We start from the raw sequence: 72,089 nt of genomic DNA on the forward strand, positions 1-72,089 counted from the left end.
AGCACCGGAAATGTCAGTCAGACTCAGTCCGTTAGGAGAAGTTTCAATGTGTAGGATGAACTTTACAACTGTAGGGCCAAAATACCTTCTTTGCCCACCCTGGCATTAAAGTCGCCTAGCATGATTTATATATAATGACGGGGGCAGCGCTCGTATGTGCGTCCTAATTTTTCATAAAAAGTGTCTTTCACCTCATCGTCTTTCTCCTCTGTCGGCGCATGGGTGCAGATGAATGATATATACATTAGCTCACCGCTAAACGGATGTTGAACGGCTACCAAGAGGATATTTGCCCGCAAGCGACCGGCAGTAGCGAGCTGCTTGAACCACATGCAAAAGAATCGCACTGGCCATTCCCAGGTGAAAGGTGGTCAGAAGTTTTCCCCACTTTCGTGGACTTCTACACACGGCTCCACCCTCCACCAATCTATTCTTGGTCCAGATAAACTCGTGTATCAAATTTTGTGAAGATATCTCAATATTTAGTCAAGTTGTCGTGCTAACCGACAGACGGACGGACGGACATGGCTCAATCAATTTTTTTTTCGATACTGAAGATTTTGATATATCGAAGTCTATATCTACATATCTCGATTCCTTTATAACTGTACAACCAACCGTCATCCAATCAAAATTAATATACTCTGTGTGCAAAGCAAGCTTAGATTAAAAAAACTAAAAACACGCCGAACTAAAAAATAGAAAATAATTTTCAATTAAAAAGAGTTTATATAATAGTAGTAGAAGGTCAAACAATCGTTTATAGTTAATCACCTCAAAATAACTATAAACGATTGTTTGACCTTCTACTACTGTTATATAAACCCTTTTTTATTGAAAATTATTTTCTACTTTTTAGTTCGGTTAGCTATAAAAGCGTGTTTTTTTTAACTAATATTTATTTTTAATTTTTAGTTCAAGTAATTTTAAAAGTTTTAGTCGAGAGTGATGAAACCTCGAAACGCCAGCGGTCCATGGATGAATCCAACCCCACGGCACCGAAAAGTGCCAAGACGCAGGAGGGCTGGACGCGGTCTTTCGCCGAAATTGCCAAGGGTCGGCAGATCATTGGCATTATAGCCGAGAGCAGCGAAGATGGCAGGATCCCGAAACAACAGTGGAAGTGGATCGAGGCCGCGCTCGCTGCGGTGGCCGTTAAGGTTAATAAAGACAACCCTGGTCTACTGCCATCTTACACCGATGCAGGGTGGTTCCAGGGTAATGTCAAGCTAATTGCCTCAATGTAATGGAGGCGCGTGATATCCCCGCAATACCAAGGGCTAGAGCCTGGGTTCTAGTGACGCCAACGGACCCATATGACTTTCTGGAGCTGCTCCAGGAGTACAACCCGCCACAGGTTTAGAAGTCAACCCGGATAAAACCGAGCTTGTCCTTTTCACGAGGATGTACAAAGTACCTAATCTTACACCGTTGGGGGTACGCTCTTAGCGTTTAGCGATAAAGTCAAGTATTTGGGAGTAATTCTGGATAGGAAGCTATTATGGAGTGACCATATAGTGGAGCGATCCAAGAAGGCAGCAGCAGAGCAGTTCACCTGCAAAAGGGCAATTGGCACCTCCTGTGGATTCTCCCCTAAGGTGACCTACTGGATTTACACAGCTATTGTGCGTCCGATTCTTCTTTATGGTGCCTTGGTCTGGTGGCCTGCACTAGCTTAAAGTACCTATCTTAAAATGCTTCAAAAGGTGCAACGGAGTTCGGAGTTCAGCATTACCGGAGCTCTCGGCTCCACCGCAGATTCCGTTACATACATACATAGATACATAGATAGATACAGGCCAAGCTAATAAAAGCGTGTTAAAAAGGGCTCCAGTATGCTCTCCGTAGATGTGCCATGCATCCACTTCTATCATTAATAAAGGAATTCGTTTTTCGAATTATGTGCAAAGTTTCAAATCTATGGTCATTTTGGGTGGTCATAAGTTAAATTGACCTTATGTCCGTTAACCTTATGTCACCCCACCATCATATTATTGCATTGTCATCGAGCCTTGATACGAGTGCAAAGTTTCAATCAAACTTATGGCCATTCAAAGTGGTAATAATGCCAGTTGACTTTATGGCCGTTCACCTTATGTCACCACACCATCACATCAATGCATTGTCATCCGACCTTGATACGTGTGCAAAGTTTCAAATTAATCAGACTTTTAGAAAGCGGTGAAAATTAAGCTCAAAGATTCCGTTACATACAGGCCAAGCTAATAAAAGAGTGTTAAAAAGTGGACGAGGTTATCATCCGATTTCGCTCATTTTCAATATCAATCTATTCTTGGTCCAGATAAGCTCGTGTGCCAAATTTGCTGAAGATGTCTCAATATTTACTCAAGTTATCGTGTTAACGGGCCGATAGACATGGTTCAATCATATTTTATTTCGATATTGATGATTCTGATACATGGAAGTCTATACCTATCTCGATTCCTTTATACCTGTACAACCAACCGTTATCCAATCAAAGTTATAATACCCTGTGCACAAGTACAGCTGGGTATAAAAATAGCTTTTTATTCATCAATCAGAGAATATAAAATAATGTATAATTTTTTATTTTTTATTTTGATTTGTTTCATTTCAAAATGACTCAACCGTGATGCGAAAATTTGAAATAAAAGTAATTTTTCTTTTATTTTTAACAATAAAATTGAACTATAATTCAACAGGCGGGTGGCCTTATGGCCACTTGAGAAAAAAAGGGTGACCATAACGGAAAACCAGATTGGTCATAAATTCAACCTCGTTGACACTGTAATCATTTAAATTTGACGTTGCGTGTATTTCATATGGTCATAACGACCCCGACTAGAAAAACCTTTTTCTAATTGAAAAAACTTGTTTCTAAATTTTTGATGAAACCTTGCCCTGGTGTTGAACACAGGACCTTCGGTGTGATAGGCGGAGCACGCTTCCACCACAGTCCAGATACCTTTAACTTTTTATATCCATACATGGCGTCGTCAAGCATCCTTAATGCATTACTAGAGGCTTCGTTTTCCATATTATTATTCCCATATCGGGTCGTTCATGTCGCTAAGAATGTCTAATATAGCATCGTGGGTAGAGTATGTTCATTCACATCCCGTGGTGACGTAACTGACCCGATTTCCTATGCTTCATCTATCGCATACACATACTGAATGACGATGCTATCATGACGTCAAATCGCAGGGGTTAAAGATTTTGCCATTGTCAACACCAAAAGTGGCAGTATCCCAGAATTTCCTGGTTGTTTGGTTAGTGGCTATGCTACCCGGCCGGAGAGACCTCGCCCGCCCTATCGCCATTTTAATGCACGTTGTATTCCCTTGGAACCAATTACATACTATACGCTGTGTTTGTATTACTCAAACCATTTCCCTAACTCAAAATGTCTACTTATGTCATTAATGGAGCATTTTGATACAGCCATTAAATCGGGTAGCACAAAACAGACTTAAGTTCGACCTAATGTCTTAACGATCTGCTGTGGGTGATGTATGCTATATATACCACCGATTTCGTAAATTTTCAGACAATAATATGTGCAATATACGAAAGCATATGGCGAAGTTTGAAGCTTCAATCTGATAAATTGAGTAAGATATGACAAAATCCCTCTTTTCTGAAAAATCGGTGCTAAAGTGGTCCTATCTGAACGCTTCCGACAAATGTCTAATCGGACACCTAAATATACAGGCTCACCAAATTTTTTCAAGATACCTTAAAAATTTAGCGACAGACGGACATGAACAAATCAACTCAGCAACATGCAACTCACGGATTCTCATGGAAATTCATCCCATCATACGCTCCACATATGGGTTGTCTATGGGAAGGGGCCGTGAAAAGTTTCAAGATACACTTTACGAAGGTAGCAGGAAACCAGAATTTTTTTTTTCGAAGAGCTCACTAATCTCTTAGTACGCATAGAGGCAGTCCTCAACTCCCGACCGCTCTGCCCTATGTCCGAAGATCCAACGGATCCCCTAGTCCTAACCCCAGGGCATTTCCTACGTCGCGCGCCACCCATGTCACTGCCGGAGCCAACTGCCGAGCATTTCACCATGGTCAATAAATGGCAGAAACTAAAAACGCTTCGCCACCAGTTCAGCACACGATGGAGGAAAGAGTACCTCAAGGAGTTGCACAAGCGGTACAAATGGAAATGCCCTCAACGCAATATTCAATTCGGAGATTTAGTCATGGTAAAGGATGTATTACTACCCCCAAACGAAAGGCGTTTGCGACGGGTAATCACTTTACACCATGGATCGGATAACCATGTTCGAGTTGTGGAACTCAAAACCCAAAATGGAATAATAACCCGAAATATAGCCAAACTGTGCGTGCTACCAACTGCCTAGCAGTACTAATCCTACCTCTGGTACCCTCTGCTTTCATGCCCCCTAGCAATTTGAAAATATATATAAGCTACCCTCACCCATGCCTGAAAAATACGAATATTTTTTCCCTTTTCTTGTATTTACCAGACCAGCAGATCTACAGACATTCAAAAGTGCCGGCTATGTGGGCAGAGACACGTGCTTAGGCAGTGCTGGGCGTTCCTCGCAATGAAGCCGGAGGAGCGCTACGAGTGCGCGAGGAACCACCGGTACTGCGAGGAACCACCGGTACTGCATCAACTGTTTGGCAGTGTCGCACAGCACAGGAGCATGTGACTCCGTCCAGCTGTCGGAAGTGTTCACTCGGCCACCACACACTCTTACACTGAGCTCGACCACAAAACAACGCGACGGGAGGGGGGGGAGGGGCATGTTGAAGACATGATCTAATTTTCGGACTAAGTCCGCCCCCCTCCGTCTGGCAATACCCGGTCAGTGCAGCCAAGCGCATGCAGTGTAGCTCAGCTGTGGCTGCAACCACCACCGCACTCACTCTCTTAGTTATTCAGTTTGCATAAAACTACCGCATCACGCATCGTGCCCATTCACCATTTTTTACCGCCCGCCCGCCGTCGCGCAGTTCTTATTTTATTTTTATTTGATACAAATATTTCACCTTTTTACTTTATTTTAAAAAATAATTAAATTCATTGTTTATAACTATGTTTATCGGCTAAAGTTTTGAATTGTGAGTGATAAAAAATAAATACAAATATATAAAACCTAACTAAAGTCCCTAGTGCAGTTAAAATTATACACATTTGTCTTTTGCAGTTTATAATGGGGCCCCGGGGCGGCTTCCAACTTTAATTTTTTAGATCCCTAGTCCTGGGGCTCCTTAACTGGCGTCCAAGCAGGAACCCAGTGGCAGGTGGTCACAATATCACTTAACTTCACAACCAATAGCGTGCTTAAATCAAACTGATTGGTCGTGCCTCAGCTGGTGCTGCTTTTATACTCTTAACTTTCCTCGTTGGCATATTTCTAGGCGTTTATATTTCTAGATTTTACTACTTGTTTACCAGCTATATATTTCTCAGCTATAACTACAGATGCATGATTATAGCTTCTCGCATAGCTATATGCGCGTGTATACGTGAGTGACTCTTCCATCACAAATGGGCGATGCCACTCCAATTTAAAATTTTTATACTCAGTTGAGCAGAGCTCACAGAGTATATTAACTTTGATTGGAAAACGGTTGGTTGTACAGGTATAAAGGAATCGAGATAAATATAGACTTCCATATATCAAAATCATCAGGATCGAAAAAAATTTGATTGAGCCATGTCCGTCCGTCCGTCCGTCTGTCCGTTAACACGATAACTTGAGTAAATTTTGAGGTATCTTGATGAAATTTGGTAAACAAATTTTTTTAAGTCAAATTTTAACAAAAAATTTAATATCTTTACAGTATATAAGTAAATTATGTCAACATTCAAATCCATTAATGATATGGTGCAACAAAATGCAGAAATAAAAGAAAATTTCAAAATGGGCGTGGCTCCGCCCTTTATCATTTAATTTGTCTGGGATACTTTTAATGCCATAAGTCGAACAAAAATTACCAACCCTTGTGAAAATTGGTAGGGGCTTAGATTCTGGGACAGTAACTTATTTCTGTGAAAAGGGGCGAAATCGGCTGAAGCCAAGCCCAGTTTTTATACACAGTCGACCGTCTGTCCTTCCGCTCGGCCGTTAACACGATAACTTGAGCAAAAATCGATATATCTTTACTAAACTCAGTTCACTCAGTTCTGAACTAACTTTGTGTTGGTATAAAAAATGGCCGAAATCCGACTATGACCACGCCCACTTTTTCGATACCGAAAATTACCAAAAACGAAAAAATGCCATAATTCTATACCAAATACGAAAAACATGGTATTTGGAAACATGGTATTTGGATTGGTTTATTGACGCAAAATATAACTTTGGAAAAAAATTTTGTAAAATGGGTGTAACACCTACCATATTAAGTAGAATGAAATGAAAAAGTTCTGCAGGGCGAAATAAAAAACCCTTGAAATCTTGGCAGGAATACTGTTCGTGGTATTATATATATAAATAAATTAGCGGTATCCAACAGATGATATCTTGGTTCACCGTGGTCCACATTTTGGTCGATATCTGGAAAACGCCTTCACATATACAACTACCACCACTCCCTTTTAAGACTCTCATTAATACCTTTAATTTGATACCCATATCGTACAAACACATTCCAGAGTCACCCCTGGTCCGCGTTTATGGCGATATCTCGAAAAGGCGTTAACCTATAGAACTAAACCCCACGCCCTTTTAAAATAATCATTAACACCTTTCGTTTGATACCCATATTGTACAAACACATTCTAGAGTCACGCCTGGTCCACCTTTATGGCGATATATCGAAAAGGCGTCCACCTATAGAACTAAACCCCACGCCCTTTTAAAATACTCATTAACAAATTTCATTTGATACCCATATCGTACAAACCCATTCTAGAGTCACGCCTGGTCCACCTTTATGGCGATATATCGAAAAGGCGTCCACCTATAGAACTAAACCCCACGCCCTTTTAAAATACTCATTAACAAATTTCATTTGATACCCATATCGTACTAACATATTCTAGAGTCACCCCTGGTCCACCTTTATAGCGTTATCTCGAAAAGGCGTCCACCTATGGAACTAAGGATCACTCCCTTTTAAAATACTCATTAGCACCTTTTATTTGATACTCATATCGTACAAACAAATTCTAAAGTCACCCCTGTTCCACCTTTATACCGATATCTCGAAAAGGCGACCACCTATAGAACTACCAACACTCCCTTTTAAAACCCTCACTAATACCTTTAATTTGATACCCGTATCGTACACACAAATTCTAGATTCACCCATGGTCCACCTTTATGGCGATATCTCGAAAAGGCGTCCACCTATAGAACTAAGCCCCACGGCCTTTTGAAATACTCATTAACACCTTTCGTTTGATACCCATATTGTACAAACGCATTCTAGAGTCACGCCTGGTCCACCTTTATGGCGATATATCGAAAAGGCGTCCACCTATAGAACTAAACCCCACGCCCTTTTAAAATACTCATTAACAAATTTCATTTGATACCCATATCGTACTAACATATTCTAGAGTCACCCCTGGTCCACCTTTATAGCATTATCTCGAAAAGGCGTCCACCTATGGAACTAAGGATCACTCCCTTTTAAAATACTCATTAGCACCTTTTATTTGATACTCATATCGTACAAACAAATTCTAAAGTCACCCCTGTTCCACCTTTATACCGATATCTCGAAAAGGCGACCACCTATAGAACTACCAACACTCCCTTTTAAAACCCTCACTAATACCTTTAATTTGATACCCGTATCGTACACACACATTCTAGATTCACCCATGGTCCACCTTTATGGCGATATCTCGAAAAGGCGTCCACCTATAGAACTAAGCCCCACGGCCTTTTGAAATACTCATTAACACCTTTCGTTTGATACCCATATTGTACAAACGCATTCTAGAGTCACGCCTGGTCCACCTTTATGGCGATATATCGAAAAGGCGTCCACCTATAGAACTAAACCCCACTCCCTTTTAAAATGCTCATTAACCCATTTCCTTTGATACCCATATCGTACAAACAAATTCTAGGGTCACCCCTGGTCCACCTTTATGGCGATATCTCGAAACGGCGTCCACCTATGGAACTAAGGATCACTCCCTTTTAAAATACTCATTAGCACCTTTTATTTGATACTCATATCGTACAAACAAATTCTAAAGTCACCCCTGTTCCACCTTTATACCGATATCTCGAAAAGGCGACCACCTATAGAACTACCAACGCTCCCTTTTAAAACCCTCACTAATACCTTTAATTTGATACCCGTATCGTACACACACATTCTAGATTCACCCCTGGTCCACCTTTATGGCGATATCTCGAAAAGGCGTTAACCTATAGGACTAAGCCCCACGCCCTTTTAAAATACTCATTAACACCTTTCGTTTGATACCCATATCGTACAAACCCATTCTAGAGTCACGCCTGGTCCACCTTTATGGCGATATATCGAAAAGGCGTCCACCTATAGAACTAAACCCCACGCCCTTTTAAAATACTCATTAACAAATTTCATTTGATACCCATATCGTACTAACATATTCTAGAGTCACCCCTGGTCCACCTTTATAGCGTTATCTCGAAAAGGCGTCCACCTATAGAACTAAGCCCCACGGCCTTTTGAAATACTCATTAACACCTTTCGTTTGATACCCATATTGTACAAACGCATTCTAGAGTCACCCCGAGTTCACCTTTATGGCGATATATCGAAAAGGCGTCCACCTATAGAACTAAGGCCCACTCCCTTTTAAAATGCTCATTAACCCCTTTCCTTTGATACCCATATCGTACAAACAAATTCTAGGGTCACCCCTGGTCCACCTTTATGGCGATATCTCGAAACGGCGTCCACCTATGGAACTAAGGATCACTCCCTTTTAAAATACTCATTAGCACCTTTTATTTGATACTCATATCGTACAAACAAATTCTAAAGTCACCCCTGTTCCACCTTTATACCGATATCTCGAAAAGGCGACCACCTATAGAACTAAGCCCCACGGCCTTTTGAAATACTCATTAACACCTTTCGTTTGATACCCATATTGTACAAACGCATTCTAGAGTCACCCCGAGTTCACCTTTATGGCGATATATCGAAAAGGCGTCCACCTATAGAACTAAACCCCACGCCCTTTTAAAATACTCATTAACAAATTTCATTTGATACCCATATCGTACTAACATATTCTAGAGTCACCCCTGGTCCACCTTTATAGCGATATCTCGAAAAGGCGTCCACCTATAGAACTAAGCCCCACGGCCTTTTGAAATACTCATTAACACCTTTCGTTTGATACCCATATTGTCCAAACACATTCTAGAGTCATCCCTGGTCCACCTTTATGCCGATATCTCGAAAAGGCGACCACCTATACAACTACCAGCACTCCCTTTTAAAACCCTCATTAATACCTTTAATTTGATACCCATATCGTACAAACACATTCTAGATTCACCCCTGGTCTACCTTTATGCCCATATCCCTAAATGGCGTCCACCCATAGAACTATGGCCCACTCCCTCATAAAATACTCTTTAATACCTTTCATTAGATACACATGTCATACAAACACATTACAGGATTACCCTCGGTTCATTTTCCTACATGGTTATTTTCCCTTATGTTGTCACCATAGCTCTCAACTGAGTATGTAATGTTCGGTTAGACCCGAACTTAACCTTCCTTACTTGTTTTTTTTTTAATTTTTATCAAGATTCTCAATATCAGTCCACACGTCAAATTTCAACATTCTAGGTGTATTATTTACTAAAAATCAGGTTTTTTGGGTTTTACAAAATTTTATATATATAAAAAGTGGGCGTGGTTATCATCCGATTTCGCTCATTTTCAATACCAATCTATTCTGGGCCTAGATAAGCTCGTGTATTTGGTGAAGATATCTCAATATTTGCTCAAGTTATAGTGTTAACGGACAGACGGACGAGCGGACGGACGGACGGACAAGGCTCAATCAAATTTTTTTTCAATACTGATGATTTTTACTTATGGAAGTCTATATCTATCTCGATTCCTTTATACCTGTACCACCAACCGTTATCCAATGAAAGTTATAATACCCTGTGTACAAGTACAGGTGGGTATAACAATAACTTTTTATTCATCAATCAGAAAATTTAAAATAATGAATACTTTTTATTTTTTATTTTGATATGTTTCATTTTAAAATGACTCAACCCTAATCCGAAAATTTGAAATAAAAGCAATTTTGCTTTTATTGTTAACAATAAAATGGAACTATAATTCAACAGGTGTCAACATTTTAATACATGGAGGTGCGTAACAAAATAGCTGAACTTATGGCCACTTGAGGAAAAGAGGGTGACCATTACGGAAAACCTGGATATTCATAAAGTCAATCCCGTTGACACTGTAATCATTTAAATTTGACGTTCTAATTGAAAAAATTTTTTTTCTATATTTTTGATGAAAAAGTGGGCGTGGTCCTACTCGGCCATTTTTTATGCCAAGATAAAGTGAGACCAGATAAGTACGTGAACTAATTTAAGTAAAGATATATCGATTTTTATTCAAGTTATCGTGTTAACAGCCGAGCGGAAGGACAGACGATCGACTGTTTATAAAACACTGAGCGTGGCTTTAACCGATTTCGCCCATTTTCACAGAAAACAGTTATTGTCATATAATCTATGCCCCTACCAAATTTTACAAGAATTGGTAAATTTTTGTTCGACTTATGTCAGTAAAAGTATTCTGAACAAATTAAACGAAAAAGGGCGGAGTCACGCCCATTTTAAATTTTCTTTTATTTTTATATTTTATTGCACCATATCATTACTGGAGTTGAATGTTGACATAATTTACTTATATACTGTAAAGATGTTAAATTTGACTTTAAAATTTGACTTTAAAAAAAATTTTTTTTAAGTGGGGGTGTTCGTAATCAGATTTTGCTAATTTTTAGTTAGCACACATATAGTAATAGGAGAAATCGGGCCTTCCAAATTTCATCATGATATCTTCAACGACGACTTTTAAATTACCTTCTTTCAAAAGTGGCCGGTGCCACGTCCATTGTCCAAAAATTTACAAATTTTCTATTTTGCGTTATAAACTCAACCCAACTACTAAGTTTCGTCGCTTTATCCTTGGTACGGAATTATCGCACTTTTTGGTTTTTCGAAATTTTCGATATCGAAAAAGTGGGCGTGGTTGTAGTCCAATTTCGTTCATTTTAAATAGCGGTCTGAGATTAGTGCCGAAGAACCTACATACCAAATTACACCAAGATACCTCAAACTTTACTGAAGTTATCGTGTTTACGGACGGACGGACGGATATTGCTAACTGAATTTCTTTTTTTTTTCGCCCAGATAATATTGATATATAGAAGTCTATATCTATCTCGATTAGTTTATGCCGTTATGGATTACCGTTATGCGAACAAAATTAATATAGTCTGTCAGTTCTTCTCAGCTGAGTATAAAACGCGATTCACACATCATAAATCAAACGTCATACAATGTCCAAATTCACTTAGGAATTTATTTAAATGACTTAGTTTAATCATTACAGAGCATAAACTTAGATTTAATTTGTACTGGCTGATTTCAAGTTCACAGAAAAGACATATTAATTTATTCACATTTGTCAAGGTGTGGGTGTTCCCCGCGCTTTGAGCTTTGAGCGCACCTTGTCCCGCTCAAGTATGGCAGCATGGTAGCAAGGGCCCAAAGCCGGAGCCTCCTAAGGTACGCACTGGAAAAGCTATAAATAAAGAAAAGAAAAACCACTTTTATTATTTTTTGGGATTAATCACTTATATAAGTGCAAAATTTTTTTCTGATGGGTATACAAATTCATCACAATTACAACAACCACATGAAAATTGTCAACATCAACTGCAAATATTTATAATTGAAATCTTTATTTTGTTCATTTGGTAGTCGTTGGACACCTTTCCCGATATTTTTTTACGCTTTCAGCAGTTCGAGTACTGCTCCATATCTCCAAGATTTTGTGTATATCGTTGATCCCTGTGCCATGGGACCATATGGGCGAAGTGGCTTCTTTCAAGCCGCCCCAGATGCACCACGTAGGGCCTATAAACCACACTGCACTTTCACAATAAACACTCGCGCACTAAATCTATTTTATTTAAAACATACAAACATTTAATAATTTACCGCGGACATAAATTTGTACACTATAAAAAACAAAATGTAAACAAATAAGGGAACTGTCAAACACGGGGTATGTTCATGACATCAATACTCGAAAGCTTTATTCCATGGGTTGCCAGATAGCCACTTGGAGTGGTGAGAATAAGGAGAGATATAAATATAGATTGGAAATATTTGCGGTTGATTCGGAAGGATGAAAATACAAAACGGTATAGGAAAACGGTGCCGGAGATCGATTTCAACGATATAAAAGGGGGTTACTGTAGGACATGCAAAACTATTGTATTATTGAGAAGCAGTCAAAGCGGTAATGTGCGGTCGTTTAAAGTGGTGGCGGTAAAGTTATATAGGTGAAATCGAAAAAAAAGAACTAAGGACAAGTAAAGTGGAAGTTTTTTTTTGTTAACGAGGTGTTGGCCGAAAGGCCCAGCATTTTCTAAAACTGCGCCAGAAGCTGTGGCAACAAGAGTAATGCTGAAAGGCCCAAAACTTATAAAACTACGACGGAATCCACGGCAATAATAGTAATGCTAAAAGCCTAAAGTTTCGACGACAAGTATCTGTGGTAATAATGTTAATGGAGAAGTGTGTCACGAGACGATCTTTTGTGAGGGTGGAACGAGGAAGTGGAGACTAATCGAAGGAAAACCTGATCCTTTTTTGTCATATGCAACACATCCAACCATTAACTTTGAAATCTTCAAGAGAGGATCGAGCCGAAGGAGACTGCTCAGTGTACACCATAAACGTGTTGGTAATAACAAAAACCTTTTTTTACCAGATTTTTCTTTTGGCGTTCACATTCGGTGATCATGATCACTACAAAATCTTTAAAGAAAAATCCCAGTTTTCGTTTCTACAAATTTTCTTTTATATAATTTTCTGTTAAAATTATTTTTTTTTTTTTGTCGGGCATAATTTTTATTTTCGCTCACAGCCACCCTAGTACGGGTGCAGCTAACTTGTAGCTCACATATGGACGTGATATTCCGTCATAAATTTGCGTTAATCAATTTTTCGTTCCTCCAGTGGGTAGAGCATTCCTAGTTACCCGATACATGCCAGCTCCAGGAAATTATTTTCAACAGATCTTACAAATTCTTTTAAACCGATCTCGTATCATATTTCAACCGATTTCGCACAATACAATTTTTATTCTCAACCGATTTCACGTTATAAGATTTTTACCACCAACCGATTTCACACCAATAAGGAACCGAGAAGCGAAGACAATAACCACCACGTAGGAATCTTGCCACAGTGCTGGCGATAAAATAACTACTGGAAATATACCAACCAATCGTAACTTTTCGAATTAGTGGCATGATATATATTTTTGTCGTAGATTTTTTTTTATCGACCTAATATAAGATTTGTGAACTAATGTAATAACCAGGGCCCGAATTCTTTTGACTTGTCAACTTTTTTTGGTGCACGGAATACGTCTCTGGAAAATCCGGAAATCTCTTTCATTTTATCTAGATTTTAAAAGCGAAATGTTTTTAGGTCAACTTTTTGCATTTTCTCGGTTTTTTTTTGCTTATGGGTAATTTTTCTTATATTTTTGGACATTTTTAACCATTTTCTTTAACTTGGGCAACTTCATTTTTTATTCCTGTAAAATTGCCAAGTTCTGAAAGTTTATTTTGCAACATAGAATAAAATTGGCAAACAAAAAAATATGGCAACTTTGCACCTTTTTGTAGTTTACCTTGTTATCTCTTTCTATCTAATTTTACTTCCATTGGTAACCCGGAAATGCTTAGATGTTTGTTTTGTTGTGCGGTGTTGTTCTCTGCTGCCGATTAATGTACCGTCTTTCAAATGCATTTGAAACTCTAACAAAAATAACAAAATAAGAAACAATTTTGCGCCATTAATAAATTGGTTGAAAAGTTTGTTCGCGATATTTCAATTAGAGGCTCGCGGTTCTTTTGTGGTTTGCGTACTTGAAGTTCGAAATTAAATATACCAAAACAGAAGCCATCGAAAGCCAGACACTTAAAAAAATTGGTTGATGAATTTGGTTGTGAAATATTTTCTACTGACGGCGCAATATTATTGTGTAAAGTTTGTGAAGTTAAAGTTTTGGCCGATAAGAGATTTACAGTTCTGCAACATATAGGTCGCGAAAAGCACAAGCGTCGATTGGAGCTCATGGATAAAAGAAACATCCAAGCAAATGCTCTTGATCCAAGCTGCTTCAACAAGTACCAGAAACAATGACTTTTTCAGGGAGTATGCGACGCATTGGTTTCATTTGGCATCCCAAATGGTAAACTAAATAACATTCCTTTAAAAAATTTTTTGGAAGCTTACACAGGACGTAAGATACCCGACGAATCTACTTTGCGCAAAAACTACTTACCGCTCTGCTATGAACCAACAATAAACAATATAAGAGAGTGCATTGCTGGAAGAAAAATATTCATATCAATGGACGAAACAAGCGACGTTATATTGCTAACGTTATAGTGGGTACCATGGGGCTAGGCGAGCCATGTCAGGCGTACCTTCTTACATGTGAAATGATCGAGAACACTTTCACAAAGCGATGACTTTACTTTGGCCAGATGGTACGTGCACATTTATATTTTGGAATTATCCTACATACATTCATGCATATATTTCTATCATATTTAATTTTTTTTTCAGGTATTCGACATGATGACGTACAGCTTTTTGTGACAGATGCTGCTCCTTATATGGTCAAAGCAGGCAAATCTATTAACAGTTTTTATCCTAAAATGATATATTTCCCTTGCCTCGCTCACGCTTTGCACAGGGTTGCGGAGGAAATAAGATGGATCTTTCCAGTCGTGGATGTGCTGATATCAAAAACAAAGAAGATTTTTATTAAAGCACCGTCACGAAAAGATCAATTTAAAATACTTGCTCCTGGAGTGCCTTTCCCACCAGAGCCTGTAATCACCCGTTGGGGTACGTGGTTAAATGCATGTACATACTACTGCGAACATTTCCAGCAAGTGGAAAAATTTATTAATTCGTTTAACCCATTAAGCCCGGCACGTTGCGTCTGCGCAACGTTTGCGGCTTCGCATATATTACACAGGTTTTAAGAAAATTTAACGAAAAAACGACTAAATTTTATAAAATTGAACTTATTTAAAATGTGTTATACTTATATTTGAATCTAGTAAATATTTATACACATTTATTTTCGTTTGAATTCCCGCAATTTTTTGGGTGTTTTTTGTTAAATTATTAAAAAATACTTTCGATGTAAAAAAAATCTCCTTGTTAACAGTATTTTGTCTAAGCAAATTACGTGAAAATTAATTTTGCAAAATTTTATATTGCAACATATAGCAAATATATTATATTAAAAGTTTACGTTGCGCAAATGCAACGTTAGGACTTAACGCTATGCATTTTTTCAACCGGCAGCACTCAGCCTTGTGAGCAGCTGATATTGTTTATTTACATTTTCTGTTAAGAAAAAGTGTGACGTTCTTTCTTTGCAAAATGTTTTCTATAAAATATTTATCTAAAAGAGATATAGAAAATATAGTTAATGAATGGGACGAGGAGGATGAAGTCGTAAATAATATAAAAAACGCGGATTCGGTTCATATGATATTACTGCCGCCTGAGACTGTAGATGCAGTTAGTGACACAGAAGATGTGGACGAGAAGCTCGGCCCCCTTCCAATTTCGTCGTGCTCTTTTATAACCTTTTTATATCTTTTTTTTTTTGCCGACTCCGAACGGGATCTGCAAGGCAGATGAGTTTTCACTGCGAGCTTTTCATGGCAGAAATACACTCGGAGTGCTTGTCAAACACTGCCGAGGGACGACATCGCTTAGTAAACTTTTCTCCTAATTGAAGTAACTTGTTCCTAAAATTGATGTTGCTTTTCCAGGTGTGTGAACCTAGGATCTTAGGCGAAGCAAGCTACCATCACACATCACACCAATACGGTTGTGGTGCAATATGTAACCGTCTGAATTTTAGAAACACTAAACCCTTACGAGCTTAGATGAACAAATGATAGCATAATTCGCCAGCCATTCATGTAAAATGTTTTTGAAATCCAAACCAAAACTTTGTCTATGTTTTGCTTTTATACCCTATTCCAGGTCTTCATTTATCAGAGATACAAACTAATGCCTTGGCCAGTCTATTGTGTTACAATTTCTTGAAAATATTGACATGTGTAAGAGAAACCAACACCTTTTTCACATCTTTTAAGTTTATGTCTCAACTTACTACAATGGGTTACTGTGCGTGAAAATCGAGCTGGTGGTGCAGAACTTACAGATATTAAAAAGTTCAATAAAACTCTCGCGGATGCATTCGATAAAAATAATAAAATAAGTGCGATATGATGGAATGATAATTTTTCGGTGACTTTTCTTTCCAATCATTTGGAGAAAAGCGCTACTAATAAAGTATATCGATATGATATAAAGGTGAAAAAATACGGCAATATCGATCCCATTTCTCGTACATGACTGTAATAGAAACATGTGTGGTGTGGTCCTTTTTTGCAATGCAATGATCAATTACAGAATTCGTATTCGTGGAAAAAAACGGTATTGGCCACAAATGCACTAGACTCAGCCATGGTGAATGTCAGGAAAATACACTGTCTGTTGAAAAAACTGGAAAACGCTCCTATTATGGGACAGCTATAGTTCGAGTTTTTGTTGTCGAAACTTTGTCTGAAGCTCCTGTAAGGAAGCTTAAACGCAAACAAGCTCACAGCACTGCTCCAAAAAAAACCTCGCTTGGTTCACCTACCTGTTTTTACAGAAAAGCGTTACGCTGTCGATCTTGCACAAATCAAATCAAATATGTATGCAATATATGTGAAATCGGGCTACATCCAAAATTTTTTAAGAAATATCACAATTAAAACATATTTTTATGAATTAAGCGGGGACTGACCTCATTGCTTTTAAATGTATGAAAACATTTATTTAAAGCAATTTTGAATTTATAATTTTTATTTAATAATTTGGGAAAAATTTAAACAACGGGACATCAGGACGGACAAGGCGACAGCTGTTTCTATTATACCTTGTAAATCACTTCAAAACTTTTTCTCCCGAGTTGAAGCGTTACAAATGCATTCAGGCAGTTATGCTTTAGTTGTTGTAAACTTTATCCCAAGACGTAGCTGAATGTGCTTGTAACAATTCAACCATCGTAGGAGTGCGGATTCAAATCCCACTCCCGGGAGAAAAGGCTGTGAAGATATTTACAAGGTTTAATCGAAACAGCTGTCGCCTTGTCCGTTCTGATGTCCCGTTGTTTAAATTTTTCCCAAATTATTAAAACATATTTTATTTACTTTCAACATAAACATATTTTATTTACTGCTTTTGAATTTTCACACAAACGAAATAAATTTTTTTAAATAAAATGAACTTAAAATTAAAAATTTGTATATCATTAAGGCCTAACGTTGCATGTACGCAACGTGCTCCACCACCCCAACGGGTTAGGACCGCAAATTTTTTTCGGTTTTTTATTCTTAATTGGACCAATTTATATGGCCACTGAAAATTTCATTGAAATTGCTCCAGCCCTTCTATGCTCAGGACTTAATGGGTTAATAACCATTATGCTAGGCCATAGAAGAAACTGAGGAGCTTTTTAAAAATAATGAATTGAAGGGCCAGTTAGCGTACATAAAAAATAACTTTTCATGTATTACAAAAACGATATAATCACTTCAATTCAACCATTTGTCTTTAGGAGAGGGTGTGAACTTGATGGAAGATCTGGAAAAAAAATTGAATGATGTGCATGGGGTTGCAGCTAGAAATGTATATTGTAAATTAAGACAAGCACTAGATAAAAATGTTGGTTATAAAATTTTAAAATCCATTGCAAATATTTTAAATGGGGAATATTTTGACACAATAAATTTTAGTGCATTAACATCAATGACATTGGCTTCTAATATCTAGTGCTGACGTAGAAAGAAGTGTTTCTATGTACAAAAACATATTAACAGATAACAGAAGATCTCTTACTGTTGACAATTTAAAAATGTATCTTGTTATTTATTGTAACAAAAAGCTTTAAAGTGCAATAAAAATTTAAAACCATTCAAAAATATAAAATTTTTTCAGGTCATTTTTTCTTTTTTTTTAGGTAATTTTGAAGGATTTTTTAAATCAATATGTCATTTTTTTGAGTCATTTTTTTGAGTCATTTTTGGCTGTTCTTTAGGTCAACAAAATCCGGGCCCTGGTAATAACTTATGTTATTGAACGTTGTATATGTGGAGAAGTACCAATCGCTCACGGGAAGAAACAAACGAATAAATCAACGTGGCCGGAAAGACCCCAGTTCCAATGATTCCCCCTAACCTACATAAGAGAGCTCTTTTAGGTAGGCTTTAGGGTGTGTGTGATAATTTAGAATTTTGCTCAAATTGAGCCTATGAAGGTTTGGATTTACTTCGGTGAAAAAAGGCCCGAAATATTCTTACAATCTTTATCTACACGTACATGTAAGTTTTTGTGTGTAAAACTGTTTATATATAAATCATTCGTTGCAAATTTCTTTTTTTGTTGGCATAAAAATTATATAATATTCCAAAAAAAAAAAAAAAAAAATGCAATATCGAACTTTTTGTCACATAAATACATTTAATTTCCTGTGTGATGATAAGAGAGGTGAAGCGCTTCTGGCGTAAATTTATTTATTTTTTTTTTTTTTTTTTTGACATCCATATTTTACGTATATTTAAATAATTTATTTAGTCGATGCGTTTTTTTGTATTGTTTGTTACATGCGCTTATTTCCGAAAACATAATTACATGGTATATTATTGTTTTTTTTTTTTTTTTTTGTTTGTGGAAATAGTGTAACGTAAAAATCTCTGTATACATATTCCATTTTAAATAAGCGTAATTGCATTTAAGATAAGCGGTAAGTTCGGAACCAAAGTTAGAAGGAAATTGAATTAAAACAAGAAATTGAAACGGTTTGCTAAAATTTAATATTGGGCAGGGTTATTGGGAGCACCGGAAACGGGGACTCGCTGCCAGACGAAATTATAGAGCGATGCAAGGTTGCGAGGGCTTCCTGCGAGGGGTGTGTATGGAGGGTACTATAATGATGACTGTGACATCCGCCCCGCATCAAGGTGGACAAGGGTTAAGGGCCCCGACCCCTCGCCCTGAGCTAGCTGGGGGATACTCAACCTTGACTGCGCAAATGGGCGGATTCACCATCAAACAGGTGTACGTGACACATTGTAAATATCGACGCGCCATACGAAAAGTAACAGTTTCAAATTTTTTTGCATAGAAATCCTATAAATAAAATTTTGAAAGTACTACTTTTCGTATGACACGTCGATATGTATTTATTAATTTGTAAAAGCTGGTTTAAAGAAGCAGTAGAGACTTGTTTTCTTTTTTTTTTTTTGTGTAATAGCTTTTGATATTTTTCGCCCGCATATTAGTAAGATCTGATATCTGATCTGCATTCAAGGTATTGATGCCTCTAACTGCTTCTGAAAAACTCACTTTCTGTCGTTGCATATCTTGATCGATAGCTGATTTTTCGTTATCTATCGAACAGTTTGGCATCTTCGTCATCTTCCGTAATTTGACCGTCGTTCCAATTCTCAATGTCGTCAATGCTGACGTCAACACCACCCACCTTTGACAAAAAAAAAAAAAAAAAAAAAAAATAGGTTAATACTCGCACTTGCTTTTATTATCAAACAAACGGTTGGTTTTGAAAAAATTTATGAACTCAGAAAATTTAACCAATAGTTGACCTCGAGCCGGCAAAACAAATATAAAGATATCGGTACCTCATATTTAAAACGTTGATTTTGTTTCTCAGATTCTTCCAATAACTTATTCTCAAGAAAAGTCATTGTGAGATCCCTTTCATCTCGCGGTTCTAGCGCCGTGATCAATGTATTGTCACGGATATTAGCATCACTAAATTATCCCATCACTAAGGCGATGCTAAGACCATGCCAAGCAGTATTTACGTTAATAATCAAATCAAGTATACACATATATAAGGCAAGAGATGAGATGTCACACACCGATGAATTTACTTATACGCTTATGTGTGTGCGGGAGACTGTAAACTACAAACACATGCATATACCTTCTCTGACTTGTCACAAGAGAGAGCAATAATTTGTGCACGTAGTTGTGGCTGGCGATTTTGTAGCCGAAACAACTAGTAACTTCTGGAAATCGAAGAGCCTAGAAGTATGCAGCGTAAACTATAAAAGCGGCGCCAGCGAGTAAGAAGTAATTCAGTTTGATTTGAATTGTCAAGCAGTTACGAGTAAGATGATATCTAGCGAGCAATAGCACTATTATTTTGAAAGTCAGTTTCCTTTAAGCTATCAGTTTGGTTATTAAGCTATTCGTTGTACAGTTGGAGTGTTATTGTGAAGTACCTTAATAAAGGCCATTTTTCCATTATTCCATATTGGAGTTATTTATTCAACAGTTTAGTGATTCGAACTTAGCAGAGGATTGCAAATAAGAGGATTTGCAAGTAAATTCGTTACAATTGGTGTCAGAAGAGGAATTGTTGAATAAATTCCGAAGATTGGGAATACAACTTGGACATGGCAAAGTTCAGTGAATTGAAGATCCAGCAACTGAAAAAGGAGTTGGAGAACCGTGGATTAAATACAACCGGAAATAAGATCGAACTTCAAGCACGGCTACGAGAGGTAATGGAGTCGCAAGGAATTGATGTGGACGAGTTTGTCTTTTATCCTGATGGGGACGAAACAACAACAAAAATTGAAGAGAAAAACGAAAGATCGCAGACAGTTACAAACACAGACTTGAACATGATATTGGCTGCAATATCGGCACAAATGTCCGAAATGTCATCACAAATATCCACCAACATGTCATCACAACTGGAAGAACAAAAGACAAATATAACATCCCAACTGGAGTCACAGGAGACACGTATTACATCCAAGATGGAAACTCAACTGGCAGAGCAGAACACATATATGGCATCCCAACTGGAATCACAGGAGGCACGTATTTCAGAAATGACGTCGCAAGTGTCATCTCAACTGGAAGACCAAAAGACATATATGGCATCTCAATTAGAAGCGCAAGAGGCACGTATGTCTGAAATTTCGGCAGAAATTTTGGAACAGGTATCATCAAAACTGGAAGCGCAGGATGCAAAAATGGCTCAATTTCAGGCAGAAGTAGATGATTTAAAAGGTCGTATGGAGCAGTTACAACTAAATCGCCCAGCTGTTTCAGCGAGTAACCCAAAGGTAAAGACACCATCCTTTGACGGTTCTGTTCCTTTTCAGGTCTTTAAGCTACAGTTTGAGAAGACCGCAGCAGTGAACCAATGGAATGCTGAAGATAAAGTTGCAGCTCTGTTCGTGGCACTGAAAGGGCCTGCCGCGGAAATCTTACAGACCATCCCAGAGTACGAGCGGAACCATTACGAAACATTGATGAGCGCTTTAGAGAGACGTTACGGAAGCGAGCATAGGAAACAGATATTCCAAATTGAGTTGCAAAACCGCTACCAAAAAGCAAATGAGACATTGCAGGAGTTTGCTTCAGATATTGAAAGATTGGCTCATCTTGCAAATGCAGACGCACCCGTGGAATACACTGAAAGGGTAAAAATCCAGAGCTTCATAAATGGCATACGAGATGTGGAAACGAAGCGGGCTACATATGCGAACCCAAAACTGACATTTGCTGAAACGGTATCACATGCATTGACTCAGGAAACTGCCTCCCTATTAAGTAAACCAGCATATAAGGCTCATCGTGTGGAAGTAGAAAGGCCAGAGTGGGTAGACACAATTTTGGAAGCACTGAAGGGATCTCAGCAGAAGAATGCCAGAGTTATTAAATGTTTCAAATGCGGCAAACCAGGTCACATTGCACGTCATTGCGATCTTGGTCCTAATAGTTCCAACAATGTGGGTGGCCGTAAACGCAAAGCTGGCGGAAATGAGCAAGAGCGTGTCGAATGTAAAGAACGAAAACTTGCACCGGCTATTGAATGTCCCGTGATATCTGTGTTGCAAATTGGAAGGAAATCAAGCAGTCTTACCGTCAGAGGGAACGTGGATGGTAAAGAACGTGTACTGACTGTAGATACGGGGGCATCTCATTCCTTGATTCGATCTGATTTGGTCTACAGGAGAGTAAAGTCATTACCTGGAGCAAGGTTGCGTACGGTAACAGGCGAATATAATCAAGTCCAAGGCGAAGTGGTATGTGAGGTATTAATTGGAAAAGTCATGGTTCTACACAAATTCGTTGTGGCGGAGATCGTTGATGAAGTTATATTGGGAGTAGATTTCTTGATTGACCATGACATCAAGATCGATATGCAGAGAAGGGTGATGCGTTATGAGAACCAAGATGTGCCACTTAACTTTAGTTTGGAAAAAGGGTTCAGCAGTAATCGGGTACTGGTGGAGAATACTCGACGAAATTCAAAGGTAAAGGTTGATAGATCGAATGGGCCAAATAAATCAAAATCAAAAGTACCTGCGAGAGAAACACTGGCATTGACAAAACCTAAAAGACGCAGGAAAACGAAGCAACGAATTTCCGAGAAAGAATGCGAGGGTAGTTTCAAGCCGGAGCGCACTACTGTTGTAAAATGTGGGAACGATACAAATTATGCAAAGAAAATTCGTCCAGCGCAAGCTCTACGAAGTGGTTCATTGGCCAAACAACAGAGTGTGAAGGAACGAACCAGGGTATTGAGTGGTACGATGAAACACAGGTACCATGAGAACAATAATTCGAAAGGTTTCTTGGCGGGAGATTTGGTACTGTTATCCAACCCTCACCGGCGGAAGGGTGTTCCATCCAAATTTCGGTGCAGTTGGGAAGGCCCGTACAAGGTTGTGAAGAAGATCAGTGATACCATCTACCGCATACAAAGCATTGAGAAACCACGGAGTAGAAGAGTGGTACATTTGGCGATGCTAGCAGCGTTTAGATCGAGAGAGTTGTCTGATCGGGACGATCAGACTTAGGCGGAGGGCAGTGTCACGGATATTAGCATCACTAAATTATCCCATCACTAAGGCGATGCTAAGACCATGCCAAGCAGTATTTACGTTAATAATCAAATCAAGTATACACATATATAAGGCAAGAGATGAGATGTCACACACCGATGAATTTACTTATACGCTTATGTGTGTGCGGGAGACTGTAAACTACAAACACATGCATATACCTTCTCTGAGTTGTCACAAGAGAGAGCAATAATTTGTGCACGTAGTTGTGGCTGGCGATTTTGTAGCCGAAACAACTAGTAACTTCTGGAAATCGAAGAGCCTAGAAGTATGCAGCGTAAACTATAAAAGCGGCGCCAGCGAGTAAGAAGTAATTCAGTTTGATTTGAATTGTCAAGCAGTTACGAGTAAGATGATATCTAGCGAGCAATAGCACTATTATTTTGAAAGTCAGTTTCCTTTAAGCTATCAGTTTGGTTATTAAGCTATTCGTTGTACAGTTGGAGTGTTATTGTGAAGTACCTTAATAAAGGCCATTTTTCCATTATTCCATATTGGAGTTATTTATTCAACAGTTTAGTGATTCGAACTTAGCAGAGGATTGCAAATAAGAGGATTTGCAAGTAAATTCGTTACAGTATCATATGTACTCGGTAAACTGCAAGAGTGACCAAGCATCCTTTGCATACTTACAGCTGCTTATCCGAATCATTTCCATAGCGTCAACCGCCGGTTCAATAATAATTGAAGCATCCGTGTCTCTCCGCTTCCATGAGGCATCTGGAGATTCAGGAACAGGACTTTCAATGACATCCCAAATTTTTCCTTCTTCATAATAAGCTGCATTCTATATTTCCACAGCTCGTAGTTATCGCGATATAATTTCGTAATCGCCAATTTTAGATCAGCCATATCGTAAAGTATCAATAGAATTACCGAACAAATATATTACAAATTTAAAAAATGTCACAATGCCCATAACCTATTGCAAAAATATTAACTTGTAATAAAACAATTCTATATTTTGTATTCAGATTCAAAAATTTTCAGTTTTATAATAAAATATCTGATAATTACAAATTTTAACTAGACGCTTTTAATTTACAACAAGTATATGCAAATATAAAGTAGATATTAATGAAAGATATTTAACACCTAACACGCCTCGCCCGTTCCTCACGCACCTTCTTCAGCTGCTCTGTGTCTGACCTTCCATACCTTCCGCAATCCTCATGAATGGTCGGTGCGAGATGACCGGTGGAAATCCTTTTTTCATTTAAAAAATTTGTGTAAGCGTTTATAACATCCTCGGGTGGTTCACTGCGTCGTGTATGAATCTCAAGGTATTCTTAATTTTGGAAGAGAAACTAATGTTATAAATATGTTTATATGTGATTTTTGAATGACATGTAAAATTGTGACTACGTTCGTCCATTTGGCCTGCAGTTTTCGAATTTTGTGGGAATGATTTACCTACGTTCCTTTTGGAATTTAGTTTGTTAACGAAATTATTACGATGTTGGGCCATCTTCAGTGTCATTGTCTTTTTTACTTTCCGTCGTTTTGTAGAAAAAATAGCTAAAACATATTGCAAATACAACTACACGAAGCCCAACAAAACAACTGTCTTTTGCTTAATGTGTGACGTATCTTAATTTGAGAATTGGTGAAAATCCCATATTCAAAATTTGCCAACCAATCCTTTTTTGAGATTCTTTCTAGAGCTAGGCTAACATTAAGTTGGGATTTTCAATTAGAATTCTCAAACCCATCACAAACCTGGCCGGAATAGTATGGAATCAAGACGATTTTTTTACCTATTTTTTAAGTTGTAATGAAATTTGAAAAAGCGCGTTTGATCTCAAGAGATGAATAATTCAGAAAATCAAATTAGGAACTAAATTTTTCTACAACTTTTGAGAATTTTTGTTATGTTGCTTCCTCGGAAAATTTACCAATTGAAACTTATTATAATAGTATTCGCGGTAATGGATTTTTCTCTTCTCTGCTATGCTGCCGAAGGCTTCCACAAAATAAATTTAATCTTTATTGGTTATCAATTTGATCATTGATTGCAATGAAAAATTGTTAGTAATTTGAAAAATTTTTTAAAATGTATTTGATAAAAATAAGTAGACATATTTTCTGAAAAAAATTAATCAAACCAAATTGTTAAATAAATGAATTTAATTTAACTATTAAAAAAAATAGCAGAAAAAATTTGTTTAAAAAATTAGTAATTCAAAAATTTTATTAAAAACTAATACACAAAATATTATGTAAATCAAACTCAAAAATTTGTAAGAAAATTAGCGAATAAATTAATATATTATTTTTAATATGCTTGTTAAATTTTATTTAAGATTTTTTAAGGATTAATGTGCTTAACACCGATAAATGATTATTGTTATTCAATTATTATTTTTGGTTTTATTGGGAAAAACTGAAAAGAAGTTTTTGAAATGGTGCCATTGCAATATGCCAGTAAAAATTTCCTTCTTTTCAGTTTTACCTAATAAAATCAAAAATAATAATTGAATAACAATAATCATTTATCGGTGTTAAGCTCATTAATTCTTTAAAAATTTTAAGTTAATTATTTTCCTTTAAAGTTTTTAATGCAAAAAAGGATTTATAAGGCAATTTGTAAAGAAATGAAAAAAAAGTTAAAAACTAATAAAACTTGTCAATAACAAGTAAGGAAGTCTAAGTTCGGATGAAACCGAACATTACATACCCAGCTGTACACTTGGAATGCTGTTGTTGTTTGTTTTGTGTGCTTAATAGTGTTACAAGGCTGCGCAATAATATATATACATATGGTTCTATTCTGAACTAACTTTTCTTCGAATTATGGCTCCCTAAAGATAGAAAATTGCTTAGTCACAAAAGGGGCGATGCCACGCCCCTTTTTTTAAATTTGAAGTTTTTCCTATTTATTGTAAGATATAGCTTACTTAATTCGTCCACGACCCTTTTAAATATCTTTTATATAAAAGTGGGCGTAAATTCATAAATTTTTCTTTCAAAGCATTCCTTATTGTAAAGGCAACCTCTCTGCCGAATTTTGTTACGATAGGCTTAACGATTTTTGGTTGATGATTAATAATATTTGTAAAATTGTTTTTGTCACAAGTGGGTTGTGCCACGCCCATTTGAAACATTTTTATACCTTTCATGAACATCAAATGGTATGTTAACCTTGGTCCTATGTTTGTAACGTTCAGAAATATAGAAGATAGAATCACCCTTAAGTATACCGAACTTATCAGGGCGACGAACTGAGTTGATATAGCAATGTCCGTCTGTCCGTCCGTCTGTCTGTTTGAACGCAAATTAGTCCCCCAAATTTTGAGATATCTCAATGAAATTTGGCACAAGAATGATTTGTGTATTATATTAGACATTTGTCGGATCCGGTGGAATCATACCACTGTAACATATATCTCCCATACAACAGATCGTTCAGATAAGAGGATTTTGGTCATTTCTGCCGCAATTTAGAAAGTATAAACGTGAAACTCTGTGATATATATGTGGGTTTACGCTAATAATTGTTTAAAGTTTAAAGTTATTAAATCTCGTTTATTTTTTAGTTAATTGTTCATGTTACAATTAAACAGTTATGTGATTTAACGAATGTAAATTAATGTTTAAGTATTTTTTAAAGATTTTTAACAAAAACGTTTTTTCACATCCAAGACAATAATTAATTAATTTTTCAAAACTACAATATTTTCTTAATAGTTTTTTCCTGTTCGTGTTGCTTTTCTCTCTAAAAGCACAGTATTTCCGTGTACAGTATTATCCGTTCCTACATTCGGCCGTTCTGACGATTCATTCGTCCCGAACGATGATCCCCACGGCTTCATGAATTCTGCCACTGTCGACGTACATCCTGGACCCTCGTGCTCACCTATTTTTTCTACTTCATATCGATCATGATGAAGTTTTTTTATTATTTTATAAGGACCTAAATACTTTGCCTTAAGTTTGAGACCACTACCAAACTGAGTGTATTTAATAGCAACTAAGTCATTCACTTTATAATTTATTGCAGACCCACGTTTAGAGTTAAAGTTTTCCCGATTTTCTTGCTGAATTCTCAGTATATTTTCTCTAGCTTCATCTCGAATTTCGTTGCGTGCAAAATCTAGATCCTCAAAACTTGCTTCTTGTATAAACTCATTTAGTGCCGGTTAATATTTTAAATGGAGAGTACTTAGTACTTCTTGCGGGAATACTGTTGATAAATTGCTGGACTTTATCCACATGCCGGTACCATTGTTCCGGGTTTTCCTGACTAAGTTTTGCCAACATTGGCACCACTACACGGTGCATCCTGTCGACCTGCCCATTTCCTCTTGGTACACCTGTAGTTATAGTATAATGTTGTATACCTTCTTCCTCGCAATAATCCTTGAACAAATTAGATGTGAAAGCCGAACCCCTATCCGAAATGATTCTTCTAGGATTTCCAAAAATACTAGGTTGCCTCCTCAATTTTTCTACCACCGCGGAAGCTCCTGTGTCTTTAGTTGGATATAACCAAACGAATTTTGAAAATCCGTCTACTACTACAAAAATATATTTATATTATTTGTTTGTGGTTGTCATGGGACCTAAATGGGCTACATGTAAGGTAGAAAGCGGTTCACCGTCTTTATCAATTGGTGATAAAAAACCTTCCTTTTTACCTGCTTTTGCATTAACTACTATGCACTCAATACAGCTAGATACTACCTTCCTTACTTTTTAGGACAGTTTCGGTATAAAATATGACTTCTCTATAAACTCTTGTGTCCTACGTGCTGAAAAATGACCCTGTCTATGAGCTAATTTCATAATATCTTCTTCCATTTGTTCCGGAACAACAATAAGCTCTCTTGTTGGATCTTTGTAGAGGACACCACGAAACGTATAAAAATCATCGTACCTGTCATTCTCTAAAATTTTTAAAACAGCCTTAGTCCAACTGTCCTCTTGCTGCGCTTTCATCAACCTATGCCGCAATGTGTCTTCAGCAAGCAAACAATGTACCCGACTTAGCGCATCTACGTGTCTCATTTGAGACCCGGATCGATGCTCGATTTTATGATCAAACTCTTGTAGAAACATTGCCCACCTTGCGATTCTAGAAGGAATATCGTCTTTGCGCATGGTCATTGCGAAAGCGTTACAATCAGTTACGACTTTGAATTTAGATCCCAACAAATAAATTCTCCACTTTTTAAGTGCCCCGACTATAGCTAAAACCTCGAGCTCATATGAGCTATACTTTTGTTCTGAAGAGCTTGTTTTACGACTTAAGAACTGGACTGGGTGTAAATTTTGATCCTCCGACCATTTTTGCAACAACACTGCTCCATAGCTATATCTTGACGCGTCCGTATGTACCTCTGTTTCCGCATTCGGATTAAAAAGTCTAAACATTGGCTTCTTTATGAGTGCCTTCCTAAGTTGCTGAAATAATGCTAGTTGCTCATCTCCGATTTTAAAAACTTCATCTTTCCTTAACAAATCCGACCACGTTTTTGCTAATAACGCATAATTTTGAATAAATCGCCTAAAATAAGACGTTAATCCTAAAAACCGTTCTGCTGCTTTCCTGTCCTTTGGCATGGGATAATTTTTTATTGCCTTTATCTTCTCTTCCGATGGTTGAATTGTGCCATTTTTATGACATACCCTAAAAAATCTACACTTTTTTGTAAAAACTTACATTTTTTCCATTTAAATCTTATACCATGTGCCTCACCAACACTTAAAACCCTCTTCAGCTTTTCTATTCCTTCGTCTTCATTATTCGAAGTAATAACCAAGTCGTCCATAAAAATTGCGACTGTGCCCTCTCTAATAAGATCTCGGAAAATTACTGCAATAAACCTACAAAATGCAGCAGGAGAGTTCTTTATACCAAAAGGCGCGAACAAAAATTCATACTGACCACCATGCGTAACAAAAGCTGTGTACTTTTTTGAATCCTTATGCATCGGCACATGAAAGAACCCATCCTTCAGATCTAAGGTCGCAAATAACTTTGCCCCCTGCAATCTATCGACAACATCATCCATCAATGTCATTGGAAAGTTGTCTTTGACAATCTTTAGATTAAGCTTACGGTAATCGCAACTCAAACGCTTGCTTCCATTCTTATTGTTTACTATAACTATTGGAGACGCATAGCATGATGAGCTTGGCTGTATAATACCTTCATCTAACCATTCCGAAATTTGTTTATCAACTATGCGTTGGCTCTCATAAGAAATTCTTCTAGGTCGCTGATAAACAGGTATGTCGTCATTCACAATAATTTTCATTTCTATTCTATAATATCTTGCTTTGGGCTATATTTATCGATTAGATCTTTAACAATACACGAATGATTCTCCTTCAAATGGGTTAGATCAAGAAACTCATGCGCTAAAACGAATGGAAGATCCATTTGAACTTCGGCACAAAGACATTCAAACTCCGTAAACAAATCACAATTCATATCTTTTTCATTCGCAAGAATTGTTTCATTGGTAACTTCCTTGCACTGTTCTTCCCCTAAATCCACACTCACATCATTTTTAAAACTAAACTCGACTCCCTTCTGACTTACTTTGATATCAATGTGATCCAGTATTGTGTTTCCCAAGATAACCTCGTAGTCGATTGTACCTGCATCCACAATATAAAATTTCATAGATAGCTCCATCTTATCAATCCTGACTTTTATTATAACGAACCCTATAGTAGCCACTTCGCTGTGACATAAAGCACGGAGAACAATTTTATCTTCCTGCACACTTTCTTTCAACATTATCTTTTTTAAAACATCTTCCCTCAATAAACACAAACTGGAGCCCGTATCCACCAAAGCGTTAAAAACAAATTTTTTAATAAATATTTTCTTAAATTTAAGTACACTACTTCCGTCCATCATATTACTCTGTTCCTGCATTGACTTCACTTCCTTTTTGCATTCAAATGATCTATGCCCCATACCATTACATTTAAAACACTTAATCTGACGGTTTGTACATTCTTTGGCTAAATGAGTATTTAACACACATTTAAAACAATTTTTTACATTTTGGTTTGAAACCACCCGCTCATCTCCTTCCTGTTTCCCAGCCACCTGATTACTTTGTTTATTAAAATTACTCGAAAAACCTCTTGCTCCCTTTATTTTCTCATAGACCATAATTTGATTTTTTAGCTCACCAATAGATTTGGACTGATAAGGCACAACTTTGTTTATCTTCGAGTCTGGTATGCCCTCGATAAAGTAGTCAATAATGCTTTCATCGTCCAGACCTATTAGTTTTGAAATTTCCATCAAAATGTACAAGTACTCTCGCAAAGTTTCACCAAATTTCTTTTTCCTATTACGTAATTTTTTGTGGACTTCCGACGCACAAACTTGCGCTCCAAACTCATCCAATAAAGCGTTTTTCAAAGATTCCCAATCCACCAAACCTCTTTCACTTCTTATAAATAATTTTGCTGCACCTTTTAGCAATTGCTTGCTATAAATAAATTTCTGTACCTCATTCCACCCAACCGCACAAGCATTTTCTTCGAATTCTTTTACCCACTGCCTAATATCAACTGTATCTGTACCATTGAATCTAGATAAACTCCCTTCAATATCCTTAAAAGTGAATACCGATCTTCTTAGGTTGGGGTGACTGCCGACAGGGACATCTTCATAAACGGAAGCATTTGAGACCACATCATCATCATCATAATTAATACGATAATGTAGCATTAGTCTATCTTGCAAAACCTTTTTTAATCCTGTGGTTTCTAAGTTAAGCTCTCTAAGCGTATTCCTTAGAGACTCGCAATTCATATCTAATATTGTATGTTTGTCCATTTTAACAACACAAAAAAAAAAAAAAAATTGAATGAATGTATATATATGTATGTATAATGATGAATATATGCAATAACGTGAGAGTAATATGTATGTATGTATGTGTATAATTCAATGTTTCGTATACTATTAATTGCAAATATTTGTATGATCCGGGTATGCATACATACATATGCTTAAATATCGTAAATTTTTTTTCATTCGCTCGTTTAAATGTACATTTCAAAATTTTATCTGACAAACGTCAACTTTCACAAACGAGAGGAAGAAAAAAAATAATAAAACTTTCTTTTAATCAAATTTGAAATGTTGAAAATTTCTTTCATTCAATCTTAATTTTTTTTTGTTGTTTTTTTTTTTTTTTACAAATTCAAATTTTAAATTTTTTTCCCTCAAATTGTGACAAAATTTTCGTTTGTTTATTTATCTAAATTGTTTCTTTTGTTGCCAAGGGCTTATGAAACATTCTTTCTTCTTCTTTTCAGCTTGACAAATTTGCTAATTCTTCTTTGGATTCGTTTTCCTTATGACGCTTGACTGCGATTTTTTCTTCTTTGTTTTTTATTCTCAACTTCTTTGATGCTTTTTCGATTTTTAACTCCTTTATTTTTAACTACTTTTCTTCTTACCTCCTTTGATGCTTCATGCCTTTTCTCTTCTTTTGATTTATATTTTCATTTTCCTCTTACTTCTTTTGCTTCTTTATGTTTTCAGTTTGACATCATTTTTATTTGCTACTTTCGTTTCTTTCAGCTACCAATTTAGCTATCGTCTCTACTTCTTATTTCTTGCCACCACCTTCTTCTTCATATATAGAATATGCTTGCCCACTCGCTTTCGTTTGCTTATCAATTTACATTCACATACTCGTATGTATGTAGGTACTACTTATATGAATTCGTGTTTACGATCTAGCTTCGCTTTTAACACACATACATAAAACAAATTACGTTGATGCGTATATGTATTTGTTCGTATGCATATTCGTTTTATCAAGTCTTTTAGTTTTAATTAATTTTGTGCACATTTCCAGCTGCTATTTGGTTATTCCGGAAAATTGTGGTATTTCGCACCACACACGTATTTCGTCTTACAACTTTTAAAGAAAATTTTTCACAATTTTTACATACAAAATTTCACACATGCAAATATTTGCATAGTCTTCCGTTGGGATGGGACGGCACTATCCCGGTTAAGCCCCCAATTTATTTGTGGGTTTACACAAATAATTGTTTAAAGTTTAAAGTTATTAAATCTCGTTTATTTTTTAGTTAATTGTTCATGTTACAATTAAACAGTTATGTGATTTAACGAATGTAAATTAATGTTTAAGTATTTTTTAAAGATTTTTTACAAAAACGTTTTTTCACATCCAAGACAATAAATAATTAATTTTTCAAAACTACAATATTTTCTTAATAGTTTTTTCCTGTTCGTGTTGCTTTTCTCTCTAAAAGCACAGTATTTCCGTGTACAGTATTATCCGTTCCTACATATATTATAATATCTCATAGAAGATATGCTCAAAAAATACTTTTATCTCAGCTGTATATAGTATATGTATATCCCATACAACTGATCGTTCAGATAGAACGAGTTTTGGCAATTTCTCCCTTAATTTCCAATATTACTTACTTACTTACTTAATTGGCGCTTAACCGTCTAAACAGTTATGGCCGTCCAACAAGGCGCGCCAGTCGCTCCTTCGCTCCGCCAACCGGCGCCAATTGGTCACACCAAGGGAGTTTAAATCGTTTTCCACCTGGTCCTTCCAACGGAGTGGGGGCCGCCCTCTACCTCTGCTTCCATAGGCGGGTTCCGATAGAAACACTTTCTTGGCCGGAGCATCATCTTTCATTCGCATAACATGGCCTAGCCAGCGCAGCCGCTGCATTTTAATTCGCTGGTCTATGTTGATGTCTGCGTATAGCTCGTACAGCTCATCATTAAATCTTCTTCGGTACTCGTCATCGCCAACGCGTAGGGTTCCATAAATCTTTCGAAGAATTTTTCTCTCGAACACTCCCAAAGTATCTTCATCTGCTGTTGTCATGGTCCATGCTTCTGCCCCATAGAGCAGCACGGGTACGATAAGTGACTTGTAGAGTATGATTTTCGTTCGCCGAGAGAGGACTTTACTTTTAAATTGCCTACCTAGTTCAAAGTAGCATTTATTGGCAAAATTGATTTTTCGCTGGATTTCAGTGCTGATGTTGTTGCTAGTGTTGATGCTGGTTTCCAAATAAACGAAATCTTTTACTATTTCGAAATTATGGCTGCCAACAGTAGCGTGGTTGGCAAGGCGCGTATGCGCTGACTCTATGCTCGATGACAGCAGGTACTTCGTTTTGTCCTCATTCACCATAAAACCCACCTTTACCGCTTCTTTTTCCAGTTTGGAGTAAGAAGAGCTAAAAGCGCGGGTGTTTAGGCCGATGATATCAATGTCATCAGAATATGCCAGTAATTGCACGCTTTTATAGAATATTGTTCCAGTGCGGTTAAGTTCTGCAGCTAGTATAATTTTCTCCAGCATCAAATTAAAGAAATCGCATGATAGGGGTCAGCCTGTCTGAAACCTCGTTTAGTTTCGAACGGCTCGGAGAGGTCCTTCCCAATTCGGACTGAGCTGATGGTGTTGCTCAACGTCATTTTGCACAGCTGTATAAGTTTTGCGGGGAAACCGTAATTCAGACATAGCGACATATAGGCAGCACCTTTTCGTGCTGTCGAAGGCGGCTTTAAAGTCGACGAAGAGGTGATGTGTGTCGATTATCTTTTCACGGGTTTTTTCCAAGATTTGGCGCATTGTGAAAATCTGGTAGATGGTAAATTTACCAGGTCTGAAGCCCCACTGATAAGGTCCAATCAGCCGGTTCATTGTTGGCTTCAATATTTCGCACAATACATTTGAAAGGACCTTATATGCGATATTGAGAAGGCTGGTTCCACGATAGTTGGTACATTTTGCAGTATCCCCCTTCTTGTGGACTGGGCAAAGAACACCTAGATTACAACCGTCGGACATGCACTCTTCCGCCCATATTTTGCTAAGAAGCTGCTGCATTCGCCTTACCAACTCCTCGCCGCCGAACTTGAATAGCTCCGCATGCAATCCATCAGCGCCCACGGCCTTGTTGTTTTTCAATCTGGTTATTGCTATTTTAACTTCGTCATAATCGGGCGGGGACCATATATTCCATCATTATCGAATGCGGGATCGGGTTCTTCATCCCTTCGCGGTGAATTGCTGCCTCCATTTAGGAGAGCAGAGAAGTGTTCCCTCCATAATATAAGCACTATCTGTACATCAGTTACAAGGTCGCCGTTTTCGTTCCTACAGGAGTTTGCCCCGGTCTTAAAACCTTCCGCCTGTCTTTGGAGATATGCTCCCACTGCTTCTGTATTCCTTCAGTATGAGTTGTGCTCTCAGAGAGCAGGTGTGAGAGTCGAGTTGCGAAATCATTGGCAGTCTGTTCTGATTGAAGCTCTTCGACGTCCAGCTTTCCTTGTGTTTTTTGTTCCTTGGTTTTAGCCGAGTTAAGGCGGGTGCGTATTTTGGTTGCAACGAGATAATGGTCCGAGTCGATGTTAGGTCCTCGGATCGTGCGCACATCTAAAACACTGGAGGCATGCTCGATCTGATTGCGCGTATTTCGATCAGGAGACAGCTATGTAGCTTGATGTATCTTTTTATGCATGAACCTCGTGCTGGATATGACCATGTTTCGAGCACCGGCAAAGTCAATCAGCCTCAGTCCGTTAGGAGAAGTTTCATTGTGTAGACTGAACTTTCAGACTGTAGGGCCAAAAACATTTTCTTTGCCACCCTGTCGTTAAAGTCGCCAAGCACGACTTTTATATCATGACGGGGGCAGCGCTCGTATGTGCGTTCCAATTGTTCATAAAAAGTGTCTTTCACCTCATCGTCTTTCTCCTCTGTCGGCGAATGGGCGCAGATGAATGATATGTTAAAAAATTTTGCATTTATTCGGATAGCGGCGGGACGCTCGTTCACAGGCGTGAACGCAAGCACTTGGCGACAAAGTCTCTCTCCAACCACGAATCTGATGCCGAAACTGCGCTTATTCGTAAGGCCACTCCAATAGATGTCACAATTTTTGATCTTCTTTCTTCCTTGCTTCGTCCAACGCATTTCTTGGATGGCGGTGGTGTCAGATTTTGCTTTGACGAGGACATAAACCAGCCGGGAATCTGCACCAATTCCATTCAGGGAGCGGACGTTCCATGCCCTCAACTCATTGTCCTTCAAACGTTTGCCATGTTCATCATCAATAGAGAGTGCATTTATCCGAGGCTTGTTGTTATATTTCATTGGAGTATGGTTTTAAATGGCGGGTAGCAATCCCAGCGCACAACCCGCTCAGCGGGGGTGAAAATATTACTTGCACGTTTATATAGCGAGCCGCTTTCTCCAAGACACACGCCCTCTTGCAGCCGCACCTAGAGGTGTACAGATGCTGCCGATGAGATCTCCCCGGCTAGGCCTTAAACCGATTATGTCAGAGTGGCCTAGCCAGGTTGTCGCCTTCTCACATTAGCTCACCGCTACCCAGAGGATACTTGGCCGCAAGCGACCGGCAGTAGTGAGCTGCTTGAACCAAAAGGACCGCTCTGGCAATTCCCAAGTGAATGGCGGTCAGAAGCTTTCCCCATTTTCGTGGACTTTTAAACACGGCTCCACCCCCTTTCCAATATAATAACGTTGAACTTGGTGATATTTATTCTAATATATCATAGAAGATTTCCTGAAAAAAATCATTTCGAACGGGATAAGATTATTGTTCAGCCCCATTCATCAAGTTATCTTGTTAACGGCCGAGCGGAAGGAAAGACGGTCGACTGTGTACAAAGACGGCTCCAAACCGATTTCGCCCATTTTAATAGAAAACAGTTAACGTCATAGGAGCTATGCCTCTATCAACTTTCACAAGGATTGGTAAATTTTTGTTCGACTTATGGCATTAAAAGAATTCTACACAAATTAAATGAAAAAGGGAGGAGCCAATCCCATTTTGAAATTTTCTTTTATTCTTGTGTGTTGTTGGACCATGTCATTACTGGCATTGAATGTTGATATAATTTACTTATATACTGTAAAGACATTCAATTTTTTGTTAAAGTTTGTCTTTAAAAAAAATTTTTTTTAAAGTGGGCTTGTTAGTTTTCCGATTTTGTACACATATAGTAACAGAAGTAACGTTCCTGCCAAATTTCATTATGATATCTTCAACGACTGCCAAATTACAGCTTGCTGAACTTTGAGATTACCTTATTTTAAAAGTGGGCGGTGCCACGCCTATTTTCCAAATGTTTACTAATTTTCTATTTTGCGTCATAAGGTTAACCCACCTACCAAGCTTCATCGCTTTATTTGTCTTTCCTAATGAATTATCGCACTTTTTCGGTTTTTCGAATTTTTCGTTATCGAGAAAAGTGGGCGTGGTTGTAGTCCGATCTCGTTCATTTTAAATGTCGAGCTGGGATGAGTGGCCAGGAACCAACATACCAGATTTCATCAAGATACCTCAATATTTACACAAGTTATCGTGTTAACGGACAGACGGACGGACGGACATGGCTAAATGGATTTTTTTTTTCGCCCAGATCATTTTGATATATAGAAGTCTCGATTAGTTTATGCCGTTACGGATTACCGTTATGCCAACAAAATTAATATACTCTGTGGGCTCTGTTCAGCTGAGTACAAAAAGGAAATAATTTAGAAAAAAAAACTTATAATAATAATTAGTAAAAAAATTTAGTAAAAGAAGTCTGTGAAAATAATTTGCAAAATTAAATAATAAAAAACAATTACGAAAAATGTTTCTTAAATAAAACTAAAACAAAAATAAGTAAAAAAGTTCTTTTACTCCATACATTGCATGACACTATGGACTCATTCATCCAATGTGAGGTCATAAAGGACCGGCCAGATCAGCTATACATTGCGATACATTTTAAAATACATGTCTTGTATGCGAGAGGCTCCTTTATCTGCTTTACTGCTTTTATGGCATAGATAATGAGAATAAGTCGGCTTAAATAACTTTCAGCAAAATAAGACATTGTCCAAAAAACTTTAGGTTTGAAAATGTTTTCACTGGTACAGATATTTCACCAATAAGAAACCCGCTTCTATTTATACTTATATCACTCAATTGATCTTGCAGACCATTCGCTTTCGGTAACGAACATGCATAATAGGGAACTGGTCTGGCGGCGTTCGGACACAGACACTAATCGAAATGCTTAGCCAAACCAAAAATTACTAACCGGCGTGTCTCGCCGATGGCAAATTCACGCAGGCATAGAAGATAACGTATTTTTCGTAATCAAGACTTAGAATTTTGTAAGTAATTGGTTCAAGAGCTGCAATGTATAAATAAATGTTATAGTTTAAATTTCTTAGAAAGATATGACTATAATAACATACCATGTCTTTCATTATAATTAGTTTGAAATTGTCCATCCGGAAAGAATGTAAGTGTTCCGGTTCTAACATCTGCGGCCCCGCTAATAAATGTGAAAAAAATGTGTTAAACTGTTGTGTATATTTTCATAATAAACAACAAGAGGAATATGTGAACGCTACTACGAGTTTAAAGAGGAAGCGAGACGTCTTTGCAGGAGTAAAATAGCATTGGCCGAAAGGCATGAGTGCGAGGAGGATGAGGTTCTTTGTCCGATGTTCAGAGATTACTTAGAATATATTGGGAATACTCCTATGACTTTCGAAATGGAGAGAGCGATGTACCTATCGTCCAAGGAAGATGATTTCTTGGAGCCCGCAATCGATGCATTTATGTTCCTCCACCCGACTATGACGAAATCAGAACACCAAAAACCATATTAAAAAACAACAAGACCGCGTGCGCTGGCGGTCTTCTTGCGGAGCTATTCGAATACGGCGACGCGGAGTTGATGTAGGGCGCATGTATAAGCCTTTGTGCGAAATACCATCGGATGCGCGAAATATGATCGGACGAGTGCATGTCTGACGCTTGGAATCCAAGTGTTCTTTCCCTAGTCTACACAAAGTGGGATACTGCAAACTTCATCTACAAACCTGGTAAATCGACAAGATTTTCACTATACGCCAAAATCGCGAAAAAAGAATTGACACACATTTCACCTTCGTCAATTTAAAAACCGTCTTGAACAGCGCGAAAACGAGCAGTCCATATGCATCATGTCTGCATTTGGTTTCCCCGCAAAATTTATACGGCTGAGCAAATTGACGTTGAGCAACACCTTCAGCTTAGCTAGAATAGGGAAGGACAGCGGCTCAAAACTAAACGAAATTACAGAAGGGGCAGCCCTCTCTGCTGGAAGGACCAGATGAGGAACGATTTAAATTTCTTTGGTAATACCAATTGGCACCCTTCAGCCAAATGAAGAATCGACTGAAGCAACTTTTTGGACAGCCAAAGCCGTTAAATCGATTGAACAGAAATTATATAAGTAAACACTCGAGTAAATGAATTCAACAAGGAGAACTCATTCGTAGCGACGACGTGTTTTCAAATACCACTGAGTAAAATGAGAACAAAATACCATAACCTACTGCCGCAAAAAGTTCTGCACACTTAAAGCATGTAGGGACAACATGATTTAATCTGATCGTCCGCAATGCAGCTTCAACATGAAGAGGTTTTGAGTATTCGTCAGATCCCTAGTCAATATTTTCGGAAGTCCAATCACCACGGCTGCATGGACTTGTTGAGATCAATCATTTCGGCAGATCACTTCTGCAGTCCAGTATTTCCTTGGCTGATTTGAAGATTAGTTTTTTACTTTGCAAGGAATTTACCCCTAATCAGCATGTCTAGGTCATTTATGCAGGCAAGCACTTGTAGAGTGTAGAGTGTAGAGTGTAGAGCATACTGTACACTGCTTTGGCGTGTCTTGCATTGCAAATTATTGTTGCGAATTCGGGTCTTATCTATAATATAGAGGAAAGTGTAGTCATTTGGGTTGAAAGACATTTTTTTCAAAATCAAATTTTATATTTAAATTGTTTTTCTTGTTTCGTTATCAATAAATTGCACTAAATCCAGCACAAGCCTGAGGCTGATTGACGGTCATATCCAGCACGAGGTTCATGCATAAATAGATACATCAAGCTACGTGGCTGTCCCCGATCGAAATACTCGCAATCAGATCGACCACGTTGTGATAAAGGGACGGCATGCCTCCAGTGTTTTCTTCGTGCGCACGATCCGAGGATCCAACATCGACTCGGTCCATTATCTCTGCGCGGCTAAAACTAAGGAACGAAAAACAAAAGGAAAGATAGACGTCGAAAGGCTGCAATCGCTACAGACTGCCAGTGATTTCTCAATGCGACTCTCACACCTGCTCTCTGAGAGCACAACTCAGCCTGAAGGAATGCAGGAGCTCTTTGTACTGCCGCCTAGGAAAAAATTGGTTACGGAAAAACAACTTGTACTATGAAAAATGTCGCGTTGCAACCAAAAGAAAAGACGCTACCTACAGGGCTACGTTAAAAGCGAGCGCAACAAGAGTACTGTGTGAACGCTATCGCGAGTCGAAAAAGGAAGCGGAACGCCTTTTCAAGAAGAAAAAAGCAGAGGCGGAAAGGCGTGACTGCGAGGAGGGAGATACTGGAGACTGCATCAACTATCGCGGAATCAACGGAATTTTGCGAAAGATTGAAGCCCACCGTGAATCGGCTAATTGGAACTTATCAGTGCCACGTCAGACCTGGTAAATCTACCATCGACCAGATTTCCACAATGCGCCAAATCTTGGAAAAACCCCTGCGAAAAAAGACACACATCACCTCTTCGTCGATTTTAAAGCCGCATTCGACAGCACAAAAAGGAGCTGCCTACATGCTGCTATGTCTGAATTTGTTTTCTGCGCAAAACTTATACGGCTGTGCAAAATGATGTTGGGCAACACCATCAGCTCAGTCAGAATTGGAAAGAACCTCTCCGAGCCGTTCGAAACTAAAGGAGGTTTCAGACAGGCTGACCCCTTATTGTACGATTTCATTAATTTGATGCTGGAGAAAATTATATTAAATGCAGAACTTAACCGCTCTGGAACAATATTCTATGAAAGCGTGCAATTACTGGCAAAAGAAGGGGCGAAAATCGGTATGATGGTGAATGAGGACAAAACCAAGTACCTGCTGTCATCGGGCAAAGAGTCAGCGCATATGTGCCTTGTCAACCACGCTACTGTTGGCAGCCATAATTTCGAAATAGTAAAATACTTCGTTTATTTGGGAACGAACATCAATACTAGAAAGAACATCAGCTCTGAAATCCAGCGAAGAATCACTCTTGCCAATAAATGCTACTTTGGACTAGGCAGGCAGGAAAATCATACTCTACAAGTCAGTTATCGTACCCGTTGTTGTTGTTGTAGCAGTCCTTATCCCCACCTAACAGCCGCGACCGATCACAAATTGTCATCAATATCCTCTAACGGGAGTCCAAGGAAACTTGCTGTTTCAACAGGGGTAGACCATAATGAAAGGGGTGCTAGAGGCGTTGGTTCCACATTACAATTAAAGAGATGGTTGGTGTCATATGGGGACACATTGCAAGCGGGGCATACGTTTTGTATGTCGGGGTTGATTCTGGATAGGTAAGAGTTTAGCCAGTTACAGTATCCAGAACGAAGTTGAGCAAGGGTGACAGGCGTTTCCCTGGGGAGTATGCGTTCCTCTTCCACAAATTTTGGGTACTTTTCTTTGAGTACTGGATTCACCGGGCAATTGCCGTCATAAAAGTCTGACGCCTGTTTGTGGAGTTCACCAAGGACCTGGTTGTATTTTTTGTTTCATACGGCTGGGTTCTCATATGCCGTATTTCCTCATAATTCTTACGGAGATTACTCCTTAATCCCCTAGGCGGTGTTGGATCATCAATCAAATGTCTGCTTGGATGCCCAGGTTTCTCGCCTCATTATGTAGATGGTGTTCTGGGGACATAAGAAGACAGCCCGTGGCTTTTCTGAGAGCAGTATTTTGGCAGGCCTGTAGCTTCTTTCAGTGGGTAATTTTTAGGCTTGGCGACCATATGGGTGAGGCGTAGCACATAAACGGCTGGCCAATTGCTTTGTATGTAGCAATGGGCGTTTCTTTATCTTCTCCCCAGGTAGTGCCAGCAAAGGATTTGAGGATTTTATTACGACTCTGAATTTTCGGAACAATTGCGGCTGCGTGCTCACCAAAATGTAGAACCTGATCAAACATCACACCCAAGCTTTTGGGGTGTAGGACAGTCAAAATTGTTCAAAATGGTCGACATTTGGGACGTCCGTGTTGTAAATAAGGTCGCGGAAGATTTAGTCGGTGATAATTCCAGGTTTCGCGAGGCCAAAAAACTGGAGAGATCAAGGAGGTAGCCGTTTGTTCTGTTGCAAAGCTCATCGATCTGTGGGCCTGGGCCTGTGGTCCATATTGTGCAGTCATCGGCGTAAGAAACGATAGTTACTCCTTCTGGTGGTGAAGGTAGCTTAGATATGTAGAAATTACACAAAAGTGGTGATAGGACACCACCCTGTGGCACCACTTGTTTAATTCTTCTTGGTTTTGATGTTTCGTTTCTAAATTGCGCCGATGCCTGCCGACCACCCAGATAATTGGGGTCCACCTTTTAAGATATGGGGGAAAGGTAGACCCTTCCAGATATTGCAGTAACGAGCCATCGTTGACCGTATCAAAAGATTTTGATAGGTCTAGCGCTACGAGTGCTGTTCTGTGGTGGGGGTTTTAATTTAAACCGCAATATATCTGGGTGATGATGGCATTTAGCGCGGTGGTGGTGCTAAGGAGTTTTCTGAAGCCATGGTGATGACAGGCTAGCTGCAAATTTGCTTGGAAGTAGGGCAGCAAAATGGCTTCAAGCGTCTTTGCTACTGGCGATAGGAGAAATATCGGACGATACGACTCTCCTATGTTAGCTGGTTTCCCAGGCTTTAGTAGCGGGACCACCTTGGCCATTTTCTATTTTTCGGGTATGACAAAGGTGGAAAGAGACAGGTTGAAGACATGTGCTAAGTATTTGAAACACTTTTTCCCTAGGCTTTTAAGCATCGGCATGGCTATGCCGTCTGGGCCCACTGATTTGGATGGTTTAGCGTAACCAATGGCATCTTCAACCTCCCTGACGGTGATGGTAATTGGTGACGCGCTGAATTTATGTTTATATGCGTGTCTGTTGGCCCTCCGTCTATCTTTGTCGACCGTAGAATGCATTACATATTGACGACAGAAAGCGCTCGCGCATTTTTTCGAATCCGACAGCACTTTATCGCCAAAGGCGATGGAAATTTTGTCATTGTGCTTAGATGGATTCGGTAGGGACTTTAGGGTGGACCAAAGTTTACTCACACCGGCAGAGAGGTTACAACATCTTAGGTGCTCCTCCCATTTCGCCCGCTTGTGTTCATCCACAAGCAATCTGAAGCGTTGGTTTATATCCCTTATTTAGGGATCGCCTGGATCGAGCTGTCTTATAAGGTCACGTTCTGTGGGGCCGAATTTCGGGAATTCTCCTGGCGGGAATGAAACGTGCCGAGGCGGATTCAAAGACCTTGTAGAAAGCACGCTCCCCTTGGGGGGCATCAGTCGGGATAGGGAGGGCAGCAAAGAGGTTGTCTGTAAAAGATTTGTATTCGTCCCACTTTCCTTTTTTAAAGTATATGAAAGTGAGTTTTTCTGTGACGATGAAGTTGGCGGTACGCTCGAGCGAAATAAGTATAGACAGGTGGTCGGATGCCAAATTTCCCATCGGCTGCCAGTTGACGCAGTTTACGAGTTCTGCGCTCACGATTGAGATATTAGGCGAACTCTGACAGCTTCCTACCATACGTGTGGTGGCGTATCCTTTTATTGTCCAGAACGTGGTTTCTTTTATTTGATCCGCCAACATCTCACCCCTACTTTCCGCCCGCAAGTTTGAACGCCATAGATCGTGATGGGCATTGAAGTCGCCTAAGATAATGCGATTGTTGCCAATGAGTAAGGCGCTAATATTAGAGCGGTATCCACTTGGGCAACAGGTGGCAGGAGGGATGTAGATGTTGACGATTTCTAGGTTTGCATCGCCTGACCGGACTTATAGGCCTTGACATTCTAAGACATTGTCCCTGCGGTCGATGCCAGGATCAAATATATGATATTGCACAGAGTGGTGTATGACAAACGCCAGGCCGCCTCCATTTCCGCTCATGCGATCTTTTCTGTGGACATTATACCCAGAACAGGTTTGCAGTGAAGATCTTGCTGTGAGTTGAGTCTCTTGAATCGCAGCAATGCGGATGTTGTGCCGCTTCATGAAATCGACTATCTCCGTGATCTTCCCAGTTAGTCCATTACAGTTTAACTGCAGAATTCTGAAGTGCATAGATGGAGACGTCGCAACTCTGGGTGTAAGTGACGGGTGACTACGCCGGGGTTGAGGAAGGCCAGGGACTGGGCGTCCTTGGGCAAGCATTGGGGTACCCAATAGATTGGGGTTTTCGACCTGGCAACATGGCGCAATGAAACCCTTCGGGGGTTGCCGTCGCAGAGACCAGAACATCTAGGAAAGTGGCACCGCCCAAGGCAGGAGCTGCATTGGGCGGATGTCGCAAACATATATATTCTATCCTGACCAACGGTGCAAACGGAGGTAGGGATTAAGAGCCTGTTTCCCTGACCTACACGATTGCTGCCGGAAAAGAGGGGGGAGAAGATGGGGGCAGGGGCTGGTGGTCAATATTGCTACCGACACTACTGCTGTTTGAGTTGTTGGCGCCGTGGGGCGCGAGCATTAGCGGGTACTAGTTGTGGCTTGCTGAGCAGCTGGGCTGTTGGAAGGTAGTGGGGGGGGGGGGGGCGCTAAGGCGTAGAATACGGGACGCCCTTGGACGTCAACAGCAAGGAGCCACAAAAGATTTATAAAAGTTACGTGGACGTCGGGTTTTGGGATCAACCCCAGAACAACCTCTCCGATGCAACCATCCCTTACACGAGACACACTGAATAGAGTATGACCGTCTTAAAAAGATTCTTTTCCGGCATATCGTATCGTACCCGTCCTGCTATATGTTGCAGAAGCATGGACCATGACAACATCAAATGAAGCGTTCGAGAGAAAAGTTTTTCGAAGGATTTATGGACCTCTAAGCGTTGGCGGTGGCGAGTACCGAAGAAGACTTAACGATGAGCTGTACGAGCTCTATGCAGACATCAACATAGTCCAGCGAATTAAAACGCAGCGGCTGCGCTGGCTAAGCAATGTTATGCGAATGAAAGTTGAAGCTCCGGCCAAGAAAGTGTTTATACCGGAACCCGCCTATGGAAGCAGAGGTAGAGGGCGGTCCCCACTCCCCTGGAAGTACCAGGTAGAAAACGATTTAGACTCCCCTCGTGTGACCAATTGGCGCCGGTTGGCAGAGAGAAGGAGCGACTGGCTCGCTTTGTTGGACGGCCGTAACCATCCATTAAGTAAGTAAGCAAAGATAGCACAACGCCGAAACCGGTTTGTCTCTGCACCAAAAATGACAAGGAATGGCGGTAAATGGTTCCAATTCAAGTAATTGATGCTCGAAGGTTTTGAGAAAGAAAAGGGAAACAAATATTTTACCTATGCACCAGTTCTTTTGGCACAAAAGTCTTCACTTTTACACCCTGTCGAAAAATTAAAGACAACATAACTTTCACCTAAAATCAAAATATTTGGCTGCAATTAAAAATACTTACTCAAAATTCCTTATTTGGAAGCTTTTTACTTCAATCTCATTGTTATGCCCAAGGGTGTAAATAGTTTTTTGGCAGCGGTAATCCCCATCGTCCGGGACGATATATCCAGAGTGCATATACCAACTACCTTTGAACTGTCAATAATTAAAGCATAAGCTTATAAAATGGTGTTAAAGTCTATGCATATTACTATAAGATTGGCCTATCTTTATGGAGCTAACACTTAATTTATTGAAGTATATAGAATTTACTACTCACCGCTTGTAAGTCCACGCTTGACAAATATGTTATATCCCTTCGACACGGACCTGGTCCTTTAACTTGTCCGGCCACCAAACTTGATAATATCATAAAAATTAAAATTGAGAAAGGGGCACTGAAAAACAAGGTAAATTAATTAAAAAAAAAAAAAAACGATATTTCTAAAAGAAACTTGGTGGGCTGAGAATACTAATTTAATACATTTTATTATATTGTAAAAAATATTAGCAGCACTAAGGGATACTATCATCTCTAAGCCGATGCTAAGCAGTGACTTGAATGTACATCAATAATTCAATCATTTCGTCTACACATATGTACGTACACGCAGCGGAGAAGCAACGCACAAACACATGCAACACATCTTATCTGAGATGCTCCCAAAAGTATTCAATTATAATTGTGGAAGTGACGCTCACAAATATGCGCGCATATGAGAAGCTATACAAGTGCATCTGTTTTTATAATTTTATAGCAGCATCTAGGTAAATTCTGGAAGCGTCTAGGAGATGCAACGAGAAATCACAAAGTATAAAAAGCCGCAACAGTAGAGGCGCGACAATCAGTTTGATTTAAGAAGCCACTTGGCGAGCAATAGTAGTGTTATTACAAAAGTACGTTATATTCTGAAGAAAATTAATAAAGGTCATTTTGCATTATTGAATAGTGGAGTTATTTATTCAACAGTTTACTGATTCGAACTTAGCATGCACATAAGATGATTTGCAGTAAATTCGTTACAATATTTTGCTTTTTATTTTATAATTTTTTTATACTCAGAGTGCTTTGCACACAGAGTATATTAACTTTGATTGGAAAACGGTTGGTTGTACAGGTATAAAGGGATCGAGATAGATATAGACTTCCATATATCAAAATCTTCAGTGTCGAAAAAAAAATTGATTGAGCCATGTCCGTCCATCTTTCCGTCTGTCCCTTAACACGATAGCTTAAGTAAATATTTAGATATCTTCACCAAATTTAGTACACGAGGTTATCTGTACCCAAAATAGATTGGTATTGAAATTGACCGAAATCGGATGGTAAACGCGCCCACTTTTTATATATATAAAATTTTGGAAAACACAATAAAAAACCTGATTACTTAGTAAATAATACACCTAGAATGTTGAAATTTGACGCTTGGACTGATATTGGGACTCTTGATAAAAATCTGAAAAAAATTTTTTTTTTTAAATGGTCGTGGCACCGCCCTCTTGTGATAAAATCAATTTTACACATATTATTAACCATAAATCAAAAACATTTAAACCTATTGTAACAAAATTCGGCAGAGAGGTTGCCTTTACTATAGGGAATGCTTTGAAGAAAAATAAACAGAGTCGGTTAAGGACCACCCCCACTTTTATACAAAAGATTTTTAAAAGGGTCGTAGACGAATAAAATAAGCTATATCTTTGCAAAAAAGAGCTTTATATCAATGGTATTTCATTCCCCAAGTGGATTTATAACAAAAAATAACAAAAGCTTTAAATTTAATAAAATGGGCGTGGCACAGCCCCTTTTATGACTAAGCAATTTTCTATGTTTCGGGAGCCATAACTCGAAGAAAAATTAATGGATCGCATTACCTAAAATTTGGTACACAAATCTCCCCTATAGTAGAAAATATTTCTAGTAAAAATGGACGGGATCGGTTAAAGGCCACGGCTACTAAGATATAAAACAAAGCGTCGTAGACTAGAATAATAAGCTATAAATTGGCAAAAAATAGTTTTGAATCAATGCTATTTCACTTATCAAGTTTTATTGTAAGAGGAAATGGGGAGACATTTTTTTTAAACGGGCGGTGCCACGTGTTTTGTAGAAAAGTAATTTATCTGAAATAAAATGTACAATTGAAGCTCACGCTGAGTATATAATGTTCGGTTCCACACGAACTTATGCACCTTTACTTGTTCTTACTAGAATGTTAAACATTTTAAATTAGTAATATTTTTCAAAAAAAATATTATTTAAAAGAGAAAATAAGTCTCAAAATTGACAGCTCTTTAGGATAAAAGTACGCATGTCACCGAATACAAAATTTAGAAGAAAACGAATGAAAATTATAAATTTGGATGCTGTTCCAAGCTGCAATCACTTTTCGCGAAGAACTGTTCCCCCATAGCGATACGAAGTTAAGATACGAAAGCGAGACAGCATTTGGAAATTTCAAAGAAATAAAAGTTACTAGATTGAAAAGACGAAATGTGACGAGGAAGATGGTATTTCTGTATCACGAAAGTAACTAATTCGATAAGACATTTTTTTGAACTTGAAATTGGCTAAAAAGATTCTTAATGTGAGAAAACGTTACGGCATAACTGGATAAAAATCTTTGAAGCTATTTGAGAGGTAAAAGAGGGGAAATACCCTCGCCAATGTCTTGTAACAGCTGGGTTACCAGGAAGCGCTTCTGGGAAGTCAAGTAATTAAAAACGCAAATGCATTTGTGTCCCATAAATAAAATTCCGAAAGCATGTTCCTGCGAATAAATAGATTAGAGACAATTTTTTGGTTTTGCCTAACTTTTTAAATGTTTGCAAAAAATCTCTGTTTAGACCATTCACCGCAATAAATTATTAAAAGAAGCAAAAATTCTAATTGTTAAAGTTGATAATATGTGCTTGAAAGAAAACAAGTAAGGAAGGCTAAGTTCGGGTGTAACCGGACATTACATACTCAGCTGAGAGCTATGGAGACAAAATAAGGGAAAATCACAATGTAGGAAAATGAACCTAGGGTAACCCTGGAATGTGTTTGTACGATATGGGTATCAAATGGAAGGTGTTAATGAGTATTTTAAAAGGGCGTGGGCCTTAGTTCTATAGGTGGACGTCTTTCTGAAATATCGCTATAAAGGTGGACGACGGGCGACTCTAGAATTTGTTTGTACGATACGGGTATCACATGAAAAGTGCTAATAAATATTTTAAAAGGCAGTGGGCCTTAGTTCTATAGGTGGACGCCTTTTCGAGATATCGCGAAAAATGTGGACCAGGGGTGACTCTAGAATTTGTTTGTACGATATGGGTATAAACTGAAAGGTGTTCATGAGTATCTTAAAAGGGCGTGGGCCTTAGTTCTATAGGTGGACGCCTTGTCGAGATATCGCCATAAAGGTGGACCAGGGATGACTCTAGAATTGGTTTGTACGATATGGGTATCAAATTAAAGGTGTTAATGAGTATTTTAAAAGGGCGTGGGCCTTAGTTTTATAGGTGGACGCCTTTTCGAGATATCGCCATAAATGTGGACCAGGGGTGACTCTAGAATTCGTTTGTACGATATGGGTGTCAAACGAAAGATGTTAATGAGTATTTTAAAAGGGACTGGGCCTTAGTTCTATAGGTGGACGCCTTTTCGAGATATCGCCATAAATGTGGACCAGGGGCGACTCTAGAATGAGTGCTAATGAGTACTTTAAAAGGGAGTGAGCCTTAGTTCTATAGGTGGAAGCCTTGTCGTGATATCACAATAAAGGTGGACCAGGACTCTAGAATTTGTTTGTATGATATGGGTATCAAATGAAAGGTGTTAATGAGTATTTTAAAAGGGACTGGGCCTTAGTTCTATAGGTGGACACCTTGTCGAAATATCGCCATAAAGGTGGACCAGGGGCGACTGTAGAATTTGTTTGTTCGATATGGGTATCAAATGAAAGGTGTTAATGAGTACTTTAAAAGGGAGTGAGCCTTAGTTCTATAGGTGGAAGCCTTGTCGAGATATCGCAATAAAGGTGGACCAGGGCTCTAGAATTTGTTTGTACGATATGGGTGTCAAATGAAAGGTGTTAATGAGTATTTTAAAAGGGAGTGAGCCTTAGTTCTATAGGTGGAAGCCTTGTCGAGATATCGCAATAAAGGTGGACCAGGACTCTAGAATTTGTTTGTACGATATGGGTATCAAATGAAAGGTGTTAATGAGTATTTTAAAAGGGAGTGAGCCTTAGTTCTATAGGTGGAAGCCTTGTCGAGATATCGCAATAAAGGTGGACCAGGACTCTAGAATTTGTTTGTACGTTATGGGTATCAAATGAAAGGTGTTAATGAGTATTTTAAAAGGGAGTGAGCCTTAGTTCTATAGGTGGAAGCCTTGTCGAGATATCGCCATAAAGGTGGACCAGGGGTGACTCTAGAATTTGTTTGTACGATATGGGTATCAAATCAAAGGTGTTAATGAGTACTTTAAAAGGGAGTGAGCCTTAGTTCTATAGGTGGAAGCCTTGTCGAGATATCGCAATAAAGGTGGACCAGGACTCTAGAATTTGTTTGTACGATATGGGTATCAAATGAAAGGTGTTAATGAGTATTTTAAAAGGGCGTGGGCCTTAGTTCTATAGGTGGAAGCCTTGTCGAGATATCGCAATAAAGGTGGACCAGGACTCTAGAATTTGTTTGTACGATATGGGTGTCAAATGAAAGGTGTTAATGAGTATTTTAAAAGGGAGTGAGCCTTAGTTCTATAGGTGGAAGCCTTGTCGAGATATCGCAATAAAGGTGGACCAGGACTCTAGAATTTGTTTGTACGATATGGGTATCAAATGAAAGGTGTTAATGAGTATTTTAAAAGGGAGTGAGCCTTAGTTTTATAGGTGGAAGCCTTGTCGAGATATCGCAATAAAGGTGGACCAGGACTCTAGAATTTGTTTGTACGTTATGGGTATCAAATGAAAGGTGTTAATGAGTATTTTAAAAGGGAGTGAGCCTTAGTTCTATAGGTGGAAGCCTTGTCGAGATATCGCAATAAAGGTGGACCAGGACTCTAGAATTTGTTTGTACGTTATGGGTATCAAATGAAAGGTGTTAATGAGTATTTTAAAAGGGAGTGAGCCTTAGTTCTATAGGTGGAAGCCTTGTCGAGATATCGCCATAAAGGTGGACCAGGGGTGACTCTAGAATTTGTTTGTACGATATGGGTATCAAATCAAAGGTGTTAATGAGTACTTTAAAAGGGAGTGAGCCTTAGTTCTATAGGTGGAAGCCTTGTCGAGATATCGCAATAAAGGTGGACCAGGACTCTAGAATTTGTTTGTACGATATGGGTATTAAATGAAAGGTGTTAATGAGTATTTTAAAAGGGCGTGGGCCTTAGTTCTATAGGTGGACGTCTTCCTGAAATATCGCTATAAAGGTGGACGAGGGGCGACTTTAGAATTTGTTTGTACGATACGAGTATCACATGAAAAGTTCTAATAAATATTTTAAAAGGCAGTGGGCCTTAGTTCTATAGGTGGACGCCTTTTCGAGATATCGCCAAAAATGTGGACCAGGGATGACTCTAGAATTTGTTTGTACGATATTGTTATCAAATGAAAGGTGTTCATGAGTATTTTAAAAGGGCGTGGGCCCTAGTTCTATAGGTGGACGCCTTGTCTAGATATCGCCATAAAGGTGGACCAGGGATGACTCTAGAATTTCTTTGTACGATATGGGTATCAAATTAAAGGTGTTAATGAGTATTTTAAAAGGGCGTGGGCCTTAGTTTTATAGGTGGACGCCTTTTCGAGATATCGCCATAAATGTGGACCAGGGGTGACTCTAGAATTTGTTTGTACGATATGGGTGTCAAACGAAAGATGTTAATGAGTATTTTAAAAGGGACTGGCCCTTAGTTCTATAGGTGGACGCCTTTTCGAGATATCGCCATAAATGTGGACCAGGGGCGACTCTAGAATTTGTTTGTACGATATGGGTATCAAATGAAAGGTGTTAATGAGTTCTTTAAAGGGGAGTGAGCCTTAGTTCTATAGGTGGAAGCCTTGTCGTGATATCACAATAAAGGTGGACAAGGACTCTAGAATTTGTTTGTACGATATGGGGATCAAATGAAAGGTGTTAATGAGTATTTTAAAAGGGACTGGGCCTCAGTTCTATAGGTGGACACCTTGTCGAAATATCGCCATAAAGGTGGACCAAGGGCGACTGTATAATTTGTTTGTACGATATGGGTATCAAATGAAAGGTGTTAATGAGTACTTTAAAAGGGAGTGAGCCTTAGTTCTATAGGTGGAAGCCTTGTCGAGATATCGCAATAAAGGTGGACCAGGACTCTAGAATTTGTTTGTACGATATGGGTATCAAATGAAAGGTGTTAATGAGTACTTTAAAAGGGAGTGAGCCTTAGTTCTATAGGTGGAATCCTTGTCGAGATATCGCAATAAAGGTGGACCAGGACTCTTGAATTTGTTTGTACGATATGGGATTCAAATGAAAGGTGTTAATGAGTATTTTAAAAGGGACTGGGCCTTAGTTCTATAGGTGGACGCCTTGTCGAGATATCGCCATAAAGGTGGAGCAGGGGTGACTCTAGAATTTGTTTGTACGATATGGGTATCAAAAGAAAGGTGTTAATGAGTACTTTAAAAGGGACTGGGCCTAGGTTCTATAGGTGGACACCTTGTCGAAATATCGCCATAAAGGTGGACCAGGGGCGACTCTAGAATTTGTTTGTACGTTATGGGTATCAAATGAAAGGTGTTAATGGGTATTTTAAAAGGGACTGGGCCTTAGTTCTATAGGTGGAAGCCTTGTCGAGATATCGCAATAAAGGTGGACCAGGACACTAGAATTTGTTTGTACGATATTGGTATCAAATGAAAGGTGTTAATGAGTACTTTAAAAGGGAGTGAGCCTTAGTTCTATAGGTGGAAGCCTTGTCGAGATATCGCAATAAAGGTGGACCAGGAGTCTAGAATTTGTTTGTACGATATGGGTATCAAATGAAAGGTGTTAATGAGTATTTTAAAAGGGACTGGGCCTTAGTTCTATAGGTGGACACCTTGTCGAAATATCGCCATAAAGGTGGACCAGGGGCGACTCTAGAATTTGTTTGTACGATATGGGTATCAAATGAAAGGTGTTAATGAGTACATTAAAAGGGAGTGAGCCTTAGTTCTATAGGTGGAAGCCTTGTCGAGATATCGCAATAAAGGTGGACCAGGACTCTAGAATTTGTTTGTACGATATGGGTATCAAATGAAAGGTGTTAATAAGTACTTTAAAAGGGTGTGAGCCTTAGTTCTATAGGTTGACACCTTGTCGAGATATCGCAATAAAGGTGGACCAGGACTCTAGAATTTGTTTGTACGATATGGGTATCAAATGAAAGGTGTTAATGAGTACTTTAAAAGGGAGTGAGCCTTAGTTCTATAGGTGGAAGCCTTGTCGAGATATCGCATTAAAGGTGGACCAGGACTCTAGAATTTGTTTGTACGATATGGGTATCAAATGAAAGGTGTTAATGAGTATTTTAAAAGGGAGTGAGCCTTAGTTCTATAGGTGGAAGCCTTGTCGAGATATCGCAGTAAAGGTGGACCAGGACTCTAGAATTTGTTTGTACGATATGGGTATCAAATGAAAGGTGCTAATGAGTACTTTAAAAGGGAGTGAGCCTTAGTTCTATAGGTGGAAGCCTTGTCGAGATATCGCAATAAAGATGGACCAGGACTCTAGAATATGTTTGTACGATATGGGTATCAAATGAAAGGTGTTAATGAGTATTTTAAAAGGGAGTGAGCCTTAGTTCTATAGGTGGAAGCCTTGTCGAGATATCGCAATAATGGTGGACCAGGACTCTAGAATTTGTTTGTACGATATGGGTATCAAATGAAAGGTGTTAATGAGTATTTTAAAAGGAACTGGGCCTTAGTTCTATAGGTGGAAACCTTGTCGAAATATCGCCATAAAGGTGGACCAGGGGCGACTCTAGAATTTGTTTGTACGATATGGGTATCAAATGAAAGGTGTTAATGAGTACTTTAAAAGAGAGTGAGCCTTAGTTCTATAGGTGGAAGCCTTGTCCAGATATCGCAATAAAGGTGGACCAGGACTCTAGAATTTGTTTGTACGATATGGGTATCAAATGAAAGGTGTTAATGAGTACTTTAAAAGGGAGTGAGCCTTAGTTCTATAGGTGGAAGCCTTGTCGAGATATCGCAATAAAGGTGGACCAGGGGCGACTCTAGAATTTGTTTGTACAATATGGGTATCAAATGAAAGGTGTTAATGAGTACTTTAAAAGGGAGTGAGCCTTAGATCTATAGGTGGAAGCCTTGTCCAGATATCGCAATAAAGGTGGACCAGGACTCTAGAATTTGTTTGTACGATATGGGTATCAAATGAAAGGTGATAATGAGTACTTTAAAAGGGAGTGAGCCTTAGTTCTATAGGTGGAAGCCTTGTCGAGATATCGCAATAAAGGTGGACCAGGACTCTAGAATTTGTTTGTACGATATGGGTATCAAATGAAAGGTGTTAATGAGTTCTTTAAAGGGGAGTGAGCCTTAGTTCTATAGGTGGAAGCCTTGTCGTGATATCACAATAAAGGTGGACAAGGACTCTAGAATTTGTTTGTACGATATGGGTATCAAATGAAAGGTGTTAATGAGTATTTTAAGAAGGACTGGGCCTCAGTTCTATAGGTGGACACCTTGTCGAAATATCGCCATAAAGGTGGACCAGGGGCGACTGTATAATTTGTTTGTACGATATGGGTATCAAATGAAAGGTGTTAATGAGTACTTTAAAAGGGAGTGAGCCTTAGTTCTATAGGTGGAAACCTTGTCGAGATATCGCAATAAAGGTGGACCAGGACTCTAGAATTTGTTTGTACGATATGGGTATCAAACGAAAGGTGTTAATGAGTACTTTAAAAGGGAGTGAGCCTTAGTTCTATAGGTGGAAGCCTTGTCGAGATATCGCAATAAAGGTGGACCAGGACTCTAGAATTTGTTTGTACGATATGGGTATCAAATGAAAGGTGTTAATGAGTATTTTAAAAGGGACTGGGCCTTAGTTCTATAGGTGGACGCCTTGTCGAGATATCGCCATAAAGGTGGACCAGGGGTGACTCTAGAATTTGTTTGTACGATATGGGTATCAAATGAAAGGTGTTAATGAGTACTTTAAAAGGGACTGGGCCTTAGTTCTATAGGTGGAAACCTTGTCGAAATATCGCCATAAAGGTGGACCAGGGGCGACTCTAGAATTTGTTTGTACGTTATGGGTATCAAATGAAAGGTGTTAATGAGTACTTTAAAAGGGAGTGAGCCTTAGTTCTATAGGTGGAAGCCTTGTCGAGATATCGCAATAAAGGTGGACCAGGACAATAGAATTTGTTTGTACGATATGAGTATCAAATGAAAGGTGTTAATGAGTACTTTAAAAGGGAGTGAGCCTTAGTTCTATAGGTGGAAGCCTTGTCGAGGTATCGCAATAAAGGTGGACCAGGACTCTAGAATTTGTTTGTACGATATGGGTATCAAATGAAAGGTGTTAATGAGTATTTTAAAAGGGACTGGGCCTTATTTCTATAGGTGGACACCTTGTCGAAATATCGCCATAAAGGTGGACCAGGGGCGACTCTAGAATTTGTTTGTACGATATGGGTATCAAATGAAAGGTGTTAATGAGTACTTTAAAAGGGAGTGAGCCTTAGTTCTATAGGTGGAAGCCTTGTCGAGATATCGCAATAAAGGTGGACCAGGACTCTAGAATTTGTTTGTACGATATGGGTATCAAATGAAAGGTGTTAATGAGTACTTTAAAAGGGAGTGAGCCTTAGATCTATAGGTGGAAGCCTTGTCCAGATATCGCAATAAAGGTGGACCAGGACTCTAGGATTTGTTTGTACGATATGGGTATCAAATGAAAGGTGTTAATGAGTATTTTAAAAGGGACTGGGCCTTAGTTCTATAAGTGGACGCCTTGTCGAGATATCGCCATAAAGGTGGACCAGGGGTGACTCTAGAATTTGTTTGTACGATATGAGTATCAAATGAAAGGTGTTAATGAGTACTTTAAAAGGGACTGGGCCTTAGTTCTCTAGGTGGACACCTTGTCGAAATATCGGCATAAAGGTGGACCAGGGGCGACTCTAGAATTTGTTTGTACGATATGGGTATCAAATGAAAGGTGTTAATGAGTACTTTAAAAGGGAGTGAGCCTTAGTTCTATAGGTGGAAGCCTTGTCGAGATATCGCAATAAAGGTGGACCAGGACTCTAGAATTTTTTTGTACGATATGGGTATCAAATGAAAGGTGTTAATGAGTATTTTAAAAGGGACTAGGCGTTAGTTCTATAGGTGGACACCTTGTCGAAATACCGCTATAAAGGTGGACCAATGGCGATTCTAGAATTTGTTTGTACGGTATGGGTATCAAATGAAAGGTGTTAATGAGTACTTTAAAAGGGAGTGAGCCTTAGTTCTATAGGTGGAAGCCTTGTCGAGATATCGCAATAAAGGTGGACCAGGACTCTAGAATTTGTTTGTACGATATGGGTATCAAATGAAGGGTGTTAATGAGTATTCTAAAAGGGACTGGGCCTTAGTTCTATAGGTGGACACCTTGTCGAAATATCGCCATAAAGGTGGACCATGGGCGACTCTAGAATTTGTTTGTACGATATGGGTATCAAATGAAAGGCGCTAATGAGTATTTTAAAAGGGAGTGAGCCTTAGTTCTATAGGTGGAAGCCTTGTCGAGATATCGCAATAAAGGTGGACCAGGACTCTAGAATTTGTTTGTACGATATGGGTATCAAATGAAAGGTGTTAATGAGTATTTTAAAAGGGAGTGAGCCTTAGTTCTACAGGTGGAAGCCTTGTCGAGATATCGCAATAAAGGTGGACCCGGACTCTAGAATTTGTTTGTACATTATGGGTATCAAATGAAAGGTGTTAATGAGTATTTTAAAAGGGACTGGGCCTTAGTTCTATAGGTGGAAGCCTTGTCGAGATATCGCAATAAAGGTGGACCAGGACTTTAGAATTTGTTTTTACGATATGGGTATCAAACGAAAGGTGTTAATGAGTATTTTAAAAGGGACTGGGCCTTAGTTCTATAGGTGGACGCCTTGTCGAGATATCGCCATAAAGTTGGACCAGGGGCGACTCTAGAATTTGTTTGTACGATATGGGTATCAAATGAAAGGTGTTAATGAGTATTTTAAAAGGGAGTGAGCCTTAGTTCTATAGGTGGAAGCTTTGTCGAGATATCGCAATAAAGGTGGACCAGGACTCTAGAATTTGTTTGTACGATATGGGTATCAAACGAAAGGTGTTAATGAGTATTTTAAAAGGGAGTGAGCCTTAGTTCTATAGGTGGAAGCCTTGTCGAGATATCGCAATAAAGGTGGACCAGGACTCTAGGATTTGTTTGTACGATATGGGTATCAGATGAAAGGTGTTAATGAGTATTTTAAAAGGGACTGGGCCTTAGTGCTATATGTGGACGCCTTGTCGAGATATCGCCATAAAGGTGGACCAGGGGTGACTCTAGAATTTGTTTGTACGATATGAGTATCAAATGAAAGGTGTTAATGAGTACTTTAAAAGGGACTGGGCCTTAGTTCTCTAGGTGGACACCTTGTCGAAATATCGGCATAAAGGTGGACCAGGGGCGACTCTAGAATTTGTTTGTACGATATGGGTATCAAATGAAAGGTGTTAATGAGTACTTTAAAAGGGAGTGAGCCTTAGTTCTATAGGTGGAAGCCTTGTCGAGATATCGCAATAAAGGTGGACCAGGACTCTAGAATTTTTTTGTACGATATGGGTATCAAATGAAAGGTGTTAATGAGTATTTTAAAAGGGACTAGGCGTTAGTTCTATAGGTGGACACCTTGTCGAAATATCGCTATAAAGGTGGACCAATGGCGATTCTAGAATTTGTTTGTACGGTATGGGTATCAAATGAAAGGTGTTAATGAGTACTTTAAAAGGGAGTGAGCCTTAGTTCTATAGGTGGAAGCCTTGTCGAGATATCGCAATAAAGGAGGACCAGGACTCTAGAATTTGTTTGTACGATATGGGTATCAAATGAAAGGTGTTAATGAGTATTTTAAAAGGGAGTGAGCCTTAGTTCTATAGGTGGAAGCCTTGTCGAGATATCGCAATAAAGGTGGACCAGGACTCTAGAATTTGTTTGTACGATATGGGTATCAAATGAAAGGTGTTAATGAGTATTTTAAAAGGGACTGGGCCTTAGCTCTATAGGTGGACGCCTTGTCGAGATATCGCCATAAAGGTGGACCAGGGGTGACTCTAGAATTTGTTTGTACGATATGGGTATCAAATGAAAGGTGTTAATGAGTATTTTAAAAGGGAGTGAGCCTTAGTTCTATAGGTGGAAGCCTTGTCGAGATATCGCAATAAAGGTGGACCAGGACTCTAGAATTTGTTTGTACGATATGGGTATCAAATGAAAGGTGTTAATGAGTACTTTAAAAGGGAGTGAGCCTTAGTTCTATAGGTGGAAGCCTTGTCGAGATATCGCAATAAAGGTGGACCAGGACTCTAGAATTTGTTTGTACGATATGGGTATCAAATGAAAGGTGTTAATGAGTACTTTAAAAGGGAGTGAGCCTTAGTTCTATAGGTGGAAGCCTTGTCGAGATACCGCAATAAAGGTGGACCAGGACTCTAGAATTTGTTTGTACGATATGGGTATCAAATTAAAGGTATTAATGATTACTTTAAAAGGGAGTGGGCCTTAGTTCTATAGGTGGACGCCTTTTCGAGATATCGCCATAAAGGTGGACCAGGGCGACTTTAGAATTTGTTTGTACGATACGGGTATAAAATGAAAGGTGTTAATGAGTATTTTAAAAGGGCGAGGGCCTTAGTTCTATAGGTGGACGCCTTGTCGAGATATCGCCATAAAGGAGGACCAGGGGTGAATCTAGAATTTGTTTGTACAATATGGGTATCAAATGAAAGGTGTTTATGAGTCCTTTAAAGTGAGTGAGCCTTAGTTCTATAGGTGGACGTCTTTTCGAGATATCGCCATAAAGGTGGACCAAGGCGACTCTAGAATTTGTTTGTACGATATGGGTATCAAATGAAAAGTGTTAATGAGTATTTTAAAAGGGCGTGGGCTTAGTTCTATAGGTGGACGTCTTTTCGAGATATCGCCATAAAGGTGGACCAGGGGCGACTCTAGAATTTTTTTGTACGATATGGGTATCCAATGAAAGGTGTTAATGAGTATTTTAAAAGGAAATGGAGCTTAGTTCTATAGGCGGACGCCTTTTCGAGATATCGCCATAAAGGTGGACCAAGGGTGACTCTAGAATTTGTTTGTACGATATGGGTATCAAACGAAAGGTGTTAATGAATATTTTAAAAGGCAATGGTGGTAGTTGTAAAATAAAGTTGAAGTGAAGGCGTTTTCGAGATATTGACCAAATGTGGACGAGGGTAACCCGGGTACTGCTAATTTATTTATATATGTAATACCACGAACAATATTCCTGCCATGATTCCAAGGGCTTTTGATTTCGCCCTGCAGAACTTTTTCATTTTCTTCTACTTAATATGATAGGCGTCACACCCATTTTACGAAGTTTTTTCTAAAGTTATATTTTGCGTCAATAAACCAATCCAATTACCACATTTCATCCCTTTTTTCGTATTTGGTATAGAATTATGGCATTTTTTTCATTTTTCGTAACTTTCGATTTCGAAAAAGTGGGCGTGGTCATAGTCGGATTTCGGCCATTTTGTACACCAATACAAAGTGAGTTCAGATAAGAACGTGAACTGAGTTTAGTAGAGATATATCGATTTTTCGTGAAGTTATCGTATTAACGGCCGAGCGGAAGGACAGACGGTCGACTGTGTATAAAAACTGGTCGTGGCTTCAACCGATTTCGCCCTTTTTCACAGAAATCAGTTACCGTCCTAGAATCTAAGCCCCTACCAAATTTCACAAGGATTGGTAATTTTTTTTCGACTTATGGCATTAAAAGTATCTTAGACAAATTAAATGAAAAAGGGCGGAGCCACGCCCATTTTGAAATTTTTTTTATTTTTGTATTTTACTGCACAATATCATTACTGGAGTCGAATGTTGACATAATTTACTTGTATAATGTAAAGATATTGAATTTTTTGTTAAAATTTGACTTTAAAAAAAAATTTTTTTTAAAGTGGGCATGGTCGTTCTCCGATTTTGCTAATTTTTATTTTGCATACATATAGTAATAGGAGTAACGTTTCTGCCAAATTTCATCATGATATCTTCAACTACTGCCAAATTACATCTTGCAAAATTTTTAAATTACCTTCTTTTAAAAGTAGGCGGTGCCACGCCCGTTGTCCAAAATTTTTGCTAATTTTCTATTCTGCGTCAAAAGCTCAACCCACCTACCAAGTTTCATCGCCTTATCTGTCTTTGGCAATGAATTATCGCATTTTTTCGGTTTTTCGAAATTTTCTATATCGAAAAAGTGGGCGTGGTTATAGTCCGATATCGTTCGTTTTAAACACCGATCTGAGATGAGTGCCGAGGAACCTACATACCAAATTTCATCAAGATACCTCGAAATTTACTCAAGTTTTCGTGTTAAGGGACAGACGGACGGACGGACAGACGGACGGACGGACATCGCTCAATCAAATTTCTTTTCGATACTGATGACTTTGATATATGAAAGTCTATATCTATTTTGATTACTTTATATCTGTACAACCAACCGTTATCCAATCAAAGTTAATATACTCTTTGAGCTCTGCTCAACTGATTATAACAATCTGCTAAAGTGGGTATTTATGTTTATGAAATGAATATTTGCTTGGTGATAGACGATGAAATTATCTAATAATTTCTGGCACGGGAACTTTGATATATTTTTCAATCGGCGGCAGAAATAAACTAATGATTTCATAACGTGGCCGGATTGATCCTCGTGGTACTTTTAAATTTTGTTTGAGTTGGAACGCAATGAATATAGCCAATAGCCTATCAGAAATCAGATTCATAGGGCTCAGTAAGGTTATGTTAGGTTGAACTGGCTGGTCCGTGAGGACCCTACCCCACATAGACTATATCCGTGCATTGTGTTTGTTTAGCGACCAAACTGAGAAATAATATTTAAAACCAGGACTTATCTTATAAAATAACTCCGTTCTTTGATAAAACTTTCTAGGACCTATAGCACTAGCTGTTCTATATCTGATTTAAATACAGAAACAATTCAAAAACAGGATGTATATATTTCCCTAAATTGAAACCAAAAGGACATATAGCACTATGTCCTTTGCTAATATATCGATTTGACCCTTAAATATCTTTTAATTTACAACACTATTTTTTTTGAAATAAATCTGAAAGGATAACATTAAATTAGTTACTTACATATCAAGCTGATACTTCTGCATTTTTTATGGTATTATGTTGAATAAATCACAACTAAATATCACTTACGACTTCAACAATAAAACTGACAGTGTGATATTAAAATTTTTCACACCTTTTATACTTGCACAATCGGCATAGATTTTTCCAGCGGAAATTCCACACACGCACAAAACACATTATAGCATTCGAAATAAAAAAAAAACAAAAACAATAATAAGTAGTCCAAATTCGGGTAACATTCTAGATACCCTACTGAAAAAATTAGAGACAGTCACGCAAAGCTACAGTTTCTCAATGGGTTTAGGTCCGTAATTATTTTTTTTCTAAGATATAGAAATTTCTATTTTCTACATACTCGCGTCTCTGTTATGTGCATTTCCCAGCACAATGTAAAAAAAGTAAGCTGTTTGGCCAATTTTCGTGTATTCCGAAAAGACGCTTTGTTCTAATTCCACTTCTCCAATTTATCGATTTAACATTTGGTTGGACACCCTGTGTTGGTGAAAACGTAAATGTCAAATTAATATGTCTGATAGGTAGCTATCCTCCAGATAAAATCTAACTTAACTGAAGATGGTAAAACGGCCCTCAATGACAACCTCCGAACTAGTTCTAATCGGATGCATATCGGAAGATTGGGTAGCCACACTTGTATCTACAACGCTGAAGTCTGAGCAATATGGATTTAAATTAATCAATAAAAGTTTGCGACTATTTCAGAACCACCTAAGACTGAACCAATTAGGAACGCTTTAAAAAAGTCTACATTAAACGCGCATTTCGAACGCGTAGTTAACTAATTCAGCGCATGTGGTTTGAAATAGTCGCAACCTTTGATTAATTTATTAAAATGTATATACCTAGCTCGTACCTAAGCGCTATTGGGACAAGTGTGAGTACTAAATGTCCCGCTCTTTATCCGTTTTGTACCCGTTCAGCACCGTTAATTTTTTCTGCTGGGTATTCATTTTTGTTCTACAACTTATTGACTTTTATGATTCAATAACACACAGTACTACTTTGGCTTCCTTAAAGTGCTTTGAAAACGCAATTATAAGCTTCAAAAATAAATTATTTACATACCTTTAAGAGACACGTGTTGTTTAATTTATCTCATGCGTACACTTTTTTGCATACGTTGAAAGTGAGCCAAGCAAGCGGAACTTAATAAGTTCCAAAAAGTTAAAAAAAAATCTATTTTCATCTCTTTTATTTATATATAAATGTAAGCAGACCCGGCTCTGCCCTAACTTCGGTCTATCTACAAAAGTTTTAAGAAATTTTTATCTATAACTCTCTCTCCCCCTTTTTCTTGTCCTTTTATTCATTCCTCCATCAGCCTTTCTCTGTCTGTGCATCTCTTTCTCCGTCTCCTTCCTTTCCGATCTTTCTTCCTCTAACCCCATCTCTTTCTCCGTCACTCTTTTCTCGCTGTAATTTTTATTCTTATCCATCCCTTATTCCCAACCCCAGTCCCAGTCAAAGCCCAAGTCACAGTCCCAGTCCCTCTCCTGGACCAAGTCGGACCCTAGTTCGACTCCCGAAAAAGTCTCGTAAATACTAATCCAGGAAAAGAGCTGTCTCAGTGCTTAATTTTAGGCAAATCGAACTGTGAATAGAATTTGTTCGAACAGATCGCAAAGGTTTGCCATCAAGCGATCCTTAAGTTCCATGCAAACATACATCCTTCTTTATATGTATACTAGCGTACACTCGCTCACGTCGCTAACCGATAAATTCAATGATTTGCTGAAAGAGAATAAAATTAATACGAAACAAAGCAAATTCTTTGATACAATTTCTTTCGAACTTTATTGTAACGCTTTTGGTAAAAAACGTTTTTGGGTTTTCCGTCTTTCGCGTAAATGAATAATGACGATGGCTTGGCTACTCGTAAGCAAGCTACATACAATTGTCCATGAGAAAAAATTGGGTATTCTATATTAATACCGCACATTTGTAGAGACTGTCCTTGCGCCTTATTAATTGTCATAGCGAAGGCAAAGCGAATAGTGAGCTTCAAACGTTTGAAATCGAATGCTAAATCCGTCGGAATCAGGGGAATTCTGGGTATCAAAACGTCTTTTCCGTTGTGCTTCCCTTTCAAAATTGTTGCTTCGATAACGTTACCCATTAGCTTCTTCACAGTGATCCAATTTTTAATCGTAAATTATGAGGTGGTAGGCCTGGCAAATCAAGTGAGTTTAAGAATTCAGTTGGATAATTTACTTCATCATCTTGATCAGTAATAGTGTCCATTGACTTATGTGCAACTGTGTCACCAGGCATTTGATCCAGAATAGATAAATTCAGCTATCATTGACGTCCTTATTTTTCCCAGCTGAAATTGCTCTTTCGCTAAGCCAATCATAGTTTTTGTAATATTGAACTATGTTTGGAAATACACTCTGTATCAATGCCTGTTTAGACTGTGCAAAAGTGCAGAAATTGTCTCCATAAATACGATGATTTTAAACATGCATTAATTTCATCTGTAGCCGTGGATTTTGGGATCACAGTTAATGTTTGCCTGAAATTTCCAGCCAGCAAAATCATGGCACCTCAAAAGACTGTTTAGCTTGCTCATAGATCTTTCAAAGTTCTATCAAGTGCTTCCAATGATTTCTTGTGTGCCATAGTACACTCGTCCCATACGATGAGCTTACATACTTTAAGAACTTTTGCCATTCTAGATTTTTTCGAAATATTACATGTTGGTCTTTCATTTAACTGCATATTCAAAGGCAACTTTAATGCAGAATGTCCTGTGCGGCCGCCTCCCAGTAATGTAGCCGCAATTCCGGAAGAAGCGAGTGCCAATGCAACGTTATATCTGATCGAGTTGTTGCTATCAATGATATTAAAAAGGTCTTGCCTGTTCCCCCAGGAGCATCCAAGAAAAACAATCCACCAATTCCATGGCTAACATTATTCATGATTGTATCATAAACATGTTGCTTTTGGTCATTCAATTTCGTTAAATTTGATGTTACAAATTTGTTTAGTTCATTACAATCATAACGGTATTAACGCTCCAGTTCTCGATTGAACATATAATGCATTGGACGATTTGCTGCTGGCATGCCCAATTGTACTAACGATTTGTTTCACATCGACAAACAAATGTCATCAATCCTTATAAATGCTTCATTATAAATTTCCAATGTGAATTCTAACTCATAAGTTGCAGTATTTCGACGCATTTGGTTTAAAATATCATCTGTCATATAATCTTTGAAATTATTCCATAATTCCAATGGATTAGATGGGGAGCACATTGCAATTATTATCGAAAATAATGTTCGTATTTGATGTGGACTGGCTATTACAGCTTCACGATATGTAGCGCACAATTCATCATTAATTGTTCTTAAAGCTTGGAATGATGTTGGGCCACGAACATTAATTAACAACAATCGCAAGTAAAAACATTCAGCATTATTTGGATGAAATGTATAAATGCGTCCTAATGCATCTGTTGTGAACACATTAGGATGACCTTGAACTGGTTTTCCTTGTTTTCGCCTTCGAAATGTTTTCCTGGATTTATCCCATGTGAAATATTGTGGCACTTCTGCATATAGCAATGTTATTGCAAAATCGTCCGATTGACATAAATGAAAAAAGGCAGTCAAAGTTCTAGACGGTGCACTTGTTTCTCTAAGCGCAGCATTTGCAAGAGTAAAATAAACGCGTTGGCCATTTTCAAGGTGCGTTTGTGTATGTGTGCTGAAGCATCTCTCACAAACAGTGTATAAACCTCGGTGTTTATGTCTACTCTCCATCGAAAAAAGGTTGCAACTTAGCAGTACGACACAAATCGAAAAATTCGTATGTTTATTCAAAAAATTGTGTACACATGAAATGATCTCGAAACGCTCGTCGGCCAGAGAAAAATTACTACTCATCAGCACAGCTACCTTTTGATACCCATATTGAAGTACTCACTAACAGCTTCCATTTGATACCCATAATGTAAAAACACATCCTAAGGTTATGCTGATCTACGTTTTGGGCAATATCTCGAGACCCCAGTCACCAAGATGTATGAAAATTACGCTCTGCTAAAGAACTCGTCAACAGCTTTCATTTGATATCCATGTTGTATAAACACATTTTAACGGGTATCTGGGTCCACTTTTTGGCCTATATCTAGAGACCCTAGTCACCCAGGGGTACGAAAAATTATCATTTACTAAACCGCTCATCAAAGCTTTCATTTGATAACCATATTGTATAAGCACATTATTGGGGTACCCTTGACCTATATCTCAAGACACTAGAAATTTTTTAAATTTTTTTTTGCTAAAAACCTTCCCCTATTTGATCCCTATAATATAAAAAAAGAATGAATAAAATTGGCTTCGTATCGGACCCAAAACATGGACAGGAACGAACATCATTTCATTTTTATATATATTTATTAAATATCCTTTTAACCATTTATGTTGCGTTATCCAGATATTTTGGCAAATTTCCACGGCACTATAATATATACCATCGAATTATATCGCAAATGTCTATCTCACGCTGCTAAGCTTTCAAATGCTGAAAACCGTTTTAAAATCGGAGCATTTTGTATGCAGGGATGGGCGTACAATGACATTTAGCGACTTTATTTTATAACATTTATAGATATAGATAGATTATAAACTAAAGTCGGGAAGATGTAAACTCTTACACTACTAAACGTATTAGATTGCAACTTGCTTTAAAAAAATCTTAGATGGAGCTCTATGAAATAGCTACTTAAAAAGATAATGAACCTTACAATTTTTTACACTAAGCACAAAATTGCTGCAAACGAACGCAAAATAAGTGCTGTTGAAACAAGAAGTATGATTGTGTGATTCGTAAATCAACAACCCTTCGTTCTGTTGAAGTAGGCCCAAGCTAACTAATAAAATGGAAAAGAAAATACGGCATTGGGCTATCTCATATGTATAGTGAATGTTTTAAAAGCTAAGCCATGATGAAATCAATGAAGTGAAGGCAGTGTCAAGTTTAAGTGAGTTCGATTTTCCGCTATGCAGCTGAATTTGGCAAACACTGTAATGCTTGAACATGTCAACAAAAACGGCTTTTCATACAACGAAAAATGGTTTGTCGTTCATTTTTACTACAAAGTGAGAACTAAGTTGACCAATAAATGAAAACGACAATTACCCATTTACCATTAAAATTTCATTTGCTAACTTGTTGTCATTTTATTTTCGTTTGCCGACTGGCGTCCCATCATCATATAATGACGCAGCGTGTAAAATAACGAAATATAATGAAATAGTTGTGAAATAAATGAACACAAAATTTTAGCGTGGATTTTGACCATAAACTTCTTTATCGGCTTTGAGTTGGTAATGTGACAGAATGAAAGGCCTTTTATCCCAACTGACCAAATGGTCAGCTTGAGGCAGTTTTGATGTCACTCATTTTTACTTAATGAAAACCACGAATTAGATATATTTGTTTTGATTTCTTTTTCAAATGCTTTTTATTGTTTTTGTTTTATTTTAATTTAAATTTTCAGCAAATTTTCAGCGCATTTAACACGGAAAACATTTTTATTTGGTGAAAAATAATAATCCTCTTAATTTATTTATTTAATTAATTTCATAGATATATGCATAGGCCTTATCACAATGACAAGACGCAAATCGCACTTCTGGCTCAGCCACGAAACAATGCAAGATTGCGGGTAATAAATACGAATGTGCGTTGTTAGGGAAGGTTCAATAAAAGGTTAACGATTATGCAGTTTCTTATGTATGCCAATTAAAGATCTATTTGGGTATCTATTATTGAGTTGTGTAACGTCTCAAAAAGGCTGTGAAGGGATGAGAATTCACGGGGCTCGATGCCTTAGTATCTTGGGCTTACATTTTTTTAGTTAGTATTCATAATTCAATCGTACAGCAAAGGATTTAGTTATAAACATGAAAGCGATTAGTCGAAGTATACAAACAAATAAAAGAATGTTCCGAAACCTTTTCAATTTTAGTCACTGACCTTAAACCTTATTTTGCTATGGGTTCATTGGGCAATATCTTGTTATTCTTAAGTTATTATTTTTCTAGTTTTTACCAATTGTTTATACAAAGCAAACAAAGCACATTAATTAAAGTTTCAATTATGAGGTTTGAAAATGAATCATATCTTTATTTGAAAAAAAAAAAAAAAATAACCTGTTTTTAAGATATTTTTCACGTGTTCAAATAAACGAAGAAGTATTTCTTGGAAAATAAAGAAAGTAGCATTTAACCGGTAGAAATTCTTACCTGTTCCCAACCTTTCAAACCTTTGCAAATGGCAAAATTAACGTTACAACCATCTATGATTGGTTTTTACTTGGTCAAATTTGACCACTAATTTGGTCAATTTAATAAACCCGGCTGGTCATACAACGCCAAATGCAAAAAATAAATACTTTTGAAAACTCAAGCAAATGAACCTAGTGTAACCCTGGAATGTGCTTGTACGACATGGGTATCAAATGGAAGGTATTTTAAAGGGGAGTGGGCCATAGTTCCCACCTATGGGCGCCTTTTCGGAAATAAAGGTGGACCAGGGGTGACTCTAGAATGTGCTTGTGCGATATGAAAGGTGCTAATGAGTGTTTTAAAAGGGAGTGGGCCTTAGTTCTATAGGTGGATGCCTTTTCGAGATATCGCCATAAAGGTTTACCAGGGGTGATATGGGTATCAAATTAAAGGTATTAATGAGGGTTGTGTATTTGAAGGCGTTTTCGAGGTATCGACCAAAATGTGGACCAGGGTGACCCAGGACATCATCTGTCGGGTACCGCTAATTTATTTATATATGTAATACCACGAGCAGTATTCCTGACATGATTCCAAAGGCTTTTGATTTCGCCCTGCAGAATTTTTCATTTTCTTCTACTTAAAATAGTAGGTGTCACACCCATTTTAAAAAGTTTTTCTAAAGTTATATTTTGCGTCAAAAAACCAATCAAATCACCATGTTTCATCCCTGTCTTTGTATTTGGTATATAATTATGACATTTTTTTCTTTTTCGAAATTTTCGATATCGAAAAATTGGTCGTGGTCATTGTCGGATTTCGCTCATTTTTAATTCCAAGATAAAGTGCGTGAACTAAGTTTAGTAAAGATAAATCGATTTTTGCTCAAGTTATCGTGTTAACGGCCGAGTGGAAGGACAGTGGGTCGACTGTGTATAAAAACTGGGGGTGACTTCAAACCAATTTCGCCCATTATCGTCATAGAAGCTATGCCCTTACCACATTTCACAAGGATTGGTCAACTTTTGTTCGACTTATAGCATTAGAAGCATTCTAGACAAATTAAGCGAAAAAGGGCGGAGCCACACCCATTTTTAAATTTTCTTTAATTTTTGTATTTTGTTGCATCATATCATCTCATTACTAGGAAATTTTCTTTCAAAAAACTAAAGCAAGTGTTTTGTTAATGCTGAACTCAATTAATTTCGCAGAAATATGCATAAGTACCTTAAAAAATCTGTTTGTTCAACTAATTAAAAAAAAAAAACAAGATATTTTTTGTACTATTCCTGAAATCTATAAGAAAATGTGTTTGTTTATTTTTTATTCATAATACTCAGTTAGGTATAAATCGCGTTCACAAAATGTATCATCTAGTACTTAATAATTAAATAGCAGGGCTCGAATCGTAACATACGATCACGGATCGGTAACCATACGGCAGAAAATTACGTGATACGTCAGACGTATAAACAAAATGGGATTATAACATACGATAGCGAACGGAACGTAATTTATTTTCAATTCACAATAATTTTTACGATCCATATTAGATTGGATTGTATTTTTAGCTCACAATAGATTTTGAACTGTCAAATTGGTTGCAAAAAATATGCAAAATAAAGTAAGTAATTACGATGGATCCAATTTTATTGTTTTGTTTGAGCTCAAGTGATAGCGAAGACGAAAGGAAAAGTGTCCGGAGGCGACTAAGAGAACGCAGCAACCCGTTGGACTTATCCAACAAAGCGTAAGCATATCATGTATGTATTATTTCTTTGTAACAAAAAATTAGTTCAGATTCTTGAAGAGATTTCGCTTAACTAAAGAAGATTTTAATTACCTTCTGTAGAAATTAAATTTGAAGCAAACCGATGCCAAAGCGGTTCCTCCCAATTTTGCAATTCGCAGTCACGCATTAACTTCTTGCTAGCGCTGGCTACCAGCACAATGTCGGTAATGACTATTTAGTGGGAATTCCTGGCTTTAAAGTAAAGTTATTGGGTGCAGCGTACTTTTTTTAACCAATAATTAATTTTGGCTACCCACTTGAGCCGTGATTAATAACCCCATACAGAAGCACATCAGACGGTTCAGATGAACAGTATTTTAATGACATTCACTCTAAAGGAAGGTGTATTATTGAGAGAACAATTGGCATTCTCAAAGGGCGCTGAAGGATTTTAGGATATGACAAAGAGGAAGATATCATCCTGCGAAAATGGCAAGATTTGCAAATGTTTCTGCTGCATTACATAACATTTGCATTAAATTTAAGATACACTATGAACCGTCAAATCTTCAGTCGGAAGATCATATTCTAGAAATTGAGACAGGCGAAACAAACCAACTTACCAATATAGGAAAATCGATAAGTGATCAAATAAAACGTTCACTTTTTAGGTTGTCCTAAGCAATGATATATTCCTAAATAGCTTTAAAATTAAGCCTGGCAGTATTTAAATAAATGAAATTATTTATTAAATTCAATATTCTCTTTCATTTTTATTTTAAATATGTATATAGTGTATGTACCAAGTAAATATCACAGTACTTTAAGTCATTCTTCAGGTAATCTTTGTAAAACATAAATCAATTCATTTTCTAACTTAAAAACTAAAAAAAAAAGAGAGTTCACAGTCACTTGCTTATATCCAAATATGCATATAATAATAAGTATTCTAAAAAAAATTAATAAGGTCTTCTCGCTTTAATTTGCAGCGTCTCCAATTCCAGTCTCTTTATTTGCAAGTCGATTTGACTTGCCTCTTTTTGCCTGCGATATTTTTCTTCTTTAATTTGCAGCATGCGCTGCTGCACCAGCAGGAACCGTTCCTGAACGTCCAGCAATCTGTCCAGCTTTTTGTCCAACCCCCTTTGAAAATCGGACACCGTTTTTAAATTTTCTTGCAGTAAGGCCATTTTTTGTTCGCTTGAACTTTTTTTGCGGGGCGTTTTTGATCGCGGCGTTCTATCAACATTGGCGGCGGGTGGAGCAGTTGATGAAACTGGCAAACAACTTGGTGATTCGTCATCGCTGCTTGCACTATAGCTCTCGCTGTTTTTTGGTGAAGTCAGTGTTGCTTGAGCTCTGCCATATGCAATTATATTTTCATCACCTGCTACACAAACCTCAAGGCCAGCCACCTCAATGATAGCCTGCTTGGTGGCAGATATTGTTTTTTCCTGATAGGGTCCCCCACCAGTAGTTTTCTTTGACTATTTGTTGAAGGAAAGCTTCTTTTTTGCTTGATACTTCTGATCAGCAAAAGCCTGCAATGAAATAAAAACAATTTTATTACTTTCAAGCATCAAAAGATATAATAACGGCTGTATATACCTTCCTCCACATCTTTGCATCCTTAACTGGTTGCCCTTCAGCATTTAATATATAAGTAAGTTCCTCCCAAATTCTATTGGAGGTAATTCTGCGGTTTTCAGAGTTTGGAAGATTATTCTTCGCCAGCTCTGGGTGTCTCGCCATGAAATCCGCCATTATTTCCTTTTGGAATGGATTTAGTTTGTTTGAATTCGACCTTTGTTAATAATAAGAGTTTGAAATGTGTTATTATATTTTATTTATTCATATATTTCAAAAATTTGCTTACATTTTTCATGAAATTTGTATGTATACGAATTCCGGTTTGTGATCGAATGAAATTGGAACGTAACGTGTACGTTCATTCACTCGTCACGTATGCTGCGATCCAAAATAACGATCGAAGTCGTACGTTCATGTACGTCATAATCTGAAAATCATGTTTTTACGTGACGGGTTATACGATCACGGATGTTACGATTCGAGCCCAGTTTGGAAACAGATAAAACTAACTAAGTGGTCCCTTTGTTCTTTTTTGTATTTATTCATTATAAATACGGCTATTGTACACATATCTAATTAATAACACAATTCATCTCTGCGAATACATATATAAACAACCCATTACTTGGAAATTTTCCTTTGAAAAAAAATAAAGAAAATGTTTTGTTAAAGCTGAGCTCATTTCATTTCGCAGAAATATGCATAAGTAGTAGCTCATTTAGTTCTTTTGTTTACTCAATTACAAAAATAAAATAAATTAGACAACAATAATTTTTAAACAGATAACCTGATAAGCAGACTAACGTGAATAGCCCATATGTTTTATTTTCTCCTGGCGGACGGGGCCGCGGGTTAATGGGAAAGTTTGGATGTTTGGATGTCCAGGCGTTTGTTTTTGTGACTGAATCACGCAAGAACGGCTGGACGGATTTTGATGAAATTTTGCACATATTTAGCCAAAAGCATAGAAGGATTTACCAGCTATATTTTTTTCAAAACGGGGGAGGTCCCCGCCCCTAGGAACAGTTAAAATTTAATTATTGTATTTTTTCGTCTTTGTTACTGAATCACGCCAGAACGGCTAGACGGCTTTTGATAAAATTTGGGACACAGATAGACAATAGTCTGCTGAAAGAGTGAGCAGTGACACACTCCCAGCCTAACTCCCCCCCCCCCCCCACTCACCCTCCCGTATCTGGCTCACACAGATCGAAATCTAATCAATTTTGGGAAAACGATCAGTGGTGCTCTCCTTCTACTCCCCTCATCCTCCTTCCTTCAATTGTTTTAATTAACACGCTTTTATTAGCTTTACCTGTATGTTAGTTTGTAACTCTTCATTCACTTAAATGCGCCTGTTGTCTTATTAACACGATTTTATAACTAGCTTTACCTTATTTGTAATCCCGTCGGGGTCAGCTCGGCACCCTTCCGGGATCATTTCTGAATGATTTTCTGGATTCGTCAGTATCATTTTGGGGATTTTTCGGGACTATTTTTGGATAATTTTGGGGTCCTTCCGGCATCACTTCTGGATGGTTTTCGGTATCTTGTCAGGGTCATTTCGGGATCATTTGGGAACCCTGCCTACTCCGTAACGTATGGAGCTGAATAGTGTTAAACGGCAGAAGTAGGGGGGAAGAATCCTTGAGGGGTCCCACTGTAAGCCCCTTAGCGCAAAAATCAGGAATTGCTTTTCAACCGACTCTAATTTGTCGCAGTGGGTCTGGTAACGAGGTTTCCTGATTATCGAAGCGTATTCTAATATTGGCCGCAACAAAGATATAAAGGGAGTTTTAGTAATATATGGATCATCGAATTTTTTAGACCACCGTTTGACGAACGCCAAAGTCCCTTTGGCTCTGTTCACGCAACCTCCTCTGTGGAATTTAAAGTCAAGTTTGGGGTCCATCGTAAGGCCAACGTCTACAAAACTAATGACTTGTTTAATTGTGTAATCATCAATTATATACTCGTAGGATTGGTATGATTTTCTTGTAAAGCACATGAACTTGCACTTCGGCAGGTTTAGTGACATTATATTTACACTACACCATTCCACTAGGCAATTCAGATCCGATTGTAGATTTGAACTATCCACAGGTGAAGTTTGACATCATCAGTGTACATTAGCGGCTTGCAGTACATCTAAACATTTGGAAGGTCGTTAATGAACAGCAGAAACAGCACTGGATCAAGGTGGCTGCCTTGAGGAACACAAGAAGTAACATTTATAGATTCTGACTTACAGTTATTAACTATAACTGTTTGTTTTCTATCCATCAAGTATGA

At 38.2% G+C, this 72,089-nt stretch overlaps 2 protein-coding genes and 1 long non-coding RNA gene across 4 annotated transcripts; 1 reads left to right on the forward strand and 2 right to left on the reverse strand.

The window, feature by feature from the left end:
* Nucleotides 1–24,212: 24,212 nt before the first annotated feature.
* On the reverse strand, nucleotides 24,213–60,362 carry LOC137241015 (apolipoprotein D-like). 2 transcript variants are annotated; one of them, XM_067768148.1, is made up of 6 exons: nucleotides 60,216–60,362; nucleotides 45,070–45,187; nucleotides 44,812–44,945; nucleotides 37,522–37,601; nucleotides 37,362–37,457; nucleotides 24,213–24,545 (listed from the first exon to the last, which is right to left on the reverse strand). In XM_067768148.1, the coding sequence occupies exons 1-6, from the start codon at nucleotides 60,236–60,238 to the stop codon at nucleotides 24,346–24,348; spliced, it is 651 nt and encodes a 216-aa protein (XP_067624249.1). In that variant the 5' UTR covers nucleotides 60,239–60,362; the 3' UTR covers nucleotides 24,213–24,345. The 2 variants fall into 2 exon arrangements, with proteins under 2 accessions (XP_067624249.1, XP_067624250.1); XM_067768149.1 differs by lacking the exon at nucleotides 37,362–37,457.
* On the reverse strand, nucleotides 24,552–37,351 carry LOC137241014 (uncharacterized). Its single transcript, XM_067768147.1, has 2 exons — nucleotides 35,797–37,351; nucleotides 24,552–35,131 (listed from the first exon to the last, which is right to left on the reverse strand). The coding sequence occupies exon 2, from the start codon at nucleotides 31,062–31,064 to the stop codon at nucleotides 29,520–29,522; it is 1,545 nt and encodes a 514-aa protein (XP_067624248.1). The 5' UTR covers nucleotides 31,065–35,131; nucleotides 35,797–37,351; the 3' UTR covers nucleotides 24,552–29,519.
* A 7,514-nt stretch (nucleotides 60,363–67,876) lies between the features above and the next one.
* LOC137242812 (uncharacterized) lies at nucleotides 67,877–68,965 on the forward strand. The gene is made up of 2 exons (XR_010950366.1): nucleotides 67,877–68,238; nucleotides 68,328–68,965. It is a non-coding gene; the product is annotated as an uncharacterized lncRNA (long non-coding RNA).
* The last annotated feature ends 3,124 nt before the right edge of the window (nucleotides 68,966–72,089 follow it).

The sequence above is a fragment of the Eurosta solidaginis genome, chromosome 2 (genome assembly GCF_040869045.1).
Source record: "Eurosta solidaginis isolate ZX-2024a chromosome 2, ASM4086904v1, whole genome shotgun sequence".
NCBI classification, from domain to species: domain Eukaryota; kingdom Metazoa; phylum Arthropoda; class Insecta; order Diptera; family Tephritidae; genus Eurosta; species Eurosta solidaginis.

Excerpts from the sequence above, each read along its gene's own strand:
- LOC137241014 (XM_067768147.1), bottom strand. The coding sequence starts at position 31,064 with ATGGACAAACATACAATATTAGATATGAATTGCGAGTCTCTAAGGAAT.
- LOC137241015 (XM_067768148.1), bottom strand. The coding sequence starts at position 60,238 with ATGCAGAAGTATCAGCTTGATAT. Across the intron at positions 37,602-44,811 it reads TTCCAAATAAGGAATTTTGA|CGGGGCCGCAGATGTTAGAA; the intron begins GTAAGTATTTTT and ends CACATTTATTAG. Across the intron at positions 24,546-37,361 it reads GCCATCGGCGAGACACGCCG|AATACCTTGAGATTCATACA; the intron begins GTTAGTAATTTT and ends TCCAAAATTAAG.